Source organism: Triticum aestivum, chromosome 1D (genome assembly GCF_018294505.1).
Source record: "Triticum aestivum cultivar Chinese Spring chromosome 1D, IWGSC CS RefSeq v2.1, whole genome shotgun sequence".
NCBI classification, from domain to species: domain Eukaryota; kingdom Viridiplantae; phylum Streptophyta; class Magnoliopsida; order Poales; family Poaceae; genus Triticum; species Triticum aestivum.
This window is the reverse complement of record NC_057796.1, coordinates 133254443-133326531: the sequence shown is the minus strand read 5'-3', so window position 1 is coordinate 133326531 and position 72089 is coordinate 133254443. Positions and strand designations below refer to the sequence as shown.

General features: G+C 43.6%; 1 protein-coding gene across 1 annotated transcript; it reads right to left on the bottom strand.

The window, feature by feature from the left end:
* Nucleotides 1-35589: 35589 nt before the first annotated feature.
* Nucleotides 35590-45856, bottom strand: LOC123180745 (ER membrane protein complex subunit 1). Its single transcript, XM_044592872.1, has 12 exons — nt 45577-45856; nt 44808-44935; nt 44654-44716; nt 41806-41927; nt 41604-41719; nt 40716-41523; nt 39553-40284; nt 39230-39451; nt 38872-38967; nt 38596-38790; nt 37229-37342; nt 35590-36144 (listed from the first exon to the last, which is right to left on the bottom strand). Exons 1-12 carry the CDS (start codon nt 45687-45689, stop codon nt 35884-35886), a joined length of 2970 nt encoding a protein of 989 aa, XP_044448807.1. The 5' UTR covers nt 45690-45856; the 3' UTR covers nt 35590-35883.
* Between the last annotated feature and the right edge of the window lie 26233 nt (nt 45857-72089).

Here is a 72089-nt window from a genome sequence, read left to right as displayed (position 1 = left end):
TTGATACAGTTGACAAGGCTCACAAGGCCTTGAAGATTGCTCATGCTAGCCTCAAAGAGTCTCATGATCAACTCCAAGTGAAGCTAACCAAGGAGAAAGCCACATTTCCTCATATGGTTTTAATTGATAATGCAAACGCTACTAACCCGTATTGTGAGCATGTGCTTCTTGTGGAGGATAATGCCAAGTTGAAGGATCAACTTGAGAAAGGCCTTGTGTCTTGCATACAAGGTGAGAAGAACCTCAACGACCTTTTAAGCAATCAAAAGGAAGTTGTGGGCAAGGAGGGAATTGGGTTTGCACCCAAGTCCAAGAATAAGAAGAAGAATGACAAGGCCAAACGACCTCCTCTCAAGCAAACTTTTGTGAAGGAGGGAGAGGGTGCTTCTAAGGATAAGAAGAACAATGTGAAGGGTGGTGGTGTCAAGAAGGGCAATGCCACCCCTTCCAACAAAGCCGGCGACTTTAACCCTTCTTATGTGTTATGTCATGCTAGTGATGGGCATGTTTATGCCAAATTTGTTGGTTCTTCCTATGAGTACATTGAATGGTCTATTTGGGTTCCTAAGACCCTTGTTACTAACATCAAAGGACCCATTACAAAATGGGTACCTAAAACCAAGCATTGATCTCTTGTAGGTGTTTGCTTCCGGTGGGGGATCATGGTTGCTCGATAGTGGAACCACAAATCATATGACCAGAAGCAAGGACTTGGTGGTGGACGTGCACAAAGTTTCATCTATGCCCACCAATGTCGAATGGGGTGATGCCTCATCGTCTAAGGTATTGGGTCTTGGCAAGGTTGTCATTTCTCATGATCTCACGATCGAGAAAGTCATGCTTGTTGAGTCCCTTGCATACAACTTACTTTCTGTTCGTCAACTTGCACTCATGGGCGTTGCCACTTTTTTTGATATTGATATCGTGGCCCTCTTGTGGAGCAAGACTCTTAAAGTAGCCTTTGTTGGACATGTCGAGAATGGTCTTTATGTGATTAACTTTTCGAAGCGACCCACTAAGACCGCGACATGCCTAATGGCTAAAGTTGACGTGGGATGGCTTTGGCATCGTCGTTTAGCCCACGTCAATATGATATCTTTGCAAAGTCTTCTCAAGGGGGACCATGTCCATGGACTAACAAATGTTAGTTTTGCCAAAGATCGTGCTTGCAGTGCTTGTATCGAAGGAAAGCTACATGAGAAGGCTCACCCTCCCACAACTATCATCTACTCGAAGAGGCCCTTGGAGCTCCTTCACTTGGATCTCTTTGGGCCTCCATCCTTTGATAGTCTTGGAGGTAGAAAGTATTGCTTGGTGATTGTGGATTATTAATCAAGAAATACTTGGGTATACTTCTTCAAGAGGAAGAGTGAGACCCAACAAACCGCCATCGACTTTGCAAATGAAGCTCAACATCAACACACTGCAAAGATCTTGACAATAAGAAGTGACAACAGCAGCGAGTTCAAGAACTACACCTTGGATGAGTTTCTTAGTGATGAGGGGATCAAGCATCAATATTCCGCACCTTACACCCCCTCAACAAAATGGTGTAGCGGAGAGGAAGAACCAGATGTTGATGGACGCGACAAGGACCATGATGGCGGAGTTCAAGTCTCCTTACAACTTTTGGCCTGAAGCCATCAACACCGCTTGTCATGCATCCAATCGGCTCTATCTCCGCAAAGGCTTGAACAAGACACCATATGAGATACTCACCGGCAACAAGCCCAACCTCAAGTACTTCCGGGTGTTCGGTTGTAAGTGTTTCATTCTCAAGAAAGGTGTTCGTTTGTCTAAATTTGAGGCTAGAGCTCATGAGGGCATATTTGTTGGTTATGCTACAAACTCTCATGCTTACCGTGTCCTCAACAAGTCCACGGGACTCATTGAGGAGATGTGTAACATGGAGTTTGATGAGAATAACGGCTCCCAAGTGGAGCAAAGTGGTACTTGTGATGTAGGTGATGAAATTCCTCCCCAAGCCATAAGAAGAATGGGTGTTGGTCATATCCTACCCATTGAGGAACCCCTTGTGGCCGAAGGAGAAGGACAATGTTCCACTCAAGTGGAACTATCACCAAACCAAGACCCACACGCTTCTGAAGAACAAAGTGAAGGCCCTCAACCAAATGAACAAGATCAAGGGCAAGATCAACCTCAAGATGGTGGTGATCCACCAAGTGATGCCCAAGGTCAAGTTCTTACCACCGAGCAAGTTCAAGATCAAGAGCAAGCTCAAGATCAAGAACAAGCTCAAGACGACACTCAAGATGATCAAGTTACTGCTCCTCAACTCTCTCTTGAGGAGGAATTGGAGCGTCGTGCCGCCAAGATTGCGTCCAAGCTCACTACCAAAGATCATCTCATGAAGAATGTGCTTGGAAGCTTAAGAAAGGGGGTAAGCACTCGTAGACAATTAGCAAACTATTGTGAACATCACGCGTTTGTTTCTTGTGTTGAACCCCAAAAGGTCTATGAGGCGCTCGAGGATCCGGATTGGCTTAATGCCATGCATGAAGAACTCAACAACTTCGAGCACAACAAGGTGTGAAGATTGGTGCCAAGGCCAAAGGAGAACCATAATGTTATTGGAACCAAGTGGATATTCAAGAACAAGCAAGATGCTCATGGGATTATCGTTCGTAACAAGGCTCGTTTGGTAGCACAAGGCTACTCCCAAGACAAGGGTATCGACTACGATGAAACATTTGCTCCCGTTGCTCGCCTTGAATCTATTCATTTGTTGATTGCTTATGCTTCTCATCATAATTTCAAGTTGCAACAAATGGATGTGAAGAGTGCTTTTCTTAATGGTCCTATTAATGAGTTGGTATATGTCAAACAACCCCCGGGGTTTTAGGATCCCGGGTTCCCCAATCATGTGTACCAACTCGATAAGGCACTCTATGGCCTTAAACAAGCCCCACGTGTGTGGTATGAGCACCTTACCAAGTTGTTGCGAGATCGTCGGTTTGAAATTGGGAGAATCGACCCCAGTCTTTTTACTAAGAAGGTCAAAGGGGAGTTGTTTGCATGCCAACTATATTTTGATGATATTATCTTTGATTCGCCTAATAAAGCTTTCAATGAGGAGTTTGCCGCTCTCATGACCTCTAAGTTCAAGATGTCCATGATGGGAGAGTTGAAGTTCTTTCTCGGGTTCGAAATCAAACAAAGAAGAGAAGGAACCTTCATCAACCAAGCCAAATACACTCAAGACATGCTCAAGAGATTCAAGCTAAGTGATCTCAAGCCGGCTTCCACTCCAATGCCCATCAAATGCCAACTTGACATAGATCCCAATGGTAAAGCGGTGGATCAAAAGGTATATCGTTCCATGATTGGCTCCTTGCTTTACCTTTATGCATCTAGACCGGATATCATGTTGAGTGTGGGAATTTGTGCATGGTTTCAAGCCGCACCTAAGGAAAGCCACTATGTGGCGGTCAAGCGAATCTTTTGATATTTGGCTCATACCCCAAACTTTGGCTTATGGTACCCCAGAGGAGCTAACTTCAACCTTGTGAGCTTTTCAGACTCGGATTGGGAGGGAGACAAAGTGGATAGGAAGTCAACTTCCGGAGGGTGCCAATTTCTTGGTTGCTCTTTGGTGAGTTGGTCTCCTAAGAAGCAAAGTTGTGTGTCTCTCTCGTCCACCGAAGCGGAGTATGTGGCCGCCGGTAGTTGTTGTGCTCAACTTCTATGGATGAGGTAAACTTTAAAGGATTACGGTGTCATTTTGACAAAGTGCCTCTTTGGTGTGACAATGAAAGTGGCATCAAGATTTCTCTCAACCCGCTGCAACACTTCAAGACGAAGCATATTGAGATTCGGTATCACTTCATCCAGGATCACATTAGGCGAGGGGAGATCGAGCTCAACTATGTCAACACTCATGATAACCTTGTAGATATTTTCACAAAGCCCTTGGATGAAGCAAGATTTTGTGAGTTAAGGCATGAGCTAAATACCATTGATTTGAGCAATGTGGCTTGAACCTTTGCACACCCCACCATACTCATCTTGATGTCTCGTTTAGGTGTAGGCATGGACATAGGGGGAGTGTTGTTCTCTCAATGAACTCTCCCTCCCCCCATTATGCATAAATTGATCAACTCTTTCACATTCACACTGGTACAAATCGGTGCTATACAAACGGTTTTTAACCCCTTTCCGCGACGGCGTTCGGAACCGTCACCTAGTGAGTGTGGGCGATAGGGGGGTCCTTCCCACACGACCCAGAAACCGTCGGGGATATGCCCTCCTGGCAGACACGCTCGGCAAAATGAGGTCGTGTGCGACCGGCGAGCACTCAAATACAGAAATACATACAGTAGTGCTCAAAAAATACAATTATACAGGCGAAATCATTTCCGGTCGTAAGTACATCCCACACAGTCAGTCACCGCTAAATGTTTCCGTTCGTATATACATCCCACACAGTCACTCCAAGGAAAACGTTTTCACAAGGTGGTGCAACGCAAACAGTTTTCAAGAGAATGTCGTGTGTGATTGTTCATTGATCCAACACGATCTATTCCTAGAAACTGTGTGCGTTGCCTGAGGTCATCGCCCACGGTGTTTTCTCAATAACTGTTTGCAATAGGAAAACCCAATTAGCAAGCTAATTGGCCAATTAGTAGGCTAATTGCCCTATTATTAATAATCCATTTACTAATCTAACTGACATTCATATTAAGCACATAATATATTCCATTTACATATTATGGAAGCAGGATTTCATAATTGAAATACATCGGAGTACAACACGATATAGCTTCAGCACTCAGCTACCCCATTACACAACTGCATCAGCAGCAAGTTTCACATGCAACATCTAGAACCTTTCAAAATTAGCATCATAGACGGTACATAGAGAGATGCATCTCATCTGGAAAACTGCTGAAGCGGAAGGCGAATATTGAGCCTTCATTCATGTTGAAGGTCTTTGCAACTTTAGGCCAGTGCCTGTGGATGATTGACCGTCCATCCTTCGACCTCTTCAGGAACACTTCAATATTGAACCGTGGGTGTTGTATGAAAACTTTCCTCGCCTCCTGACCATAGAGGTGGTTTGAGAGGTAATCATCAGTGAACCCTGAAAAGAAGATGTGCATAAATATCTTCTCTATATTGGAAATGGAGCAAAGGAATAAAAAAAGGCAAGGTATAATAGTTAGTACCATCTTGTAAACCTCAGTGCTTCCCATTGTTTCCCTGCAACACATATAAGGTAGTTAGTCATCAGGTTAAGTAAGGGTTCGCATGCTATCAGTAAAATATGTTGATGATAAATAAGCACATTGCAGATTCATTAGATTAATTCAAGCCACATGGAAAACCCGTTATCCAAACCAAGCATGATTAAGAACTAGGAAATATAGCACTTGTATATGTTTCTCATGTATTAAGTGCAGCCAAATTCGATTATTCCTAACATGGTATACAATAACAAAATGCAGCCACAACAATTGAACATCGCATTGCAGAATTGAACCAAGCAGTTAACTAAACACCACAACAAATGAACCAAACGTTAACTGAGTACCACATTGCATAATATAACATACTCCTAATACAAGATCAGACAATGAACCAAACCAAGCATGCTTAACAACTTGGAAATATAGCAATTGTATTTGTTTCTCATGTATTTAGTACAGCCAAATTTGATTTATTTCTCACATGGTATACAATAACAGAATGCAGCCACAACAATTGTACATCGCATTGCAGAATTGAACCAAGCAGTTAACTAAACACCACAAAAAATGAACCAAACGTTAACTGAGCACCACATTGCACAATATAACATACTCGTAATAGAAGATTAGACGGTTAACCAAACCAAGCATGCTTAACAACTTGGAAATATTGCACCCTGAAGAATTGAACATCACATTTGCAGAATTGAACCAAGCAGTTAACTGAACACCATATTGCACGACATATAGAACATATACACTATAGCAGAAGATTGCATGGTAAAAGTAGATGGCATGATTCACTAGAATTTGTTAAGGAAAGGCAGTAGCTAGCAAACTGAGCATGGGTCCTTATAGTGAGCTAATAAGACAAGCTACTCCTCATTGTCAGAGATATCGATGACGATTGGCTCCTTGGACATGGAAGAGGGCGAGGCCTCCGCATCGTGGGTGCCCTTGTTGTAGTGGTGAGTTGCCTGACCCGCTCCGGGCACCAACCTGCTAGCTCTCGAGATGAGGTAAGCACGTGCACGCTGAGAAAACACCTCGTAGTCTTCGTCGAAGGCACCGACGGTGGCCTCGAGAAAGCGCCACGAGCTGTCATTTAAAGCAACCAACCGCGTCCTGGCATCGGCACGTGAGGCGTCAATGGTGGCCTAGACGGCGAGGTGCTCCTCCAAGATCTGGGGGTCGGCATGAATGGCAGCCATCGCAACCTCATCCGCGCGTGCGGCCGCGATTTGCTTCTCCGCGGCCAAATGCTCCTTGAGATCCTGGCTATACTGCGTGCACCATGGCTTAGGCCGGTGCTTATTTGGTGGAGGGGTCGGTGATTTGGGTGGAAGGTGTCATGCTCGCGCCGACAGTCGGGGCATGTGGGATGTGGAAGGAGGAGGAGGATGGGGGTCGGGATTACCTGCCTGGATAGGCGAGGCCGAGCAGCGTGAAGGAGGGTCGTCGGCGAGGAGGCGGCGCTGCAAGCAAGGAGTGAAGGTTTCAACTTGGAAAGGAAGGCGGAAACAGGGGAAATGTGGCTTTTGGTAAGGGGGAGGGGCGGGAAGGTAGATATTTCTGCGGAAGCCGAAAATTTGGAATCGGTTCAGCGAAAAAACTGGCGCACAAAGTGTCATCAGACACGGTCCCTTATTTAGAGCGGGTTGTGGACTGTAGCCGTCGCACCTTCTCACGTAAGTCGTATGCGTACTATACTCCGTCGATGCTCCAAGATATTTTGTGCTACATCTCACACGGTTGGTTATAATAAACCATGTGGGATCTACTTGATTTTTCGTCTTGATTTGAATTACATAATGGGGTCACAACGGCCATGGATGGTGTTTGAATTGCTAGACATTTTATCTGCAGTGAACATGCAGCTATATGTGTGTCATAAAAGAATTGGAATTATTCAAGGTTCATTTGGACATTTTTATGCATTAAGTGAGTTTTCAATGCATTTAAGTGCATAATTCAAATTTGAACTACATGCACATGCTCCAGTGCATATAAATTGGTTGAAAAATCAAATCTTTGTCCTTGGGTGCATGCTTAGGTCCCATGCAAGAAATGGGAATGAATGTCAAACACCCTGCCACCGTCACTCGGCCGCAAACATTGAGATACCTGGTTTTTAAATTCTAGTAAATCCAAAACTCGTCTAAAATTCATGAAACTTGGCATGCTATCACGTAGTGGCATCAACATGCCGTGGTAAAAATTTTGTCCCATTTGGGGCAGGTTTGGGTATATGCTTCTCACAAACCAGAGCTTCTCACAACAAGCATGATGGTTTCGGTAGGGAACGCCCCACCTTTGGGGACGAAACGATATCCATTGCCTCTTATTGCTTTCAAAAAATTTCTCGTGTCAACATAGAACAACAGGAGTGTTGTGTTATTTTTTGTGATTTTTCGGGGTTCGTTTGGACATTTTTATGCATTAAGTGAGTTTTCAATGCATTTATGTGCATAATTCAAATTTGAACTACATGCACATGCTCCAGTGCATATAAATTGGTTGAAAAATCAAATCTTTGTCCTTGGTGCATGCTTAGGTCCCATGCAAGAAATGGGAATGAATGTCAAACACCCTGCCACCGTCACTCGGCCGCAAACATTGAGATACCTGGTTTTTAGATTCTAGTAAATCCAAAACTCGTCTGAAATTCATGAAACTTGGCATGCTATCATGGAGCGGCATCAACATGCTGTGGTAAATTTTTTGTCTCATTTGGGGCAGGTTTGGATATATGCTTCTCACAAACCAGAGCTTCTCACAACAAGCATGATGGTTTCGGTAGGGAACGCCCCACCTTTGGGGACGAAACGATATCCAATGCCTCTTATTGCTCTAAAAAAAATTCTCGTGTCAACAAAGAACAACAGGAGTGTTGTGTTATTTTTTGTGATTTTTGGGGTTCGTTTGGACATTTTTATGCATTAACTGAGTTTTCAATGCATTTAAGTGCATAATTCAAATTTGAACTACATGAACATGCTCCCGTGCATATAAATTGGTTGAAAAATCAAATCTTTGTCCTTTGGTGCATTCTTAGGTCCCATGCAAGAAATGGGAATGAATGTCAAACACCCTGCCACCGTCACTCGGCCGCAAACATTGAGATACCTGGTTTTTAAATTCTAGTAAATCCAAAACTCGTCTGAAATTCATGAAACTTGGCACGCTATCATGGAGCGGCATCAACATGCTGTGGTAAATTTCTTGTCCCATTTGGGGCCAGTTTGGGTATATGCTTCTCACAAACCAGAGGTTCTCACAACAAGCATGATGGTTCCGGTAGGGAACGCCCCACCTTTGGGGACGAAACGATATCAATGCCTCTTATTGCTTTCAAAAAATTCTCATGTCAACATAGAACAACAGGAGTGTTGTGTTATTTTTTGTGATTTTTCGGGGTTCGTTTGGACATTTGTATGCATTAAGTGAGTTTTCAATGCATTTAAGTGCATAATTCAAATTTGAACTACATGCACATGCTCCAGTGCATATAAATTGGTTGAAAAATCAAATCTTTGTCCTTGGGTGCATGCTTAGGTCCCATGCAAGAAATGGGAATGAATGTCAAACACCCTGCCACCATCACTCGGTCGCAAACATTGAGATACCTGGTTTTTAAATTCTAGTAAATCCAAAACTCGTCTGAAATTGATGAAACTTGGCATGCTATCATGGAGCGGCATCAACATGTTGTGGTAAAAATTTGTCCCATTTGGGGTAGGTTTGGGTATATGCTTCTCACAAACCAGAGCTTCTCACAACAAGCATGATGGTTTCGGTAGGGAACGCCCCACCTTTGGGGACAAAACGATATCCATTGCCTCTTATTGCTTTCAAAAATTTCTCGTGTCAACATAGAACAACAGGAGTGTTGTGTTATTTTTTGTGATTTTTCGGGGCCCGTTTGGACATTTTTATGCATTAAGTGAGTTTTCAATGCATTTATGTGCATAATTAAAATTTGAACTACATGCACATGCTCCAGTGCGTATAAATTGGTTGAAAAAACAAATCTTTGTCCTTGGGTGCATGCTTAGGTCCAATGCAAGAAATGGGAATAATGCCAAACACCCTGCCACCGCCACTCGGCCGCAAACATTGAGATACCTGGTTTTTAATATCTAGTAAATTCAAAACTCGGCTGAAATTCATGAAACTTGGCATGCTATCATGGAGCGGCATCAACATGCCGCGGTAAATTTTTTGTCCCATTTGGGGCAGGTTTGGGTATATGCTTCTCTCAAACAAGAGCTTCTCACAACAAGCATGATGGTTTCGGTAGGGAATGCCCCACCTTTGGGGACGAAACGATATCCATTGCCTCTTATTGCTTTCAAAAAATTTCTCGTGTCAACATAGAACAACAGGAGTGTTGTGTTATTTTTTCTGATTTTTTGGGGTTCGTTTGGACAATATGCATTAAGTGAGTTTTCAGTGCATTTATATGCATAATTCAAATTTGAACTACATGCACTTGCTCCAGTGCATATAAATTGGTTGAAAAATCAAATCGTTGTCCTTGGGTGCATGCTTAGGTCCCATGCAAGAAATGGGAATGAATGTCAAACACCCTGCCACCGTCATTCGGCCGCAAACATTGAGATACCTGGTTTTTAAATTCTAGTAAATCCAAAACTCGTCTGAATTTCATGAAACTTGGCATGCTATCATGGAGCGGCATCAACATGCTGTGGTAAAAATTTTATCCCATTTGGGGCAGGTTTGGTTATATGCTTCTCACAAACCAGAGCTTCTCCAACAAGCATGATGGTTTCGGTAGGGAACGCCCCACCTTTGGGGACGAAACGATATCCAATGCCTCTTATTGCTTTCAAAAAATTCTCATGTCAACATAGAACAACAAGAGTGTTGTGTTATTTTTTGTGATTTTTCGGGGTTCGTTTGGACGTTTTTATGCATTAAGTGTGTTTTCAATGCATTTAAGTGCATAATTCAAATTTGAACTACATGCACATGCTCCAGTGCATATAAATTGGTTGAAAAATCAAATCTTTGTCCTTTGGTGCATGCTTAGGTCCCATGCAAAAAATGGGAATGAATGTCAAACACACTGCCACAGTCACTCGGCCGCAAACTTGGAGATACCTGGTTTTTAAATTCTAGTAAATCCAAAACTCGTCTGAAATTCATGAAACTTGGCACGCTATCACGTAGCGGCATCAACATGCCGTGGTAAATTTTTTGTCTCATTTGGGGCAGGTTTGGGTATATGCTTCTCACAAACCAGAGCTTCTCACAACAAGCATGATGGTTTCGGTAGGGAACGCCCCACCTTTGGGGACGAAACGATATCCAATGCCTCTTATTGCTCTAAAAAAATTCTCGTGTCAACAAAGAACAACAGGAGTGTTGTGTTATTTTTTGTGATTTTTGGGGTTCGTTTGGACATTTTTATGCATTAACTGAGTTTTCAATGCATTTAAGTGCATAATTCAAATTTGAACTACATGAACATGCTCCCGTGCATATAAATTGGTTGAAAAATCAAATCTTTGTCCTTTGGTGCATTCTTAGGTCCCATGCAAGAAATGGGAATGAATGTCAAACACCCTGCCACCGTCACTCGGCCGCAAACATTGAGATACCTGGTTTTTAAATTCTAGTAAATCCAAAACTCGTCTGAAATTCATGAAACTTGGCACGCTATCATGGAGCGGCATCAACATGCTGTGGTAAACTTCTTGTCCCATTTGGGGCCGGTTTGGGTATATGCTTCTCACAAACCAGAGGTTCTCACAACAAGCATGATGGTTCCGGTAGGGAACGCCCCACCTTTGGGGACGAAACGATATCAAATGCCTCTTATTGCTTTCAAAAAAATTCTCATGTCAACATAGAACAACAGGAGTGTTGTGTTATTTTTTGTGATTTTTCGGGGTTCGTTTGGACATTTGTATGCATTAAGTGAGTTTTCAATGCATTTAAGTGCATAATTCAAATTTGAACTACATGCACATGCTCCAGTGCATATAAATTGGTTGAAAAATCAAATCTTTGTCCTTGGGTGCATGCTTAGGTCCCATGCAAGAAATGGGAATGAATGTCAAACACCCTGCCACCATCACTCGGTCGCAAACATTGAGATACCTGGTTTTTAAATTCTAGTAAATCCAAAACTCGTCTGAAATTGATGAAACTTGGCATGCTATCATGGAGCGGCATCAACATGTTGTGGTAAAAAATTTGTCCCATTTGGGGTAGGTTTGGGTATATGCTTCTCACAAACCAGAGCTTCTCACAACAAGCATGATGGTTTCGGTAGGGAACGCCCCACCTTTGGGGACAAAACGATATCCATTGCCTCTTATTGCTTTCAAAAAATTTCTCGTGTCAACATAGAACAACAGGAGTGTTGTGTTATTTTTTGTGATTTTTCGGGGCCCGTTTGGACATTTTTATGCATTAAGTGAGTTTTCAATGCATTTATGTGCATAATTAAAATTTGAACTACATGCACATGCTCCAGTGCGTATAAATTGGTTGAAAAAACAAATCTTTGTCCTTGGGTGCATGCTTAGGTCCAATGCAAGAAATGGGAATGAATGCCAAACACCCTGCCACCGCCACTCGGCCGCAAACATTGAGATACCTGGTTTTTAATATCTAGTAAATTCAAAACTCGGCTGAAATTCATGAAACTTGGCATGCTATCATGGAGCGGCATCAACATGCCGCGGTAAATTTTTTGTCCCATTTGGGGCAGGTTTGGGTATATGCTTCTCTCAAACAAGAGCTTCTCACAACAAGCATGATGGTTTCGGTAGGGAATGCCCCACCTTTGGGGACGAAACGATATCCATTGCCTCTTATTGCTTTCAAAAAATTTCTCGTGTCAACATAGAACAACAGGAGTGTTGTGTTATTTTTTCTGATTTTTGGGGGTTCGTTTGGACATTTTTATGCATTAAGTGAGTTTTCAGTGCATTTATGTGCATAATTCAAATTTGAACTACATGCACTTGCTCCAGTGCATATAAATTGGTTGAAAAATCAAATCTTTGTCCTTGGGTGCATGCTTAGGTCCCATGCAAGAAATGGGAATGAATGTCAAACACCCTGCCACCGTCATTCGGCCGCAAACATTGAGATACCTGGTTTTTAAATTCTAGTAAATCCAAAACTCGTCTGAATTTCATGAAACTTGGCATGCTATCATGGAGCGGCATCAACATGCTGTGGTAAAAATTTTATCCCATTTGGGGCAGGTTTGGTTATATGCTTCTCACAAACCAGAGCTTCTCCAACAAGCATGATGGTTTCGGTAGGGAACGCCCCACCTTTGGGGACGAAACGATATCCAATGCCTCTTATTGCTTTCAAAAAAATTCTCATGTCAACATAGAACAACAAGAGTGTTGTGTTATTTTTTGTGATTTTTCGGGGTTCGTTTGGACGTTTTTATGCATTAAGTGTGTTTTCAATGCATTTAAGTGCATAATTCAAATTTGAACTACATGCACATGCTCCAGTGCATATAAATTGGTTGAAAAATCAAATCTTTGTCCTTTGGTGCATGCTTAGGTCCCATGCAAAAAATGGGAATGAATGTCAAACACACTGCCACAGTCACTCGGCCGCAAACTTGGAGATACCTGGTTTTTAAATTCTAGTAAATCCAAAACTCGTCTGAAATTCATGAAACTTGGCACGCTATCACGTAGCGGCATCAACATACCGTGGTAAATTTTTTGTCTCATTTGGGGCAGGTTTGGGTATATGCTTCTCACAAACCAGAGCTTCTCACAACAAGCATGATGGTTTCGGTAGGGAACGCCCCACCTTTGGGGACGAAACGATATCCAATGCCTCTTATTGCTCTAAAAAAAATTCTCGTGTCAACAAAGAACAACAGGAGTGTTGTGTTATTTTTTGTGATTTTTGGGGTTCGTTTGGACATTTTTATGCATTAACTGAGTTTTCAATGCATTTAAGTGCATAATTCAAATTTGAACTACATGAACATGCTCCCGTGCATATAAATTGGTTGAAAAATCAAATCTTTGTCCTTTGGTGCATTCTTAGGTCCCATGCAAGAAATGGGAATGAATGTCAAACACCCTGCCACCGTCACTCGGCCGCAAACATTGAGATACCTGGTTTTTAAATTCTAGTAAATCCAAAACTCGTCTGAAATTCATGAAACTTGGCACGCTATCATGGAGCGGCATCAACATGCTGTGGTAAACTTCTTGTCCCATTTGGGGCCGGTTTGGGTATATGCTTCTCACAAACCAGAGGTTCTCACAACAAGCATGATGGTTCCGGTAGGGAACGCCCCACCTTTGGGGACGAAACGATATCAAATGCCTCTTATTGCTTTCAAAAAAATTCTCATGTCAACATAGAACAACAGGAGTGTTGTGTTATTTTTTGTGATTTTTCGGGGTTCGTTTGGACATTTGTATGCATTAAGTGAGTTTTCAATGCATTTAAGTGCATAATTCAAATTTGAACTACATGCACATGCTCCAGTGCATATAAATTGGTTGAAAAATCAAATCTTTGTCCTTGGGTGCATGCTTAGGTCCGATGCAAGAAATGGGAATGAATGTCAAACTCCCTGCCACCATCACTCGACCGCAAACATTGAGATACCTGGTTTTTAAATTCTAGTAAATCCAAAACTCTTCTGAAATTCATGAAACTTGGCACGCTATCACGTAGCGGCATCAACATGCCATGGTAAATTTTTTGTTTCATTTGGGGCAGGTTTGGGTATATGCTTCTCACAAACCAGAGCTTCTCACAACAAGCATGATGGTTTCGGTAGGGAACGCCCCACCTTTGGGGACGAAACGATATCCAATGCCTCTAATTGCTTTCAAAAAACTTCTCATGTCAACATAGAACAACAGGAGTGTTGTGTTATTTTCTGTGATATTTTGGGGTTCGTTTGGACATTTTTATGCATTAAGTGAGTTTTCAATGCATTTATGTGCATAATTCAAATTTGAACTACATGCACATGCTCCAGTGCATATAAATTGGTTGAAAAATCAAATCTTTGTCCTTGGGTGCATACTTAGGTCCGATGCAAGAAATGGGAATGAATGTCAAACTCCCTGCCACCATCACTCGACCGCAAACATTGAGATATCTGGTTTTTAAATTCTAGTAAATCCAAAACTCGTCTCAAATTCATGAAACTTGGCATGCTATCATGGAGCGGCATCAACATGCCGCGGTAAATTTTTTGTCCCATTTGGGGCAGGTTCGGGTATATGCTTCTCACAAACCAGAGCTTCTCACAACAAGCATGATGGTTTCGGTAGGGAACGCCCCACCTTTGGGGACGAAACGATATCCAATGCCTCTTATTACTTTATAAAATTTCTCGTGTCAACATAGAACAACAGGAGTGTTGTGTTATTTTTTGTGATTTTTCGGGGTTCGTTTGGACATTTTTATGCATTAAGTGAGTTTTCAATGCATTTATGTGCATAATTCAAATTTGAACTACATGCACATGCTCCAGTGCCTATAAATTGGTTGAAAAATCAAATCTTTGTCCTTGGGTGCATGCTTAGGTCCCATGCAAGAAATGGGAATGAATGTCAAACACCCTGCCACCATTACTCGGTCGCAAACATTGAGATACCTGGTTTTCAAATTCTAGTAAATCCAAAACTCGTCTGAAATTCATAAAACTTGGCACGCTATCATGGTGTGGCATCAACATGTTGTGGTAAAATTTTTGTCCCATTTGGGGCAGGTTTGGGTATATGCTTCTCACAAACCAGAGCTTCTCACAACAAGCATGATGGTTTCGGTAGGGAGCGCCCCACCTCTGGGGACGAAACGATATCCAATGCCTCTTATTGCTTTCAAAAAATTTCTCATGTCAACATAGAACAACAGGAGTGTTGTGTTATTTTTTGTGATTTTTCAGGGTTCGTTTGGACATTTTTATGCATTAAGTGAGTTTTCAATGCATTTATGTGCATAATTCAAATTTGAACTACATGCACATGCTCCAGTGCATATAAATTGGTTGAAAATCAAATCTTTGTCCTTGGGTGCATGCTTAGGTCCCATGCAAGAAATGGGAATGAATGTCAAACACCCTGCAACCGTCACTCGGCCGCAAACATTGAGATACCTGGTTTTGAAATTCTAGTAAATCCAAAACTCTTCTGAAATTCATGAAACTTGGCATGCTATCGTGGAGCGGCATCAACATGTTGTGGTATATTTTTTCTCCCATTTGGGGCAGGTTTGGGTATATGCTTCTCACAACAAGGATGATGGTTTCGGTAGGGAACGCCCCACCTTTGGGGACGAAACGATATCCAATGCCTCTTATTGCTTTCAAAAAATTTCGCGTGTCAACATAGAACAACAGTAGTGTTGTGTTATTTTTTGTGATTTTTCGGGGTTCATTTGGACATTTTTATGCATTGAGTGAGTTTTCAATGCATTTAAGTGCATAATTCAAATTTGAACTACATGCACATGCTCAAGTGCATATAAATTGGTTGAAAAATCAAATCTTTGTCCTTTGGTGCATGCTTAGGTGCCATGCATGAAATGGGAATGAATGTCAAACACCCTGCCACCGTCACTCGGCCGCAAACTTTGAGATACCTGGTTTTTAAATTCTAGTAAATCCAAAACTCGTCTGAAATTCATGAAACTTGGCACGCTATCATGAAGCGGCATCAACATGACGTGGTATATTTTTTGTCCCATTTGGGGCAGGTTTGGGTATATGCTTCTCACAACAAGCATGATGGTTTCGGTAGGGAACGCCCCACCTTCGGGGACGAAACGATATCCATTGCCTCTTATTGCTTTCAAAAAATTTCTCGTGTCAACACAGAACAACAGGAGTGTTATGTTACTTTTTGTGATTTTTGGGGTTCGTTTGGACATTTTTATGCATTAAGTGAGTTTTCAATTCATTTATGTGCATAATTCAAATATGAACCACATGCACATGCTCCAGTGCATATAAATTGGTTTAAAAATCAAATCTTTGTCCTTGGGTGCATGCTTAGGTCCCATGCAAGAAATGGGAATGAATGTCAAACACCCTGCCACTGTCACTCGGCCGCAAACATTGAGATACCTGGTTTTTAAATTCTAGTAGATCCAAAACTCGTCTGAAATTCATGAAACATGGCATGTATCTTGGAGCGGCATCAACATGTCGTGGTAAATTTTTTGTCCCATTTGGGGTAGGTTTCGGTATATGCTTCTCACAAACCAGAGCTTCTCACAACAAGCATGATGGTTTCGGTAGGGAACGCCCCACCTTTGGGGACGAAACGATATCCATTGCCTCTTATTGCTTTCAAAAAATTTCTCGTGTCAACATAGAACAACAGGAGTGTTGTGTTATTTTTTGTGATTTTTCGGGGCCCGTTTGGACATTTTTATGCATTAAGTGAGTTTTCAATGCATTTATGTGCATAATTCAAATTTGAACTACATGCACATGCTCCAGTGCGTATAAATTGGTTAAAAAAACAAATCTTTGTCCTTGGGTGCATGCTTAGGTCCAATGCAAGAAATGGGAATGAATGCCAAACAGCCTGCCACCGTCACTCGGCCGCAAACATTGAGATACCTGGTTTTTAATTTCTAGTAAATTCAAAACTCTTCTGAAATTCATGAAATTTGGCATGGTATCATGGAGCGGCATCAACATGCCGCGGTAAATTTTTTGTCCCATTTGGGGCAGGTTTGGGTATATGCTTCTCACAAACTAGAGCTTCTCACAACAAGCATGATGGTTTCAGTAGGGAATGCCCCACCTTTGGGGACGAAACGATATACATTGCCTCTTATTGCTTTCAAAAAAATTCTTGTGCCAACATAGAACAACAGGAGTGTTGTGTTATTTTTTGTAATTTTTTGGGGTTTGTTTGGACATTTTTATGCATTAAGTGAGTTTTCAATGCATTTATGTGCATAATTCAAATTTGAACTACATGCACATGCTCCAGTGCATATAAATTGGTTAAAAAATCAAATCTTTGTCCTTGGGTGCATGCTTAGGTCCCATGCAAGAAATGGGAATGAATGTCAAACACCCTGCCACCATCACTCGGCCGCAAACATTGAGATACCTGGTTTTTAATTTCTAGTAAATCCAAAACTCGTCTGAAATTCATGAAACTTGGCATGCTATCATGGAGCGGCATCAACATGTCCTGGTAAATTTTTTGTCCCATTTGGGTCAGGTTTGGGTATATGCTTCTCACAAACAAGAGCTTCTCACAACAAGCATGAGGGTTTCGTGAGGGAACATCCCACCTTTGGGGACGAAACAATATCTATTGCCTCTTATTGCTTTCAAAAAAAATTCTCGTGTCAACATAGAACAACAGGAGTGTTGTGTCAAATTTTGTGATTTTTCGGGGTTCGTTTGGACATTTTTATGCATTAAGTGAGTTCTCAATGCATTTATCTGCATAATTCAAATTTGAACTATATGCACATGCTCCAGTGCATATAAATTGGTTGAAAAATCAAATCTTTGTCCTTGGGTGCATGCTTAGGTCCAATGCAAGAAATGGGAATGAATTTCAAACACCAGGGAACCGTTGATTGCCGGCAAAATGTTGAGATACTTTGTTTTTATATTCTAGTAAATCCAAAACTCGTCTGAAATTCATGAAACTTGGCATGCTATAATGGAATGGCACCCGACATGCTGTGGTATTTTTCTTGTCCATTTTGAGAGAGAGCGCACTCGAATAACAGCCAACAAAGGCATTTTGAAAAATAGCTGCCACTTTAATATCTCAAGCGTTTGTATAATTCAAACCGTGTGCGTCATGTTAACGGTTCACGTAACGCCACGTGTCTTGGTTTTAATGGCTATAGGTTTTAATGGCTCTTGATCGCAAACGTTTTAGATAGAACACCCTTATGCAAAGTGAGAGCAGGATGTGTGCATCTGTTGAACGCAAACGGTTCTTTTGGATGACCCGTGTGAACCTCTTACAAACAATTTGGTGCGATTTGCATCTGTCAAAATAGAAAATTGACATTTGTTGATCTAGTAACATTGCCATTTGCCAACCTTGTAACACTGTGATTTGTCAAAATATGAAGCTAAAAATCACTAGCAGTATCTAAGTTTTGCAACTAAAATTCAGTAATTAAGCATAGATGGAGGCGAGGAGGCGTGTTCAGCCGGGCGGGCGGCGGGCGGCGCGGTACTATTTGATTTGACAGTGGGCGGCACAGTTCCCAATACGGCTTTAATGCAGACGAGGGAGAGGGTAGCGGTTCCCGAAATGTTGAACGGCCAATGATGCATCCTCCTTCAGTTAGCATCATGTGAATGCATCAGGGAAGTAATGGGAGGAGAACCGGGAAAAGAGGCAGCACGATGTGAATGCAACGCAGTTTGCACTCATATAAAGGCGCCCCTCCATTCCAATGCATCTACCACATCGTACGCACCTAAGCATTTGCCTAAGCACCTACACTAATAAGCGCAAAAGTGCTCACTCTAGACCCATGGCGGCAATGTGCACGAGCGGCCAGCGGATGTGCGAGATGGTCCACGACGTCGGCCTGCGGCATGGCACCATGGATCGTCTCCACACGGTGTTGGAAACCGGCTGGTGGATGTTCGCCGTCAACGCCAGCTACGACTCTCATTACGACCAGATGATCGTTCGCACCACCAACAGGTTCACCATTGTCAAGAAGCTCGCGGGCGACATCGCCGTACTCCTCCAGCTCGCGCACCCGGGCTCCTCATTGCCTGCCACCCTAATCGGCCTCCATGGTCGGAACCTCTTTCAAGCACTAGTGGCCCTGCGACTGCCCGCCGACGCCACGAAGAATGTCCACCTGGAGGTCGCGCTCGCCGCGAGGCGCCTCGCCCTGCAAGAAACCGTCGACCTACACATCCATGTGTACGAGCGAATCGTGTACATAGGTATCTACAACGCCGGTGAGGATGCTACGACGTTGGCCTTCTTCAACCGGCTGGAAGCCTTGGATGCCTTTGCTGAGAAGCACCTTGACCTCGCCACAAAAGCCGCCGCTCCTTAGCCACCGGTCGGTGGCCCGGCGCATTGAGTTCAGGAGGAGGAGGTCGTACGTTGATGGATTTATCTTTCCTCTTGCCTCCTGTAACCACCACTACGATCGCATCATCGTGGCCTTAATTCTTATTGTGCCATTGCATTCTCGTTCTAGTCAATACAAACATGTGTGATCCCTTTGCTTAATTATATGCATCACTGTAACTAGTAATCCATCCGTCAATTTATAAGTTGTGCTGCCAGTGTTTGGGGCCGGCGCACGATCACGCACGTTCGTGTGCATGCGGTTGCGTCGGGCATGGCGCGACGATGCAGTTACCCGCTGCAAAAACTGCCATGCGGGGGACGTGGCATTGACCATTGGGCGGCAACAGCCGGTCATCCGGGTGCCCAATAAAGGATGCAAAGAGGGATCCTATAGCAGCAAGGACCAGCTTCCCTACCGATATCTCATCTAATAGAATCTCCCAAGTTAAGTGTGTTGAGGCTGGAGTAGTCATCAGATGGGTGACCGGATGGGAAGTGGGCTCAATGTTAAATTAACTGATGTGATGGGTCACTGCATTTAATTGCGTTGAATGTATATAGTGTTCCATCATATTAGTTGAATTAACCTCGAGGTCCATGTTTTGTAATTTTTACATATTTTGTTTTTTGTACACATGTTGATTGGCTTGAAGAAGGTCTATCTTGTTACTTTTTGATAATTTTTGTTTTTTGAACACATGTTGATTGCCTTGAATGAAGGTCTATCCCGTTACTTTACGACATGTTTCCAAAACATGGACCTCGAGGTTAATTCAACTAATAGGACGGAGCATTATATACATTCAACGCAATTAAATATTTTCCAAAAAAAGTGATATGATTTCTGTGAAACTTATAAGTCATGTATGTCAAATTAACCTCTGTGTACTTGTTCTCGAATTAACCTTCGGCCTTTTTGCCGCGTATCACACACATCTTGTTAAGTTGAACCGTTTATGTTCTCTTCCCTAATCGAAAACAGTTCATTCGACTAAACCGTATGCCGTATATCACACACACCTTGATCTGGCTGGCCGTTTCTGTTGCTTTCCCTAATAGCAAACAGTTCATCGGAACGAACCGTATGCCGTATATCACACACACATTGATATGGCTGCCCGTTTCTGTTGTTCTCTCTAATCGCAAACAGTTCGTCTGGATCAGCCGTATGCCCTGCTTCGCACACGCAACTAAAATCTGAACCGTGTTTGATGCATTCGTCATCGCAAATGTTTTGCACCTTTTTTGACGGGTTTTTTACACCACTGTTTGTGATTATGGCATCGCACACAGTTTCGTCGAAGGGTCTTTGATCGTAGTGTCGTGTTAGCAGCATCCTGCTGTAGTGTCGCCATAGTAGTGAAGGAAATATGCCCTAGAGGCAATAATAAAGTTGTCATTTATATTTCCTTATATCATGATAAATGTTTATTATTCATGCTATAATTGTATTAACCGAAAACTTAGTACATGTGTGAATACATAGGCAAAGAGAGTGTCCCTAGTATGCCTCTACTAGACTAGCTCGTTAATCAAAGATGGTTAAGTTTCCTGACCATAGACATGTGTTGTCATTTTATCAATAGGATCACGTCATTAGAGAATGATGTGATGGACAAGACCCATCCGTTACCTTAGCATCGTTTAGTTTTATTGCTATTGCTTTCATCATGACTTATACATGTTCCTCTGACTCTGAGATTATGCAACTCCCGAATATCGAAGGAACACCTTGTGTGCTATCAAATGTCACAACGTAACTGGGTGATTATAAAGATGCTCTACAGGTGTCTCCGATGGTGTTTGTTGAGTTGGCATAGATCGAGATTAGGATTTGTCATTCTGTGTATCGGAGAGGTATCTCTGGGCCCTCTCGGTAATGCTCATCACTATAAGCCTTGCAAGCAATGTGACTAATGAGTTAGTTGCGGGATGATGCATTACAGAACGAGTAAAGAGACTTGCCGGTGACAAGATTGGACTAGGTATGATGATACCAATGATCGAATCTCGGGCAAGTAACATAGCGATGACAAAGGGAACAACATATGTTGTTATGCAGTTTGACCGATAAAGATCTTCGTAGAATATGTAGGGGCCAATATGAGCCCAGATTCCGCTATTGGTTATTGACCTGAGATATGTCTCGGTCATGTCTACATAGTTCTCGAACCCATAGGGTCCGCACGCTTAACGTTCGATGACTATTTGTATTATGAGTTATGTGATTTTATGACCGAAGTTTGTTCGGAGTCCCGGATGAGATCACGGACATGACGAGGAGTCTCGAAATGGTTGAGACATAAAGATTGATATATTGGATGATGTTATTCGGACACCGGATGAGTTCCGATAGGTACCGGATAACTATCGGAGTGCCGGAGGGTTATCGGAACCCCCCGGGGGAACTAATGGGCCTTCATGGGCCTTAGTGGGGAGAGAGGAAGGGCCACAAGGGGCTGGTCGCCCCCCCCCCCCCCCCGGGTCCGAATTGGACTAGGGGAAGGGGGCGGCGCCCCCCTTTCCTTCCCTTCCCCCTTTCCCTTCCTTATTCCCCCTCTTCCTTAGGTGGAATCCTACTAGGACTTGGAGTCCAAGGACTCCCCTCTCCTGGCGCGCCCTAGAGGGCCGTCCGGCCTCCCCTTCCCCTCCTTTATATACGGGGGCAGGGGGCACCCTAGAACACACAAGTTTTCTCTTAACCGTGTGCGGTGCCCCCCTCCACAGTTACACGCCTCGGACATATCATCGTAGTGCTTAGGCGAAGCCCTGCGCCGGTAACTTCATCATCACCATGGCCACGCCGTCGTGCTGACGGAACTCTCACTCGGCCTCAACTGGATCAAGAGTTCGAGGGACGTCATCGAGTTGAACGTGTGCTGGTCGCGGAGGTGCCGTACGTTCGGTGCTTGGATCGGTTGGATCGCGAAGATGTTCGACTACATCAACCACGTTACTAAACGCTTCCGCTTTCGGTCTACGAGGGTACGTGGACACACTCTCCCCGTCTCGTTGCTATGCATCTCCTAGATAGATCTTGTGTGATCGTAGGAAATTTTTTTGAAATTGCATGCTACGTTCCCCAACAGTCGCATCCGAACTAGGTCTATGCGTAGATATTATATGCACGAGTAGAACACAAAGAGTTGTGGGCGATAATAATCATACTGCTTACCAGCAATGTCTTACTTTGATTCGGCGGTATTGTTGGATGAAGCGGCCCGGACCGACATTACATGACCACGTTCATGAGGCTGGTTCTACCGACGTGCTTCGCACACAGGTGGCTAGCGGGTGTCTGTTTCTCCAGTTTTAGTTGAATCGAATTTGACTATGCCCGGTCCTTGTTGAAAGTTAAAACAGCACACTTGACGAAAAATCGTTGTGGTTTTGATGCGTACGTAAGAACGGTTCTTGCTAGAAGCCCGTAGCAGCCACGTAAAACTTGCAACAACAAATTAGAGGACGTCTAACTTGTTTTTGCAGGGCTTGTTGTGATGTGATATGGTCAAGACGTGATGATATATAAATTGTTGTATGAGATGATCATGTTTTGTAACAGTTATCGGCAACTGGCAGGAGCCATATGGTTGTCGCTTTATTGTATTAAACGCAATCGCCATGTAATTGCTTTGCTTTACTTTATCACTATGCGGTAGCGATAGTCGTAGAAGCAATAGTTGGCGAGACGACAACGATGCTACGATGGAGATCAAGGTGTCAAGCCGGTGACGATGGTGGTCATGACGGTGCTTTGGGGATGGAGATCAAAGGCACAAGATGATGATGGCCATATCATATCACTTATATTGATTGCATGTGATGTTTATCCTTTATGCATCTTATTTTGCTTAGTCCGACGGTAGGATTATAAGATGATCCCTCACTAAATTTCAAGGTATAAGTGTTCTCCCTGAGTATGCACCGTTGCGACAGTTCGTCGTGCCGAGACACCACGTGATGATCGGGTGTGATAAGCTCTACGTTCACATACAACGGGTGCAAGCCAGTTTTGCACGTGCAGAATACTCGGGTTAAACTTGACGAGCCTAGCATATGCAGATATGGCCTCAGAACACTGAGATCGAAAGATCGAACGTGAATCATATAGTACATATGATCAACATAGTGATGTTACCATTGAAAACTACTCCATCTCACGTGATGATCGGACATGGTTTAGTTGATATGGATCACGTGATCATTTAGATGACTAGAGGGATGTCTATCTAAGTGGGAGTTCTTAAGTAATATGATTAATTGAACTTTAATTTATCATGAACTTAGTCCTGATAGTATTTGCATATCTATGTTGTAGATCAATAGCTTGCGATGTAGCTCCCCGTTTATTTTTTGATATGTTCCTAGAGAAAAATATAGTTGAAAGATGATTGTAGCAATGATGCGGACTTGTTCCGTGATCTGAGGATTATCCTCATTGCTGCACAGAAGAATTATGTCCTTGATGCACCGCTAGGTGACAGACTTATTGCAGCAGCACATGCAGATGTTATGAACGTTTAAAAATGCTCGGTATGATGACTACTTGATAGTTTAGTGCACCATGCTTTGCGGCTTAGAACCGGGACTTCAAAAACGTTTTGAACGACACAGAGCATATGAGATGTTCTAAGAGCTGAAATTGGTATTTCAGACTCATGCCCGAATCGAGAGGTATGAGACCTCTGACAAAGTACTTTGCCTACAAGATGGAGGAGAATAGCTCAGCTAGTGAGCATGTGCTCAGAATGTCTGGGTACTACAATCGCTTGAATCAAGTGGGAGTTAATCTTCCAGACAAGATAGTGATTGACAGAGTTCTCTAGTCACTATCACCAAGTTACTGGAACTTCGTTATGAACTATAATATGCAAGGGATGACGAAAAAGATTCCCGAGCTCTTCGCGATGCTAAAATCGGCGAAAGGTAGAAATCAAGAAAGAGCATCAAGTGTTGATGGTTAACAAGACCACTAGTTTCAAGAAAAGGGGCAAAGGAAAAGAAAGGGAACTTCAAGAAAGAATGACAAGCAAGTTGCCATTCCCGTGAACAACCCCAAAGCTAAACCTAAGCCTGAAACTGAGTGCTTCTACTGGAAAGGGAATGGGCACTGGAAGCAGAACTACCCCAAATATTTGGCGGATAAGAAGGATGGCAAAGTGAAAGGTATATTTGATATACATTTTATTGATGTGTACTTTACTAGTGTTCATAGTAACCCCAGGGTATTTGATACTGGTTCAGTTGCTATGATTACTAACTCGAAACAGGAGTTGCAAAATGAACAAAGACTAGTTATGGGCGAAGTGACGATGTGTGTTGGAAATGATTCCAAGGTTGATAAGCTCACCATCGCACACTCCCTCTACCTTCGAGATTAGTGTTGGACCAAAATAAATGTTATTTGGTGTTTGCGTTGAGCATGAATATGATTGGATCATGTTTATTGCAATACGGTTATTCATTTAAGTCAAAGAATAATTGTTGTTCTATTTACATGAATAAAACCTTCTATGGTCATACACTTAATATAAATGGTTTATTGAATCTCGACCGTAATGATACACATATTCATAATATTGATGCCAAAAGATACAAAATTAATAATGATAGTGCAACTTATTTGTGGCACTGCCGTTTAGGTCATATTGGTGTAAAGCGCACGAAGAAACTCCATGCTGATGGGCTTTTGGAATCACTTGATTATGAATCACTTGATGCTTGCGGACCATGCCTCATGGGCAAGATGACTAAAACTCCGTTCTCCGGAACAATGGAGCGAGCAACTGACTTGTTGGAAATAATACATACTGATGTATGCGGTCCGATAAGTGTGGAGGCTCGCGGCGGGTATCGTTATTTTCTGACCTTCACAGATGATTTGAGCAGATATGGGTATATCTACTTAATGAAACACAAGTCTGAAACATTTGAAAAGTTCAAAGAATTTCAGAGTGAAGTGGAAAATCATCATAACAAGAAAATAGTTTCTAAGATCTGATCACGAAGGCAAATATTTGAGTTACGAGTTTGGCCTTCATTTAAAACAATGTGGAATAGTTTCACAACTCACGCCACCTGGAACACCATAGTATAATGGAGTGTCCAAACGTCGTGACCGTTCTTTATTAGATATGGTGCAATCTATGATGTCTCTTACCGATTTACCACTATCGTTTTGGGGTTATGCATTAGATACAGCTGCATTCACGTTAAATAGGGCACCAAATAAATCCGTTGAGACGACACCATATGAACTATGGTTTGGCAAGAAACCTAAGTTGTCGTTTCTTAAAGTTTGGGGCTGTGATGGTTATGTGAAAAAAGCTTCAACCTGATAAGCTAGAAGCCAAATCGGAGAAATGTGTCTTCATAGGATACCCAAAGGAAACTGTTGGGTACACCTTCTATCACAGATCCGAAGGCAAGATATTCGTTGCTAAGAATGGATCCTTTCTAGAGAAGGAGTTTCTCTCGAAAGAAGTGAGTGGGAGGAAAGTAGAACTTGATGAGGTAGTTGTACCTTCTCTCGAATTGGAAAATGGTTCATCATAGAAATCAGTTCAAGTGATGACTACACCAATTAGTGAGGAAGTTATGATGATGATCATGAAACTTCATATCAAGTTACTACCAAACCTCGTAGGTCAACCAGAGTGGTACGGTAATCCTGTTCTGGAAGTCATGTTACTAGACCATGATGAACCTACGAACTATGAGGAAACGATGATGAGCCCAGATTCCGACAAATGGCTTGAGGCCATGAAATCTGAGATAGAATCCATGTATGAGAACAAAGTGTGGACTTTGGTGGACTTGCCCGATGATCGGCAACCATTGAGAATAAATGGATCTTCAAGAGGAAGACGGACGCTGATAGTAGTGTTACTATCTACCAAGCTCGACTTGTCGAAAAGGGTTTTTGACAAGTTCAAGGTGTTGACTACGATGAGATTTTCTCACTCGTATCAATGCTTAAAGTCTGGCCGAATCATGTTAGCAATTGTCACATTTTATGAAATCTGACAAATGGATGTCAAAACTGCATTCCAATAGATTTATTAAAGAAGAGTTGTATATGATACAACCAGAAGGTTTTGTCAATCCTAAAGGTGCTGACAAAATGTGCAAGCTCCAGCGATCCATCTATGGACTGGTGCAAGCATCTCAGAGTTGGAATATACACTTTGATGAGTTGATCAAAGCATATAGTTTTATACAGACTTGCGGTGAAGCCTGTATTTACAAGAAAGTGAGTGGGAGCACTACAGCCTTTCTCATAAGTATATGTGAATGACATATTGTTGATCGGAAATGATGTAGAATTTTCTGGAAAGCATAAAGGAGTGTTTGAAAGGAGTTTTTCAAAGAAAGGCCTCGGTGAAGCTGCTTACATATTGGGCATCAAGATCTATAGAGATAGATCAAGACGCTTGATAAGATTTTCAAAGAGTGCATACCATGACAAGATTTTGAAGTAGTTCAAAATGGAATAGTCAAAGAAGTAGTTCTTGCCTGTATTGCAAGGTGTAAAGTTGAGTAAGACTCAAAACACGACCACGGCAGAAAATAGAAAGAGAATGAAAGTCATTCCCTATGCCTCAGCCATAGGTTCTATAAAGTATGCTATGCTATGTACCAAACCTATTGTGTACCTTGCCATGAATTTGGCAAGGGGGTACGATATTGATCCAGGAGTGGATCACTGGACAGCGGTCAAAATTATCCTTAGAAGACTAAGGAGATATTTCTCGGTTATGGAGGTGATAAAGAGTTCATCATAAAGAGTTGCGTCGATGCAAGCTTTTACACCGATCCGGATGACTCTAAGTCTCAATCTGGATACATATTGTAAGTGGGAGCAATTAGCTAGAGTAGCTCCATGCGGAGCATTGTAGACATAGAAAATTTGCAAAATACATACGGCTCTGAATGTGACAGACCCATTGACTAAGCTTCTCTCACAAGAAAAACATGATCACACCTTAGTACTCTTTGGGTGTTAATCACATAGCGATGTGAACTACATTATTGACTCTAGTAAAACCCTTTGGGTATTAGTCACATGGCGATGTGAACTAATCACATAAAGATGTGAACTATTGGTATTAAATCACATGACGATGTGAACTAGATTATTGACTCTAGTGCAAGTGGGAGACTGAAGGAAATATGCCCTAGAGGCAATAATAAAGTTGTTATTTATATTTCCTTATGTCATGATAAATGTTTATTATTCATGCTAGAATTGTATTAACGGGAAACTTAGTACATGTGTGAATACATAGGCAAACAGAGTGTCCCTAGTATGCCTCTACAAGACTAGCTCGTTAATCAAAGATGGTTAAGTTTCCTGACCCTAGACATGTGTGGTCATTTGATCAACGGGATCACATCATTAGCGAATGATGTGATGGACAAGACCCATCCGTTAGCTTAGCATCGTTTAGTTTTATTGCTATTGCTTTCATCATGACTTATACATGTTCCTCTGACTATGAGATTATGCAACTCCCGAATACCGGAGGAAGGACCTTGTGTGCTATCAAACGTCACAACGTAACTGGGTGATTATAAAGATGCTCTACAGGTGTCTCTGATGGTGTTTGTTGAGTTGTCGTGTATCGGAGAGGTATCTCTGGGCCCTCTGGGTAATGCTCATCACTATAAACCTTGCAAGCAATGTGACTAATGAGTTAGTTGCGGGATGATGCATTATAGAACGAGTAAAGAGACTTGCCGGTGACGAGATTGGACTAGGTATGATGATACCGACGATCGAATCTCGGGCAAGTAATATACCGATGACAAAGGATGTTGTTATGCGGTTTGACCGATAAAGATCTTCCTAGAATATGTAGGAGACAATATAAGCATCCAGGTTCCGCTATTGGTTATTGACCAGAGATATGTCTCGGTCATGTCTACATAGTTCTCGAACCCGTAGAGTCCGCATGCTTAACATTCGATGACGATTTGTATTATGAGTTATGTGATTTGATGAAGAAGTTTGTTCGGAGTCCCGGATGAGATCACGGACATGACGAGGAGTCTTGAAATGGTCGAGACATAAAGATTGATATATTGGACGATGTTATTCGGACACCGGATGAGTTCCGAGAGGTACCGGATAACTATCGGAGTGCCAGAGGGTTATCGGAACCCCCCGGGGGAACTAATGGGCCTTCATGGGCCTTAGTGGGGAGAGAGGAAGGGCCACAAGGGGCTGGCCGCCCCCTCCCCCTGGGTGCGAATTGGACTAGGGGAAGGGGGTGGCGCCCCCCTTTCCTTCCCTTCCTTCTTCCCCTTCTTCCTTAGGTGGAATCCTACTAGGACTTGGAGTCCTAGTAGGACTCCCCTCTCTTGGCGCGCCCTAGAGGGCCGGCCGGCCTCCCCCTCCCCTCCTTTATATACGGGGGCAGGGGCACCCTGGAACACACAAGTTTTCTCTTAACCGTGTGCGGTGCCCCCCTCCACAGTTACACATCTCGGTCATATCGTCGTAGTGCTTAGGCGAAGCCCTGCGCCATTAACTTCATCATCACTATCGCCACACCGTCGTGCTAACGGAACTCTCCCTCTGCCTCAACTGGATCAAGAGTTCGAGGGACGTCATCGAGCTGAACGTGTGCTGATCGCGGAGGTGCCATATGTTCGGTGCTTGGATCGGTTGGATTGCGAAGACGTTCGACTACATCAACGGCGTTACTAAACGCTTTCCCTTTCGGTCTACGAGGGTACGTGGACACACTCTCTCCATCTTGTTGCTATGAATCTCCTAGATAGATCTTGTGTGATCGTAGGAATTTTTTTTAAAAATTGCATGCTACGTTCCCCAACATGTAGATGGTACTTGTGCTTCAAAGACGAGTTTTGGTCATGGGCCCAAGGATAATTCTTCGCGGTGCCATACCAATTGACTCAAACATAGGTGGCTCCGGCCACCGACCTCTCCTCTTGAGAAGTTTTGGTTCGTGTTTGGTCCTCGTTGTCATTTTGCTTTCTTTCAGGCTTTGTATGTGGTTTAGTTGCTTCGTTTGTGCTCTTTTGCATGTCCGATTGCTCAAAGTGTGCATTGCAAAGGCCGTGTTAATCTGTTTTGTCGAAACTTGCACTTTCTTGGGTGTACGGTACTACCGTGGCAAGCCACGGTACTACCGCTGGAGGTGGGTGGCTCCTGTGCTTGCACAGCTGCACCCACGGCACGGTACTACCGCTTCCATCGCGGTAGTAATTTTTTACTGTCGCTGGAAGAGCGGTACTACCGCCCTGTGTGCGGTACTACCGCGATGACCCGCGGTACTACCGCGCTGTCGAGAGCACGTGGGGGTTAAGACGGGCAGGGGGAGTTCCAACTCCCCCATACCCATTCATCCCTTCCCCTCACTTCATCTCTCTCTCTCTCCTGCCCAAGAACGGCGCCGGAGGACCTCGTCGGATCTCCATCTCCGGCCACTCTCCTCGCATTCCAACCGGTGGGATCGATCCCCACCTCGCCCTCTTGCCATGGAACCCGGTATCTCCCTTAGTCCCTCTCTCTTATCCCCGTTGTTGTGCTTCTAGGTTTTGGGAGATGCATGTGTAGTTCTTGTGATTTTTGGCTAAATTTTTGCAAGAGGAGATTGTTGGAGAGTGCTAGTGCAGTAGATATGCTATTTGGTGTGATGTAACACTGTAGTTTTGATCAACGGTAGTACCAATCTATCTTTACGGATGTTCCTAGATTTGTTCTTGCGAGATGCAGTTCCGTGCGGTACTACCCCTCCGCTGGCGTGGTACTACCGCTCGCTCGTGCAAGAACCGCCCCGTGTGGTACTACCGCTCCGCTGGAGCAGTACTACCGCCCGTCATGCGGAAGTAAAAAAGTTCTTCCGCTCTAGGCGTGGTACTACCATGCCAACCAGCGCCGTACTACCGCGGCTAGAGCAGATGCAAGTTTTTACTTCTGCATCCTGGTCTAGTACTACTGTTGACTTAAGAATTACCTTGTTTTGTCACACCCAATCTCATTTCTACTTGTTTCGTTCGGTTTTGGCCTTGGTCTTTGCAATAATCCTTCTCGCTCTTCTCGTGCGTTTGCATTGTGTGTCTTAGGTGGTGGATCCAGCTCCAATGCAAGGTGCTCGAATCCCAGCCGTGACACGAGCTCCAAGCGCCTTCGCAACCAAGAAGCTCCCGAGGGGTCCCGCGCCCCACAACGCCACGTCAAGACCACAGCTACCAAGACCAAGGAGCCAGCTGTCGGCATGGATGAAATGCCTCAAGCAGAGTTTCTGATTCGAAGAAAGCTCAACCCCTACGTCAATCCAAGGGAACTCAGCAGGGGCAATAACCTGTTCTGGACCAAGCAACAAATCTCATCTACCTAGATGTGATCTAGGCCAAGCGAAACATCTACGTACCCGTCCAGTGGATTGACATGGAACATCTGAAGAAGAACCGGGCATATTTTGGTGAGCCTCTGGATTTGGTGGAGCAGTTTGATATTGAGGGGATCCTCACGTTCCACCTTGACTTTGACCCAGAGCTTGTGGCTCAGTTATTTGCTTCTGTCCACTTCCACACGTATGTGAAGCGGACCATGACTTGGATGACAAATGGGAAGAGGATGACTGCTGAGTGGAAGGAGTTCATGGATGTGTTGCATGTTCATGATGAGGGGCTAGAGGTTCCCGTTGGTGTCCGCCCGCATGCCAACCCAGATCTGCATCCAAGAACAAGCTTCAGAACTACCTTGTTGAGAAGACTCTACCCAAGGGCAAGAAGTCTTTTGTGCTGAACCCGTTCCTTGACAGCATCCACCGGATCTTCCGCAACTCTCTTTTTCCTCGCATAGGCGACAAGGACAAGGTGCACTCCTATCTTGTGGACATGACGCTTATTTGTGAGGAAGCCCGTCTTCACCAACCTAGACCACTTGATGTCTCTCATATCATGTGGAGTGAGCTTCAGTTTGTTGTATTCCATCGTAAGGTGCCCGTCTATGGACCTTATTTGTTCCTCTTGATCTCGAAGACTTGGGAGAAGCTCTTTCCGGGTGAAGAGTTTCTTGCTCCCAACTGGATTCTCCATGAGCTCATCAAGTTGTGCCAGAAGAACAAGTGGGCTAACACCACTACCTGGGCTGAGGCCGAGGCTGCTCGTATGGATGTTGATGAGGATGAGTTTGAGGAGGAGGAGGCTGAGGACAGTTCTGAGGGGTATGCACCTCCCTCTTCTGAGCCATCTTAGGCTAAGAAGTTCAAGGCCAAGGTGAAGTCTCTGTTCTGCATGCAGGCCAAGGGGCAGTACCAGGCCCACGTTGCTCAGAAGGAGAGTCACCGGCGTGACAAGAGGATCTTGAGGAAGCTTGGCGAGCAAGTCTCGAGCGGGTCAGAGATGAACATAACTCCTGAGGCTGCCTGGATGACGAAGCAGGGCTATCAGTGCACTGAGTCAGATGGGGAGTCCATTCCTGCTGCTGAGACAGATGAGGAGCTTGTTGGGTGATCACGTTAGTGGGAGCTACCACATGTGTCGTAGGTGTCCTCTCTACCTGTTTGGTGTCTCGATGCCAAAGGGGGAGAGTGTAGGATTTGCGAGTCTTGTGTCTCTTTGCTTTCGTTTCGTTGAACCTTCGTTGCTTTGGTTTGTTGGTTTGTGTGCGTGTGCTTGTGAGACGAGGAGACTTATTCTATCATATGGTGTGAGACATATGCCCTCAAGCTTATCCTTTATTGTCTAGTATGTTTAGTAGATTGTGAGCTTATTTTATCTTGTGCCCTTTACTTCATGCTCACTTACTATACCTTGCCTCTATGCTTAGTGTCACTTAGTTTGTTGCAAGGATTGCCTTGTCTATAAAATATAGGGGGGTGTTGATCCTAGTATGTGTGTTGTGCAGTCCAAAGCATATCTATAGAGCGCACACATCTAGGGGGAGCCTGTCTATATTTTATAGATTTTGGGTTTGCTTTTGTTCATTTTATATCCCTTTGTGCAAATCCCGTATTGTCATCAATCCACCAAAAAGGGGGAGACTGGAAGGGCATATTTCTCCCTATGGGGTTTTGGTGATTGATGACAATGCATTTGCGGACTAATCATGTGCATTGAGCATTTCAGATATCTCATGTCTAGGCACAAGACGATTCGGTACCCCTCGAAGCCTATCAAAGACGGCGGTTCTCTACGTTTCTTTTCGGTGGATTTGAGTCGTAGGAAAACCGTACTATTAAGAGGGGGTCCGCATCGGAAAGGTTAGGGTGGAATCAACACGCACACATCTGTTCCTTTGCACCACCTTTCCTTCGCTTCATTGGAGCACCGTCCATTTATCCTTGTCTCTGCGAAATGATTTCTTTCAAATGCTAGAGTGTCTGTGGCATGCGGTAGTACTGCTCAAGGGAGCAGTAGTACCACAGGGGCTTGCGGTAGTACCGCTCAAGGTCGCAGTAGTACCGCAAGGACCAGCGGTAGTACCGCTCCTGGTGAGCGGTAGTACCGTTGTGTCTGGCCCTGACGCTGGCGCATGCGGAAGTAGGCCCGGAAGTAATCTTTTACTTCCGCCCCTACGCGGTAGTACCGCTCCCGAGCGGTAGTACCGTGCCGGATTTTTGCACAGTCCTTAACTCAGCGAAAGTAGTCACGGACGTAATTTATTTAGTCTATGCTTTTTCCAGCTAGAAGAGCCCTGCCCTGCGGTAGTACCGCAGGGGCGCGCGGTAGTACCGCTCGTTGCCTAGTGCAACAGGACCTCATCTGGCTTCTACTGCACGAGCGGTAGTACCGCAATCAAAAGCAGTAGTACCATAGCGCCTTGCGGTAGTACCGCGAGCGTGTGCGGTAGTACCGCGTCTCGCGGGCTGAGTGAGGGGGTAACGGTTGGATCTTTTCCCGCACTATATATAGGGGGTCTTCTTCCCCAAGAAGACCACCTCTTCCCTCCCTAAGCTCCATTGTTGCTCAAAGCTCCATTTTCGCCCGATCTCTCACCCTAGCCAATCAAACTTGTTGATTTTCTAGGGATTGGTTGAGAAGGCCCCGATCTACACTTCCACCAAGAGAAATTTGATTCTCCCCACTAATCCCTTGTAGATATTGTTACTCTTGGGTGTTTGAGCACCCTAGACGGTTGAGGTCACCGCGGAGCAATATTCCATTGTGGTGAAGCTTCGTGGTGTCATTGGGAGCCTCCAATTAAGTTGTGGAGATTACCCCAACCTTGTTTGTAAAGGTTCGGTCGCCGCCTCCAAGGGCATCAATAGTGGAATCACGGCATCTCGCATTGTGTGAGGGCGTGAGGAGAATACGGTGGCCCTAGTGGCTTCTTGGGGAGCATTGTGCCTCCACACCGCTCCAACGGAGACGTACTTCCTCTTCAAGGGAAGGAACTTCGGTAACACATCCTCGTCTCCACCGGCTCCACTCTTGGTATCTCTTACTTTTACTTGTGCAAGCTTATTGTGTTGTATCCCTTGCTTGCTTGTGTGCTTGTTGTTGTTGCATCATATAGGTTGCTCAACTAGTTGCATATCTAGACAACCTATTTTGATGCTAAGTTTAATTTGGTAAAGAAAAGCTAAAAATTGTTAGTTGCCTATTCAACCCCCCCCCCCTTCTAATCAACCATATCGATCCTTTCACTTGTGAAGTCCAAGCTGTTGGAGCGGCTTCGATCTGGTGTTGCGTCTAGGTGTGGTGGCGGAGATGGGCTGCTCTTGGAGTGCGATGGTGATAAATGTTGCGGAGTTGCGAAAGACGGTGGAGGATCCGATGGAATGTTGAAGGGCGGGTTGGAGTTGGGCCCGGATACGGCATTGAAGAGACTTGGAGGGTTCCTCCGGTCGATGTTCCTTATGGGGCTATATCCAGCCTTCCGGGGCTGGTGACTATCATGGCTCGCCTCCTGGCTAGGGGGTTTCTTCAGCAACAAGATGTGGACCAGCTTCTGGTACTCTCCTTCGACGACTGTGAAGGTTTTCGGTACTTGGTAGTTATGGTGAAGGCGGTATACAGTAGTACAACCGCTTGTATCCTCCTTGTTTCCTATTGCTTGTATGTGTATCATCTCTCTATCGTTATTATTACTCCAACCGACTGATTTCTAGCAGTCGTAAACCACGTTGTGAGGCATCTGATCGAGCTCGATCGTGCAGTGCTTGTCTCTCGCGCGCAAACTCGCGTCAGCCGGCTAAAAGCACGTCATGTTCCCATGGGCCCCACCAACCACCAAACCTTGTCTCCTTATCTTTCGCGAGCGTGAGCCACCCATTTCTCCTCTCATTTCTAATCTGTTGTTCTCTCCACCGTGAGCTTTCCTGCCCAAGCTACTCCAATAAATGATGCAAAGCCGGCGCAACATCGACGTAGTGATGGAACACGCGACACTCCAGAGATGCATGCGGCACCCCTTGATGGCTGCCGGTGTTGCAATGCAGCGTTCGAGGTGCTGCGGCATTGTGACGCGGCAGTCATCATCGATTGCCAGTGCTGCAACGCAACCCTTGCCACGCTTGTATGCAGCACTCGTGACGTTGCGCTGCTACGCGGCCCGTCGATGGTTGCCTGTGCTATGATGCAGCGTTCGACGGTGATGCCTATGATGTGACGCGACAGGTGGCGATGGCTGCCTGTGTTGCAACATAGCCCTCGCCACCGCTACTATGTAGCACTTGTGACATTGTCGACGGCCCAGCGGCTCCATCGCAGCAGCGACGACCCCCAGCGATGTTCCATTGCAGCTCCACGGCACCAAGCTGCCAAGCCATGCTCCATCACAACATCGATGACCACCAGCGATGTTCCATTGCAGCTCCACCACAGCACCGGGCGGCCAAACCATGCTCCATCACAGCATCGATGACCACCGGCGGTGTTCCATATTGTGCTGCAAGCGGCCGCTGCTCGCCCAATCTGTGGTGCCGTCTACTGTGAAGCGATGTGTCTCTGTTGCAAAAGATGCTGCGAGGCAGCTGGTGTGCGGGTACGAACTGATGATGGTCTTGATTAAGCGCATCGAACGGCAGCTGGTGTGGGGGTACGAACTGATGATGGTCTTGATTAAGCACATCGAACGGTGCGGTAGATAAGGCAGCTGATAACCGCACGTAATGCATGTGTATGGGCGTACATCTTCAGAAAAAGTGTAATGTCAAGAAACAGCGACAGATTGATCAATTGCTACATCACCTTCTGAGTAATAGGTTTCTTTCCCCAAAACAAACCATAATCGTGAGAATCACATATCAACGACACAACTAATGTCAAGATTGGAAGAGAGAAATGTTATTTCTACTCAGAAAAGGGTGCAAGTTGAACATGAGAACTTCAATAAGTTACAAAGCACTGCTAACATTCTGCTGGAAAGTTTGGTTGCTGTAGTACATTTTACAACGTATTAGGAGTCATGCGTGATCTGCCAGTTCTGTGATGTCATGTCCAGGATTTCTAATTGCACAAGTACCTTATGCAGTGTCATCCCAAGAAACAGGTTTCACTTTCAAATGTTACATAAATAGTAGCATAGTCAAAAGTGAAACGAACCCTAGCACTAACAAAGTCGAAGATAAGGGTGTCGACTAGGGCCGAATTTCATTTGCATCACAACATTGAGGCCTCAGTTACCTCCACTTGTCTCTTAATTCCTTCTTCTCAGACCAAATCCAAGTAACGAAAAGAGCAGCAACCAACGCGACAATAGTAATTAGAAGAAGAGCATAACTGAATTCATCCGTGAGTGAATCATAGGTTCTTGATGGTGCAAGCCGAGTGTAGAAGAGATCCACACCATAAGTGAAAACAAGAGTAGTGGACTCCAACTTTGCCGGAATAGAAACAATTCCTCGCAGTGCTTCCACTTGAAGAGAGTGTGTCACATAGGACTGCAGGAAAAATCACATAAGCAGGATGTATAATGACCAAATAGCTCAATATACAGCATCATATTAATCATAAATATATAAGAATGGATAATGACCAATTAGCCCAACATAGAACATCAAATTAAGCACAAGGTATTGAAAATAGTGGACCTTTGACAAAACAAGCATGCCAACATGTGACCAAAATATTATGACATACAACACTATATCAAGCACAAGACATGAGGCAATGAAGTGTGTGCAAGAGATTGGTAGTTAAATGAAGCTGGAAGAGATATTCAAAGGACCCCTTTACACACTTCAAGCAAGTTGTCCAAGTAATTTTTAAGCAATGTTAGTAATAACCAAAAGTTAATGAGAAAACTACGTTCATAGACTTTATAAACTAGCTTTGTTCTGCACAAGTTAGTAATAAACGAACTGGGTTCTGAAATCATCAATGTCTTCTTTAATTGGAAGGAAGAATCATATTTTAACCATGCAACCAAAGTTATCTATGTCCCAATTCCACTTCCCAGTGTGCTAAAAGAAGCCATGTTAGTTTTATCATACACAACAATGATTAACTGATTCAGCAGCAGAGGATACACATTTTATTGAAGTTTCTGAAACTTAAACTGAAGATTGGAACTTCAGTAGACACTCGTTATAGTAAATAGATGGGAGACCGGCCCATCATAGCTCATGAAAAAAGAGTATAATCTTGTATCTTGACATTTCTTGAACCATTATTTGGAGTTTAACAGTTCTACACAAATAAAAAGATATGAATGCCCCTTTTTAACAGAAGGAGAAGATTACATCTTAGCAACAGTGGATCAAACCAACTACTTAACCGAATCCAAATAGAAACAAGCCAATGTCCTAAACCTGTAACCGAAGCATAATATATGCAACCACGCTAAGAGAAAATTATAATCTATAAAGCAATACCATTGCGCAACTTCATCTTGACAAGATGGTAACACCAATTAGTGCTTTTATATTGTAACAGTGATACAACTATAAGAACACAGATGCAGTGCATTGATATAACTCTTAAAAGAATATATGTGAAGGTAAAGCATCATGACAATAGAAATACCTGTGGAATAATAGGCAAAGAATCTGTTAACGGTATAATACCCTCTTCTTTCTCTTGTTGTGTAGGATTCAATGAACGGCGTGGGTCAAGAAAGCGCTTGTCAAGTGCCAAAACCTGCAATATGTAATATGTTTCATAAGAATCTAATTCAAGCATCTACGACTGACTTCATATTAAATAGCCAAATATCTTGTTTAAAAAGACGAAATGTGTTCATTTCAAACATATATTGTATAAGCAGATGCTATCAAACTTGACAGGCTTGAGTTAAGGTGCATATGTTTCCTGGGGCTATGTTGGTACAAAATCTTATTAGTGCAGTCACGTGGTGTTGTTAATCTATTTCACAATGAAGATAAACATGTGCGAGAAAGGCAACTGGTCACAGAAGATAAGTATGGTAGCTTTGCTCAATCCGTCTTTCATTGATTAAAAATGATGTGATACAGCTTCCTAGGGATGACTTGACCACAAAGAAACAATCTCTCCAACCCATGTAAACAAACTAATAATAGTCTAATACTCCCTCCGTCCCGAATTACTTGTCTTGATCTAGATACGGATGTATCTAGACACGTTTTAGTGTTGAAGACATCCGTATCTACACAAATCTAAGACAAGTCATTTGGGACAGAGGTAATAGAAGCTAAGTTTCCATGCTTTTCAAGCTAATCAACGGTCGTGCGCGCGTAAAATACACATGAACGGTACCGAAGGTGAACGTGCAAACAGCACCCAGGGTGAACCATCATCATGCATAACACATCATTCTGACAGCACTGCCGATGGATTAATGTGGACATGGGATTTCAACAGAAAACAGAAAGGTGACACAACATGTAAAATCATACTCCCTCCGTTCCTAAATATTTGTCTTTCTAGTCATTTCAAATGGACTACCACATACGGATGTATGTAGACATATTTTAGAGTGTAGATTCACTCATTTTGCTTCGTATGTGGTCACTTGTTCAAATATCTAGAAAGACAAATATTTAGGAACGGAGGGAGTATATCTGAGGTTCCAAAAAAAAAGAGTAAACAATTTTTTTGCAACTATCCAAAAGTAAAAATTGATCAACTGAGCACTGCATGTCTTTTAGGGACAAAGCACTGCATGTTTTTGTTTGTATTGGATAAGAGATCAAATTAGAAACACCACTCGCACCAACTATCCATAATGGAAACATTTAGATTCTACATGATGGTAAGAAGACCAGCTGATAGGAGGTCCCTCAATTTCCCATAAGGTAAGAAGGATATATATGAGGTGCCATACAAACCATGTCCGCATCCAACAAGGGCAAAAAATGTGCAATGGGTTGTCCAGGTAAATAGCAATGAAAATGAAAATCAAGACAACAGACCTGGTCACCAATCGTGCCAATGAGAAGCTGCTTGGAAGTGATACCCTTGGCTGTTTGTGTAACTGCCATTGCCTTCACCGAATGAGTAAAAAAGTATGACTGGGATTTCACCATAACCTCTGGTCGGGAATAAGAAGTCATGGGTGCAGACAAATTGTGCTTCCCAAGTATGAGCTTCAATACATCTTTATTGTCCTGTGTGAACACTTAGTGAAGTTAAGACACCAAAAAATATGCTAAATGAGCTTATATCATAACAATGTGCACAAGCCATACCGCCCTAGATTGGTCATATATCTCAATCACTGCAATTTCAAATCTGTGAGCTCGGAGGTTGAAATAATGATAGACAACCCAGTTCTCGCTGACAACCTTGATAACGCAAAAAGAAATAAGCATGTTAACAAATAGTAAAGAAGAGTGGTTTAAAATAACATATATAGACACGCGCAAGATACTCCAGATAGCATATCTTCGTGCCTTAAGATATAAATGTCGTGTGTAATTGAGATGTGTAGCAATTCAAGCATGTCGAATATGTTGTGAAAAGATGGAAATAGTGTATAACAGTCTCATACACAAATTCTGACTGACGAGATTAGGGCTAACGAATAAAAAGCCAAGTTATACTCACGGCATGCACAGGGCCTTGTGCACCATGATGGGTCACACGGTGTAGTATGCGTCCGCTGACAGCATCAATGAGATATGCCACGAGTGAAGCTTCTTCAGGTGCCGCGGATCCAATTTCACCAGCAGCATTAGGAGACACCGTAGCAACAAAAATTAAGTTCTTTGATAAATACTTGTACATCACATCTTGATCTGCTATGATCTTTGCTTGAGTGTGAACAACCTTTAGGACATAAGAAAGCAAAGACTATGTTATAACATGTTGTAATAAAAGATGTTGGGCCACCGAATATGAATTGAAGCAAGCAGAGGAAATAAATGGACCTCATTCATCTTTCGTGCTTCGGAGACAGAAATCCTTTCTGCGTCGGAAGGGAAAATGATAGACCATAACAACTTTGTGCTAAAGCAGTATGTGTCATCCGAATTGAAGTCACATGATTTCTGTAATGAATACCCTCTGATAGCATTTTTCTGAATATCTACAGAATAGAAATACTGATTTGACATTTCACTAATAAATGAATTAAGGGCATCCAGAGATCTTGGATATAGGTGAGCGTTGGAGTTGGAATCAACAATAAGATGAAGACGCTGTTCAGATGAATCCTTCAGTGTCAATGGGATAATTTGGGCAACAGAATGGTCAAAGCTCCGAGAGTTGAGTTCCTCTCCGGAATACGAATCAAGAACACAGAGGACACCAGGAGCAACAGAGCTGGCTCCAGATCTTCCCACAACAAGTATGGATGGGTTCTCACGCATAACACGGTGATGGGGTACCTGCCATTGGTATATCCTCAAGGCAGAAGGCATTTCGCCAGATTTAGAAGCACGAAGGGAAGGCAACAAATTTGACCAGATAATACGGCCATCTCCAGTATGCAGAGCTACCACTTTGCCAGCCTTGGTCAACACAATAAGAAGTTTGCGGAATCCATTATGGTCTCTGGTCATCTTATTTTTCTCAGAGCTTCTGACTCTCAATGCTTGGATTGCAGCAAGTTCATCAACACTAGCAAGCATTAGAGTTCCTTTGAGTTTCAGCACATGTCCCTATACAAGAATCAGGAGTCAAGTGCCATACATGAATTTTGAGAAGCACATGCAATAAAATGTCAAAACCTTCCTGCGGGTTGTAGTGTTGCCTAAGTCGTGTTAGCACACACACAATGAACAGAAAAAGAAATTGTGGATGAATACACACCATTACCTAACCGGTGCTACCATTAGCTAAGAAAGCTGTACAGCAAACATAAATGCATGTCAATAAATTCTACAGGATTGACAGAAGATCTACTAGTAAGTTTCAATAACAGACATTCTGGAATACTCCATCCAACCACTGTTAAATGGTGTTCTAACTTTTTGCTAAATCGGGTGCATGTAGACACATATTAGTGTATTTGTTCACTCATTTCAGTCTGTATGTAGTCCATATTGAAATATCCAAAACATGGAGATAAACATTAGTTAGTCATGATTACCTTAAGCCATTCAAAGAGATTGTGTTCCACATCCGCAACTGAGACACCATCCTTCTCAACAGGCAATTCAGAAGCCATTACATCAACAATTGAAGCAAGTCCATCCTCTCTGCTCCAGACAACCGCACCTTGTTGAATTAACAGGATGGAATGATCTTCCATTACAACCAGAGCCCGAAAACCATGAGATTTATCAGTGCGGACATAATTATTCAAGAAGACCTTGTGTACACTGCCTCTATGCTGATCTATATCAACTTTCTCCCTAATAATCTCATTGGTTAAATCACTTGTAACTTTGACAATAAATTCAATTTGAGAACCCACATGTTGCACAACAGCAAAGGCTTCATATTTTTCTGTTATTGTCAGAGCATCACTCACAGAGGCTGGTTGGTCAAAGCTATGGATTACTTCCAACCCATCCATACCTTTAAGCTTCAGGAGAGAAACAGTAGAAGATGATTGCAAAGCTATGATACCATTAGACATCAGTGGTAGAAGTTTGACCGTCCCAGAAAAGTCTTGAACAAACTCTGAAATCTGCACCTTGTTGTAGCTGATGCTCTCACCCTTGAACTCAACAATAAACAGAGCTGACCTGGTCTCATCCAGTGCTACCAACACATTACTGGAACCAAGTAATATTTCACCACATAATCCATCAGGCAATGACTCTTGGGCATCCTTTACTATCTCTCCAGTTTTAGCATTCAACTGATAAACAGCAAGCTTTGAGGAACCAGCAATCCCAACAACATAGACAATATCATTCTCAGGTGATTGAACGACCTGCTTGATTTCTAGGCTGCACAGACATTGAAGTGCAAGTTATTACTGTATTCCTGATGTTCTGAACAAGTAACAAAGGGGCATAGTTATGCGTACCCGTCAAGTGTGAACTCCTTTCCCCAAGAAATGACTCCATCAATGCTTGATACAGCATAAATCCATTGTCCAGCCAAAACTAAAACCAAATTATCCTTTACCACTTTACTGTTTGACTGCACATAAAAAAGGAGATTGGTTATTCTGAATAGGTGATACAAAGAAAAAGATGTCTTATTATCCACAAATTGCTAATACAAACCAAAACATGCAGCAACGACTTTGATGATGTGGAAGTTTGAATATTGGTTTCCCAGATCATTTGTCCATCAGGAAGATTCCATGCCCTCAATATACTACCTCCCGAAGAAAGAGTAACAACATCTGAATACATGTCAAAAAACAGATGGTTCAAAAAAGGTTCAAAAATCATATTGCAGCACATAAAAAATTTGGACAGTAATTGCTTTGATGACTGATAGTCAAGTGACAAAATCACAGGCAATCACACTTCATGACATAAGTATTCTTAATACCACCACTAAGGGAAAAGGCCAACACAATTTGGCCTTTCAAAAGAAAAAATACTAAGCTCCTCATGTTCACTGAAAGGCATCTCTTGCCTATTAGGTTGAGTACAACGACAACAACAACAAAGCCTTTCAGTTCCAAACAAATTGGGGTAGGCTAGAGTTGAAAGCCATAAGAGAACGAAACCAAGTCATGGTTATGGCATGTGGATAGCTAACTTCCACGCACCCCTGTCCATGGCTACATCTTTGGTGATATTCTAGTCCTTCGGATCTCTCTTTACGGATTCCTCCCATGACAAGTTTGGTCTACCCCAACCTCTCTTGACATTATCAGCACAACTTACCCGCCCACCATGCACTGACGCTTCTGGAGGCCTGCACTAAATATGCCCAAACCATCTCAGATAACGTTTGACAAGCTTCTCTTCAATCAGTGCCATCTACCACGTATATCATCATTCCAGACCCAATTCTTTCTTGTGTGGACATTAAACCAATTAAACGTCGCGTGAAGGGCGTCCAACCGGCTATGCCACATGGCGCAAGCTCGTTGGCCACGGTGAAAAAGCTTTTGGGATATTATTTTTAGATGGAGGTGAGGAATCTTTTTAAAAGTTTTTTCCTTTTTAGATGGAGGTGATGACCCCACACATTTTTTTAAATGGAAAGCTACGCAAAGTGGTGCTCACTCTTAGGCTGTGTTGGTGATTTTTTCTTTTTTTTTACTCCTTTTTTTAGATGGAGGTACGGATTTTTCTTAAAATGTTTTTCTAGATGGAGGCAAGGACTCCATGTTTTTTTAAATGAAAACGTGCGCACAACTTCCTCTCAAGCGGCGCCGCAGGGTGACGCCCCAACCACTAGTATCCATCTCAACATGCACATCTCTGCTAGACATAGTTGTTGGACATGTCGCCCTTTAGTTGGCCAACATTCAACGCTATACAACATCACAGGTCGAATTGCCGTCCTATAGAACCTGCCTTTTAGCTTTTGCGGCACTCTCTTATCCAGAGAACGCCAGAAGCTTGGTGCCACTTCATCCATCCAGCTTTGATTCGTGATTCACATCTGCATCGATATCACCACCCTTCTGCAGTATTGACCTCAAGTGTGGAAATGTGTCCTGAGGTACCACCTGCCCATCAAGGCTAACTATACCTCTTCCTCCTCGTCGTGCCTAGTAGTAGTAATAAAACCGCACCTCATGTACTCAGTTTTAGTTCTACTAAGCCTAAAACCTTTCAATTCTAAAGTCTGTCTCCAACTTTCTATAAACCCCTGTCCGACTATCGTCGACTAGTACCACATCATCCACCAGGGATATCTCCTTGTATATCCCTTGTGACCTCATCCATCACCAAAGCAAAAAAGATAAGGGCCCAAAGTTGACCCTTGGTGAAGTCCTTATTTTAAATGGAAAGTCATCAGTGTTGCCATTACTTCTAACACTTCTCAAAATATTTTGATGAGGGTAATGTACATTGTTGGGACTTTGTGTTTCTCCAAGGCCCACCACATGACATTCCGCGGTGAGTAACTATGACAAATTCCCGAGTAGCTCTGAGTGAACTTTTTAATCTGCATTGCTTGGGCTTAAACACTTCTGTGAATATTTTTATAACCAATAGATGTAAACATTCCACTGTTGTCTTCTCCACGCCAACAAAAAAATGTGTTGAACTAGAACCTCTGACATGCAGCAGCTATCATGCTGCTCACCTTTAGTTATTGTAGTATTAATAGTCAAGGATACCTGAGTGATATTCTGTATAGATCTACCTTCTTATTTGTAAGTGGACCTATATGCATCCCTATTGGCTAATTGGTACCTCGAGTATACTCATTGATTCATGTTCTCACTGGTATGTAAGTATATATTGCGGTTATGTGAATAACACAAGAGGATACTCCCTCCGTTCCTATTTTGTTTGCGCATAACTTTTTCTCGTTTTTCCCTAAATAGTCTGCATGTTCCCTTTTTTATCCGCTGGTTTCCATGTGTGCCCCTGCCCCTCCGCTTCGGCCGTACTAATTTCCAGCCACACTAATTGCGCCAGAAGAGCAAAGGCTTGCATGCGTGCAGAGATTGGCCAATAGAGATCATGCATGCAGGGACGCGGGCGTCGAAATTGAATGCGGAGAGGGAAACGAGGAGAGGAGAGCCAATAAAAGGCTGCTGCTGTTATAACTGTGCAAGATTTCTACCATGCAGACCACGCTCGCTCCAGGGTAAAATTGTCCAGATTTTTTAGATCGTAGCTGTCCTTGGTATGCGGGATTGGAGTTATGCGCAGAGAAAAAAGGATCGAGGGGGTACCAAAGTCGAATAGGCATCAGAAACAGAGATGCTAAAGAAAGCTATTCTGCACATGCAAATAAAGGTTTGGAGTATAGATAAAAATAAACATACTTAGAAATACACATAACTTTTAGAGGAACAAAACTGGTCTCAAAGGATATGTTTCCTACCAACAAGGAATAGAAAAAGAATAAAATGCATGAAAATAGACAACATCAACAATGTTGTTCTTCTAAGAGAAGGTGTCCCAGATGAAGGCAAAAATGTAGACTCACATTTTCCCGCTGAAAGACTAAGCTGGTCGATGGGGTTGTTCTTCTCAATGACATGTCGCCAAACTGCATCAAATTCGACATATGTTAAAGACATATAATTGTAGCACATTAGTGGCAGGCCACCTTAAGAAACTAAGTGACAAGAAGAACTGACATATATCTCCTGAACGAAGATCAAGAGAGGCGATCACATTTTCCTCTGTCAAGACCACGACACGCCTCCTCCCACTCTTCTGAGTGTGGTAAACTGCCTGCTTAACTTTGCCTATGTACTTCTGATGCCTGCAAAGAACATCAGTTTTTCAAATGGTGAAATAGGGTTAGTCCCAGAGACTGCATGGTGCTAATTAGAAATAGAAGCGGCATTAAGAGGTCCAATGTCCAAGCAATGAATGATTGGATAGTGAAATCCACAGTGGTTTATTTGAAATAAAACCAACACAGTGATGGTCCATATATTGTTCTTAAAAGAAAGTCATCTACTGGATTAATACACTGCATGTCCATAAAAAGCCGTGCATCTACAATGAAATTTTAGGCTGAGGTCTGTCTGACACTTCTATTTGTCCGCAAAAGCAACGACAAAACCTCAAACCAATAAGTTCCAGAACGCAATCTGATCTGATCTGCAGGAAGCGCAGCCAACACCAGAGGCTGAAACAGCCGGCATGATCGTCACGCGCATAGTACTCAATTGGTAGCTAGAATAAGTAGCTCTAGATATAACAAAGAATAAATCACTCAAAAGGCCCAAAAGCCTCGAAAACCCTACATTGCCATGGCGTGTAACTCCTCCGTAACAGTGAAACAGCGATCTGAACTATAAAGTCGAAGGTCCGCTGCGTCGTGTTAGGCGAATCAGATCTAGGCGCGGGAGGAGCGGATCGGATCTATGCTACGGGAGGGGCGCGAGGCAAACGTACCAGTCAGCGAGGCCGACTTGGTCTTCGTAGACAGCGGCGGCGAGGGTAGCTAGAGAGGCAGCGGCAAGGAACCCGAGGAGGACTAGGAGGAGGCGGCGCGGCGGCGGCGCCATCGCCGACGGGGTTCGGATTCGACCTCCGATCTGAGGGGGCCGTCTGGGTGGTGTCGTTTACTGCTCGAGCTCAGGGATTGGAGCCATAGCGGAGTTGGGATGTAGTGGGGGCTAGGTACCAGCGGCCGGCTTGGCTCGTGTTTTTCTGAGAACTGCTTCCCCCCTTTCGGTTTTCTGAGAACTGCTTCCCCCCAAACGGGCCGGCCCGGCCCATTGTAATCGTGCCTGGCCCGGCACGGCCCGTGCCGTGCCGGCCCGCGTGCTGCGCCCCCAGGCCCAGGCGTGGCCCAGTTGGGCCGGCACGTTGGCCCGTTTAGCACGGTGGGCCGCATATTTTCAGCCTGTTATTTGACGCACTGAGCGTTTTTTTAACTTATTTTTACATATTGGGCCATATATAGATGTATAAAAAAATAAAAAAACGTAATCGGGCCATGCCGTGCCGGCCCGCGTGCCCAACCTCCAGGCCCAGGCACGGCCCAGGCGTGCCGCATGCCGGGCCCGGCCCGTTTAGCCCATGCCGTGCCTGGCTCAAGGCGGGCCGTGCCGGCGTGCTCAAGGCCGGCCCAAAAAAACGGCCCATTTGGCCAGCTATAGTTTGGTTTGCGACTAACAGTGCCCATGTGTGTGACGGGAAAAATAATTTTATATCCTTAGGGCAACTCCAACGCACGCCCGAATGGTCCGGCCACGTCTCTTTAGGGTAAATAGAAAGAAAACGCGGCCCAGTGTGGGGCGCAAACGGACTCATGCCCGTTTTGATGAGGACATGACTACCTTAGATACGACCAAAAATATTGCATACATGCATATTTGTGAGGTGATTTTTAATGCAAACTGTGCAATAATTTATTTATGTTATTCAGAACAAAAATACTTCATATACTTTTGTGACATGTGTAATTGCAGGTGTATGGGACATTTGTACAATCCACATATCAAGATAAGGGAAAAAGAGAAGTTTAGGTGTTGTTCAAAAAGACCTCTCACGTCATTTTTGGACCAAGAGAATATAGAGTTCAAGTATCTCACATTCTGGACTCAGATTCGGACTGCACAGACATACCTGACTCAAAACATCAATATCTCTTTCATCCGGACTCCGAATTGGGTGATTCTTTTTTGTTGGAAAGTAGATTTCGTGCACTTTCCAACCCAATTGATTCACCTTCAAATTCATCTGGAGCGTTGAGATATTGACGAAATAACCTGACGATGCAGCAGAATCCGAGTCAAACTACAAGTCCAAAGGTGTTACATCACCTTCACTTGAGCCCATTGGCCTTGTACGACCTAGGGTTACTTTTAGGCTGCCTTGATACGTCCTCCCACCTCCTTGACCGCCACCCTTTGCTTCTATATAAGTAGATCAATCTAGTAGCTTTTTTCTTGGATTTGTTTAGTTAAAATTTAGCCATTGCAACTCCGTGTACTTTGTTTGTGTTCAACGACCAGACCAAGACCCCTTACGGATCCCCACCATTATCAATACTTCATACATATTCGCAATATTTAGATTGCTTTATCATATTCTTGCTCGTTGTTCGATTGCTTGCAGGAAAAGACCTTCGTGGTCAGGCTGATTGTGCTTCCGGCATGATCAGTAACCTCAGGAGATTGGTTTAGCGATTGCTAAGGCGCAGACATCGTGCACGTTTGTAGTCGAATCGTCAAAATCGGCTAGACCAAATCAATAGTTGTCATCTCATCGAAAGATCGGGACACCCTTGCTTCTAACAAGTGGTATCAGTTTTCAGGTTGCTCGGTGAGAATTTTCAGTTATACCTAGATTAGTTTTATTTTCTTACCTACTATACCAGAGAAAGCCGTAAAAAGTTAGATATGTTCATCATTTGTCCAAGCTAGTCTGAGCCTTTACAATTTTCTTTTCATTGCTTGCATAATTGAATTTTCGGTTGCATCATCGTATCGAGTTATTGGTCTTAGTGTCTAGTTCGTTTAGAGTTTCGAGTTCTGTTCACATTAGTCACGTCGCCGCTGCTTCGTATCCTTTCCGCTGTCCACCACCCCACCCATCAATTTCCACCACGTGCTACCCATCGTTCATTGTCATAATCATGGTTGAGGTCTTTCACATCTTCGCTTGATCCAATCTGCATCTTATCTAGTTTGTCTTGGAAAGAGGAAGAGAGAAAAAAACAGAGAAAAAAGTCAGAAAAAATAAGGAAAAAGAAAAAAGTGTGAGAAAAAAAGAAAAAAAAGAAAATTCAGATATATCTAGACTCAATCTCGTACATGAATTCGGATTCGAATCTGTTTTGCACACTGTTCAGTAAAACAGGCATGTCTTCCTCGTATGAAATCCGTTTTGGCTCCGCGAGTACTAAACTAAAGCTAGCAACGAGCCGCATCTGATTAGCTGCAGAAGCTAGTTCAATATTTGGCACCTCAAAATCGGCTTCGAAATAGGTCTTTTTGCCCTCCGAAGTTCGTGAATACATCTTGTTCCAGTTTTTCAAGCCAGTTTTAGAATTTTTTTTTGACTCCTCATATCAACTCAGAATTGAGTGTTTTTTTTGTGTTCGAAAGCTTGAATCAGTGTCAATCTGTAGAAAACTATCAGAAAATTGGCACAAACTTTTTCAGAGGAAAGTTGGAGAGGAAGTTGTTGGTATATCCTGCTTGGCAGTTGTTTCTCATCATTATCTTTACTGCTATTGTGATCTGTAATTATATCTTACTGTCCAGAGCTACTTCATATCCTTTATTGATTCTTGTTGTGCTACGCCGTGACATCATTAGTGTTCTAGGATCGCGTCTCTAGTCCGGTCTAGCCTAGGACCATCACAATACCATCGTTAAACGTTTATTCAACATTGCATCTCTTAATTGCTCATTGCTAATCGTTTGCTACCGTATACTTAAGCCTTCCAAGCTCCACATATTTCTACACCGTGTATAGGTACATTCCCCTGGCAATCACTTTACTCAATCTTCGGAGTTATTTGACACCACTGATCACCTGTCACCACCTGCTGCATGGTAAGAACTTGTAAGATATTGATTTTTGCTTTACTGTGATCGCTTTACCACCACATACTAGTAGTTCATAGGAACATTATTCTCCGATTTTGTTTCTTGTTTCTACTAATCATGACAGGTTCCGAAGATAGAAGTTCTTGGATGAGGATACATCTTCACCATCACGAGAGATGGGACAACACACACAGGCACATGGTCAAGTTATCTCTTTACCGTCATTTGAGGGTAGATTTAATCCTGCTATTTATCTAGCTTGGGAGCTTGTAGTAGAACAAGTTTTTAGTCACCATGATTTTTCTGAACTTGAGAGTATGAGCTGCCACTTGATCATTTACTGGTTTATCTTCTATTTGGTGGAGTGTACATTGTAAGAAAAACATTGATAACCAACCCACAACTTGAAAAGATTTGAAAGATGTAATGAGATAAAAAAAATCCTCCTTACTATCGTCGTGAATTGCTTCGCAAATTGGAACAATTAAAACAAGGTAGTAACACTATTCATGCTTACTACCAAGAGTTCAAATCTTATATGCATCATTGTGACATAGAAGAATCTGAGGATGATACAATGAATAGATTTTTTGGTGGTTTGAACCATGATATTTGCGCAAGATTTCAGTATATTGCTCGTTGCATTACTGGTATGTATGTTTGCGCGTGTACCTTTGAGACACAGATACAGGAGGATGCATTGGGTGACTACAACAAGTACTCTTTCAGTTCATGCTCAGCACCACCGGTTGGTTCCTCCACCATTGCACCTACTAGAGCAGCCACACCCCAGATTGTGAGCGTGACATCATCTCAAGTGTATGTGCATTGTCATCATTCGTACCTACATCAGCTACGTCTTTGCGACAAGGTAATAGTAAAAGTATTGATGACATAACTTTACACGAGATTAACGAAACAATCTGATGCTGCAGCAGAATCCGAGTCAAACTACAAGTCCAAAGGTGTTGCATCACCTCCACTTAGGCCCATTGGCCTTGTACGACCTAGGGTTACTTTTAAGCTGCCTTGGGACGTCTTCCCACCTCCTTGGCCGCCACCCATTGCTCCTATATAAGTAGATCAATCTAGTAGCATTTTCCTTGGGATTTGTTTAGTTAAAAGTTAGTCATTGCAACTTCATGTACTTCATTTGTGTCCAATGACCAGACAAAAACTGCTTATGGATCCCCACCATTATCAATACTTCATACATATTCGCAATATTCAGATTGCTTTATCATATACTTGCTCGTTGTTCAATTGTTTGCACAAAAAGACATTCGGGGTCAGGCTGATTGTGCTTCCGGCATCGTGAGTAACCTCAGGAGATTGGTTTAGCGATTGCTAAGGCGCAACGTCGTGCACATTTGTAGTCGGATCGTCAAAGTCGGCTCTGACCAAATCGATAGTTATCATCTCATCAAAAGATCGGGACACCCTCGTTTCTATCACGTTTTCAGACCGCTTTCGACCCATTCCCGGCCTAACTTTTGACCGCGTTTGCGTCCAAATGGACACGCGCGGATGGGTGCAGCGCGTGCCCATGTCCTCCCCTGGCCCGTCCGTCAGGGACACAAGCGCTCCTTTTTCTATTCCCCTCCCCCACTTCAGCCGCACCCACGCCCTGATACGTCTCCAACGTATCTATAATTTATGAAGTATTCATGCCATGTGTACAATAGTTTTATATGATTTTGGTATGATTTGATTAGAACTAACCCGGACTGACGCTGTTTTCAGCAGAACTACCGTGGTGTTGTTTTTGTGCAGAAATAAAAGTTCTCGGAATGCGCTGAAAATCAACGGAGAATTTTTCTGGAAAATATGAAAAATACTGGAACAAAAATCTACCGGAGGGGAGTCCCATGGGCCCCACGAGGGTGGGGGCGCGCCCCTGTGCCTGGTGGACCACCCGTGGGTCCCCCTGACTTGTTCTCGACGCCAACCTCTCCTATAAATACCTAAACCTCCAGAAATTAACCTAGATCGGAAGTTCCGCCGCCGCAAGCCTCTGTAGCCACGAGAAATCAACCTAGGCCCTCTCTGGCACCCTGCCGGAGGGGGCCATCATCACCGGAGGCCATGGAGGAGGATCCCGGAGGGGCCATCATCGCCATGAAGGCCAAGGACCAGAGGAAGGACCTCTCCCCATCTAGGGGGGAGGCCATGGAGGAGGAAGCACAAGGGGGAGAACCTCTCCTCCTCTCTCTCGGTGGCGCCGGAGTGCCATCGAGAGGGGAATCATCGCCGCGGTGATCGTCTTCATCAACATCACCATCATCATCACCATCCTCATCTCTTTTACGCGGTCCACTCTCCCGCAACCCGCTGTAATCCCTACTTGAACATGGTGCTTTATGCCACATATTATGATCCAATGATGTGTTGCCATCCTATGATGTTTTGAGTAGATATCCTTTGTCTTTGGGTTGATTGATGATCTAGATTGGTATGAGTTGTATGTTTTATTTTGGTGCTGTCCTATTGTACCTCCGTGTCGCGCAAGCGTGAGGGATTCTCGCTGTAGGGTGTTGCAATATGTCCATGGTTTACTTATTGTCTGCGTTGCTTGAGTGACAAAAGCATAAACACGGATAAGTGGGTCACGACGTATGGGATAAAGGGGACTTGATACTTTAATGCTATAGTTGGGTTTTACCTTAATGATCTTTAGTAGTTGCGGATGCTTGCTAGAGTTCCAATCATAAGTGCATATGATCCAAGAAGGGAAAGTATGTTAGCTTATGCCTCTCCCTCATATGAACTTGCAATAGTGATTACGGGTCTTGTTAACAATTGCCTAGGACAATTCCGCACACCGATCCATCATCAGTCCACACTCGCTATTTATAATATTTAGTAATATATTCTAACTTTATGATAACAACACCTACTTTTATGTTTTAGCTCTCCGATATCATGCAAAGTTATCCTCTTCATACCCACAACGTAGTTTTATTTCTCGTTTCTAGTTGGAAGCAAACGTTCGGTGTACGTAGAGTCGTATCAGTGGCAGATAGGACTTGAGAGAATATTGATCTTACCTTTAGCTCCTTGCGGGTTCGACACTCCATACTTATCACTTCCACCATTGGGAATTGCTATGATGATTCCCTGCACTTGGGGATTATCACGCCCCACTCCTCTCCCGTCACTAGCCGCCACCGCCGCTATTTTTCTCGGTCGCGTCGCTGTCCGGCACGGCCGCGCCCCCGCCCCCTACCCTTGACGCAACCCCCATTTTCTCGACACCACGAGCTGTCCAACCCCGGCCACTGGATTCGGAGCGGATTCGGCCGAATTTGAGTGCACCCGGCTACCGGAGGCCGCGCAGGGCCATGGACTGGCAGGCTACCGGACCGCACAGCCCCGGCAACGCCCCCAGGACACATGCAAGTATTGATTCCACCACCGACCGCTCAGATCTACCCGTCGCCGGTTTGCCGGCAAATACACCAATAGTCGTTGTCCGGGCTCGATGCTGGCCCAAAGGCTCGTCGATGCACCATTGCCACTCATAAAGTGCAACGAATGTCCACGGAAGGTCGTGCGCAACATGTTTACAACACCGAAACATCCCGGTGGGTGTTCGTCAAGTGCAAAAAGGATGTGGTATGTGCTAGTTTAGCTTCGATTGTGCTCCTGGATTCAACGCATTTTGGGTAGCTTTTTGCTTATACTCAATTTTTTTTGTGTAGGATGGATGCAACGTTTGGTATTGGGAAGAATAATACATTGAACTATTGATAGAACGAAATTTGATAGATGTTCCTGCACTTGTTACTAGAATAGAGGCTAGAGATGAGACTAGATGTGAAGAAGCAACGTCTACTTCTTTAGAATCAAAGAAGAAAGAAGTATGTAAGATCGAGAATCCGCAGATCAACAATGAAGGCATCGAGAAGATACTAAATCCAACTTCTGGGAGGAGTTGCGAAAATTGGACATCTTTTAAAATGTCTACTGGTGGTTGTTGTTTTCTTTGGTCTTACTATTCTAGTCAAGATTTGGTGAATGTACTTCAATGTATCGAAAAACCGTTGATGAAGTAATATAAGAAATACGGCAAAAAAATGGATGTGGACGAGATGCGGCCCAGATGAGACCGCGCGTTGGGTGCACGACGGGCACATCGAGAAATCCGGGCGGACACCACCCCATTGCCATCCCCAAACGGATGAAATTCAGACAAGACGAACATCCGTTTACGGGCGTGCCTTGGAGTTGCCCTTAGTGCATCTTCAATGCCGACTCTCAAACCGCCTGTATCCGTCCAGACGCAACTGTCCAGACTCCGGAAGCCATCCAACGCCAACCCCATCGGTTCGCGGAGTAGTCCGGACCACAATTTTCCCGCAAGGTAAAAAAACCGAGGGCTTTGCCTCAGTCCTCACACGAGCCCACATAAGACTCCGACACCCCCGCGGCCCACCAAAAATTGAGGCGAAGCCCGCACTTTTGTAGCTGCCCATACTGTTTCTGCGATAAAATCCCGCACTTTCTTTTTTTCCGTCCCGCCGCTCTCCACTAAATTCCAGTCCTTTTCCCCACTCCCTTCTTCCCTCCCGCCGCCAACCCATGGACCCAGAGGAGACCTTGCTGCAGACGGAGGTGCTGGAGGATCTGAGTATCATGCTCGCCCAGTAGATCAACTTGATGACGCGGCAAAATCGCCACGTCAAACGAAGGCCGCAAAGGAGGAAAAACTCAAGAAGCAGAAGGCCGATGGAGGGCGTGTTGGTGACGGACGAGGCGTTGGGTGTGTTGGTCGCAGACATGGTGGAGATCGAGGCTCGGGCCGCGTGGCCTCGCCGATCGCGCAGACGCTGCCATGGCCATAGCATTAGAAGTCCCCGACATCCCCCGTTGTGTCATTCATCGTCAATGTCAACACGATGCCACTTCTTTTCTCCGAGTGTTCATTGCCGTTGCTTGTCCGTAAGTGGACGGCAGGCATGGAGTAGATGGGTGCTGATGAGGACATCAATACCATTGTTACACCCACAGCCCCTGCTACTATACATACTGGACCAATTACTAGAGCTCGCGCACGCCAATTAAATTACCAGGTACTTTCGTTTCTTAGTAATGATTCTAATGTTCATGAGAATATGATGCTGCCTAAATTGGATACATTTGTTTTGCTTACAAATGAAGGGCCTAGCTTGGAGAAGGATGAACATTGGAGCAAGAACAAGCATGGAGTTGATGGCATGCGCAAGGGAAACAAGAACGGAGTTTCCGGTGATGATTTCAGGACTTTGAAGCCACCATAATGAGTGCATGAAGCCTTGGACAAAATATACAAGATGCCACTTCATAAATTCCGTCCAGAGGCTATTCTAGGTGCTGCGTCACCTTATTATTGGGCCAGGCCCATGTAATTTTGAAATACTTGAATATAGGCTGTTTTTAGAGTCCGTATGTGTGGGGAAACAAGAGTTAGGGTTGGTTTCGGACCCCTCCTCCAAGGGCCATGAAATTCCCCCTCTTCCTCCATATATACAGCCCTTAGGGCATCGTTTAGACTTTGGGTTTGTTTAGATCAAAAGTTCGCCATAGCTGCAACTTCGCGTACTTCGTTTGTGTTCAACGACCAGACAAAGGCGTCAAAGAACCCCACCTTCATTAATAAAGCTTTCCTCTTATATTCGCAATATCCATATTGCAATCTCAGTTTCTTGCTTGTTCTTCGTTTGCACGCAGGAAACAGACCCTCGTGGTCAGGTTGATCGTGCTCCGGCGTGGTCAATAACCTCTCGGAGTTGGTTTAGCGATTGCTAAGGCGCGACGTCCTTGCACGTTCGTAGTCGGATCATGAAAGTCTACTCCTCCGAAACGATAATCGCCATCTCATCGAAAGACGGGACACCTTTGCCTCTATCAAGTGGTATCAGATTTCCAGGTTGCTCGGTGAATTTTTACAACTTTTCGTAGTTTAGATCGAGTCTGTTCTTCATACCTATAGTCCACAAAAAGCCAAAAAAAATTAGGGTTAGTTCATCCTATCCGAACCAATCTGAGCCTTTGCATAATCTTTTCTGTATTTGCTTTGTTGAATTTGCGGTTGCATCATCGCGTCAAGTTGCTGGTCTTAGCGTCTAGTCCTTTAGAGTTTCGAGTTCTGTTCACAGGTTGTCACGTCGCCGCTGCCATATATCACCACCGCATCATCATCATCATCGCTGCTGCCACATACCACCACCGCACCAACTTCATCGCCGCTGCCATATACCACCACCACATATTCACCGCCAATCTGAGTCCATATACGCCACCAAATATCAGTCGCCATCATGCCAATCCGAGTCCACCTTCAACATATATCCGCCACCAGTCTGAGTTCCACCAGATTCATCTCCGCCACCAGTCCGAGATTCCACCAGATTCATCTCCGCCACCAGTCATGTACTGCGTCTATATGTTGAAATTTCACCGAGCAACCTGGAAATCTGATACCACTTGATAGAGGCAAAGGTGTCCCGTCTTTCGATGAGATGGCGATTATCATTTCGGAGGAGTAGACTTTCACGATCCGACTATGAACATGCGAGGACGTCGCGCCTTAGCAATCGCTAAACCAACTCCGAGAGGTTATTGACCACGCCAGAGCACGATCAACCTGGCCACGAGGGTCTGTTTCCTGCGTGCAAACGAAGAACAAGCAAGAAACTGAGATTGCAATCTGGATATTGCGAATATAAGAGGAAAGCTTTATTAATGAAGGTGGGGTTCTTTGACGCCTTTGTCTGGTCGTTGAACACAAACGAAGTACGCGAAGTTGCAGCTATGGCGAACTTTCGATCTAAACAAAACCCAAAGTCTAAACGATGCCCTAAGGGCTGTATATATGGAGGAAGAGGGGGAATTTCGTGGCCCTTGGAGGAGGGGTCCGAAACCAACCCTAACTCTTGTTTCCCCACACATACGGACTCTAAAAACAGCCTATATTCAAGTATTTCGAAATTACATGGGCCTGGCCCAATAATAAGGTGACGCAGCACCTAGAATAGCCTCTGGACGAAATTTATGAAGTGGCATCATGTATATTTCGTCCAAGGCTTCATGCACTCATTATGGTGGCTTCAAAGTCCTGAAATCATCACCGGAAACTCCGTTCTTGTTTCCCTTGCGCATGCCATCAACTCCATGCTTGTTCTTACTCCAATGTTCATCCTTATCCAAGCTGGGCCCTTCATTTGTAAGAAAAACAAATGTATCCAATTTAGGCAGCATCATATTCTCATGAACATTAGAATCATTACTAAGAAACGAAAGTACCTGGTAATTCAATTGGCGTGCGCGAGCTCTAGTAATTGGTCCAGTATGTATAGTAGCAGGGGCTGTGGGTGTAACAATGGTATTGATGTCCTCATCATCCTCCCCTTCTTGAAATGAAGTCGTCCTCGACGGAAGCTCATCTTCCTCACCGAAATAAGGCTTCAAATCTGCAATGTTAAAAGTGGGACTAACCCCAAAATCTGCAGGCAGCTCAAGTTTATATGCATTGTCATTTATTTTCTGTAACACCTTAAAAGGACCATCAGCACGTGGCATTAGCTTTGATTTGCGCAAATCAGGAAATCTATCCTTACGCAAATGTAACCAAACAAGATCTCCAGGTGCAAACACAATATGTTTTCTACCCTTATCTCGAGCAAGTTTATATTTAGCATTCATACGCTCAATGTTTTCCTTAGTTATCTCATGCATTTTTAAGATCAATTCAACATGTTGTTTAGCATCAAAATTAACCTTCTCCGAAGATGAAAGAGGCACCAAATCAATAGGTGCACGAGGAAGGAAACCATACACAATTTCAAAAGGGCACATCTTAGTAGTAGAATGCAATGAACGTTTATAAGCAAATTCAATATGAGGCAAGCATTCTTCCCACATTTTCTTGTTATTCTTCAAAACAGCCCTAAGCATAGTAGACAATGTTCTATTGACTACTTCAGTTTGTCCATCAGTTTGGGGGTGACATGTAGTACTAAAAAGCAGTTTAGCCCCAACTTAGCCCATAAACATCTCCAAAAGTGGCCAAGAAATTTAGTATCACTATCTGAAATGATAGTATTTGGCACACCATGCAAGCGAATAATTTCACGAAAGAACAAATCAGCAACATTAACAACATCATCGCTTCTATGACATGGTATAAAGTGTGCCATTTTCGAGAATCTGTCCACGACAACAAATATGCTATCCCTCCCCTTCTTTGTTCGAGGTAAACCTAAAACAAAGTCCATAGATATATCCTCCCAAGGAACACTAGGTACAGGCAAAGGCATATATAAACCATGAGGATTGAGTCGTGACTTAGCTTTTTGACATGTAGTGCAGCGAGCAACAAAACGCTCAACATCCCGTCTCATCTTTGGCCAAAAGAAATGTGTAGCAAGTACGTCCTCCATCTTCTTCACGCCAAAGTGTCCCATTAATCCTCCTCCATGCGCCTCCTGCAACAACAAAAGACGAACAGAGCTAGCAGGAATGCATAGCTTGTTAGCACGGAACACAAAGCCATCATTAATAACGAACTTGTTCCATGTTCGTCCTTCTTTAGAATTCTGCATTCATCTTTAAAATCAGCATCATGCACATATTGATCTTTGATGGTCTCCAAACCAAATATTTTGAAGTCAAGTTGTGAAAGCATAGTATAGCGACGAGACAAAGCATCAGCAATAACATTTTCTTTACCCTTCTTGTGTTTAATGACATAAGGGAAAGTCTCAATGAATTCAACCCATTTAGCATGTCTACGATTCAGTTTAGCTTGACTTTTAATATGTTTCAAAGATTCATGATCAGAATGTATAACAAATTCTTTGGGCCATAAATAATGTTGCCATGTTTCTAAAGTCCGAACAAGAGCATATAATTCTTTATCATAAGTAGAATAATTCAGACTAGGCCCACTCAATTTTTCAGAAAAGTATGCAACAGGTTTGCCATCTTGTAATAACACACCTCCTAATCCAATTCCACTAGCATCACATTCAAGCTCAAAAGTCTTATTAAAATCAGGAAGTTGGAGTAAAGGAGCATGTGTCAACTTATCTTTCAATACCGTGAAGGCTTCTTCCTGTGCGGTACCCCAAACAAAAGGCACATCCTTCTTTGTAAGATCATTGAGAGGTGTAGCAATGGTGCTGAAATCTCTCACAAAACGCCTATAGAATCCAGTGAGGCCAAGAAAACTCCTCACTTGTGTGACCGTTTTGGGCTGCGGCCAACTCTGAATAGCTTCAATCTTGGCTTTATCAACTTCAATTCCCTGTGGAGTAACAACATAGCCAAGAAAAGATACTCGGTCGGTGCAAAAGGTGCACTTCCCAAGGTTACCAAACAAACGTGCATCACGTAGAGCAATAAAAACAGCACGTAAATGTTCCAAATGTTCTTCCAAAGATTTTCTATAAATCAGTATATCATCAAAATAGACCACCACAAATCGTCCAATGAAAGCACGTAAAACTTTGTTCATCAGTCTCATGAAAGTACTAGGTGCATTAGTTAACCCAAAAGGCATGACTAACCACTCATATAAACCAAACTTAGTTTTAAATGCTGTTTTCCATTCATCTCCCAATTTCATACGAATTTGATGGTATCCACTACGCAAATCAACTTTGGAGAATATTGTAGAGCCACTCAATTCATCAAGCATATCATCTAGCCTAGGAATAGGATGACGATAATGAATAGTAATATTATTAATGCCTCTACAATCAACACACATACGTGACGTACCATCCTTTTTAGGCACTAGTATAATAGGAACAACACAAGGACTAAGAGATTCGCGTATATAACCTTTGTCGAGCAGCTCCTGTACTTGACGCATAATCTCTTTCGTCTCCTCTGGATTGGAACGAGATGGTGCACGATTGGGTAGCGATGCACCGGGAATTAAGTCAGTTTGATGCTCAATCCCTCGAATAGGTGGTAATCCCGGTGGCACGTCTTGTGGCAAGACGTCAGCGAACTCCTGCAAAATGTTAGTGACAACAGGAGGCAAAGAGGAAGGCATGTCCTTGAATGAAAAATAATGCCTCTTTGCACACAAAAGCATAGCAAACAGATTTGCTAAAATCTAGATCATCAATATCAGATTTGGTGGCAAGTAAACATGCACTTTTCAATTTAATTTCAGAAGCAACACTAGATGGTTTATTATTAGGCTTCATTTGTTGCTCAAATTCTTTTGCCACAACCTGATTTTCACTCTTATTCTGCTCCTGTTTTGCTTTATTAGCTCTATTAATATCATCTTTCAGAATGGAATCAGGAGTCATAGGAAGCAAAGTAATATTTTTGTCCTTATGAACAAGAGTATACTGATTGTTTCTACCATGGTGTACATAATTTTTATCAAATTGCCATGGTCTACCAAGTAATAAGGAACATGCTTGCATAGGTACCACATCACAATCAACATAATCAGCATATGTAGAGATACTAAAATGCACACGAACGGTACATGTTACCTTAACCTTGCCGCTGTTGTTGAACCATTGGATGTAGTAAGGATGTGGATGCGGTCTTGTGGTGAGAGAGAGCTTCTCCACCATCTCCATGCTAGCCAAGTTGTTGCAGCTCCCTCCATCTATGATGATGCGAATAGAACGTTCCTTCACAACTCCCTTTGTATGGAACAAATTATGCCTCTGATTTTGCTTAGCTTGTGTAGCCTGCACACTCAAAACATGTTGAGCAACTAAATATTCATACCTGTCAGCATCTTCAGCAGCCATGTACTGCGTCTCATGATCAAAATCATCTCCACCGTGTTCTTCATGTGTAATAAGAGCCAAAGTCTCCTCATCATAGTCACTAGCGGACTCATACCCACCAGTAGCAATCATCACACGCTGAGATTTGCATTCTCTCGCAAAATGTCCTCTTCCCTTACAACGACGACAAATAATATCACTTGTGTGCCCTGTTGATGCCATGGAAGAAGAAGAGCTCTGCGCAGGCCCGGCAGGTGTGCTCTTGGCAGAGAGTGGTGGTTGTGCCTGCTTTCTTGTATCACGGCTGGAGGTGGCACCTGATGGAGCTGCTGGTGTAGTGGAAGTAGAGGATGCACGTGGTGTCCATGATGAAGATCGAGCTGCAGAAAAGTTAGTTCGCGCCAATGCCTGTCGATCATGCACTTCACGTTCAGCTTTACAAGCAAGATGGAATAAACGAGTGATATTATTATACTCCTTATACTCTAGAATGGTCTGAATCTCTCTATTTAATCCACCCATAAAACGTGCAAGCATAGCTTCATTCTCCTCAACAATACCACATCTAATCATGCCAGTTTGTAATTCCTGATAATATTCTTCTACAGAATTTTTTCCTTATCTTAAACGCTGCAATTTTGAATTAATTCACATTGATAATATGGTGGAACCCAACGAGTATGCATAGCAGTTTTCAAAGCAGCCCAAGTAGCTGGAATAGGATATAATCTACAATGTTCAGACCACCAAACACATGCAAAGCTAGTGAAAGCACAAACAGCAGCAGGAACACGTCTCTCCTCAGGATATTGTAAACATGTAAATTGTTGTTCAGTTTCTAACTCCCAAGTAAGATATATATCAGGAACATATCTACCCTCAAATGGTGGAATCTTCAATTTCAGTTTAGGGAGATGGTCATGATCTCGTACCTGAGGGGGAGCCCTACCATTGCCATTATTTGCATGTGGACGACCTGGTGGTTGTGGTGCTGGAGGTTGCACGTAGTTCTGATTTTGATCAACCTCATCCTCGTAATCTCTCGCATAATCATCCTCCTCCGCATCAGCAGCAGGAGCCACAGAAGTATCAACAGCAGCACCAACAGTTTGGCCAAGCGCAAGAGGGACACGGCTCGCTCGGCGGAGGGCTGTTTCGCGACGTGGAGGTAGTCGTTGTTGTTGTTGTTGGTGGTGGTGTTGTTGTTGTTGTTGTTGTAGAGGTGCGTTAGGTGCAGCCGGTGGTGGTGGTGGAAGACGCGCGAGCAATTCATTAAACTTGTTATCGAGGTTTATTTCGAACGCCTTCTCAATGCCATCTATCTCCTCCATGGCCTCTTCAAATCTATTTAGCACATCTTCCACCTGTCCACTCATCATTTGCTGAAACTTATCATGTAACTCTTTGTTTGTCATGTTCTCCCAGTCAGTCTCGTCGGCTTGTGATCCTGTCATGGTTAGCAGCAATAGAAACACACAAGAATATGATGCTACAGACTACTAGGAAGTAGTGGGGATGGTGTGGTGGACAGTCACAAATCCGTCAAGCAAATCTCAAATTCTTACCAGTTCTTACCAAGCAGCAGGTGGTGACCAGCAACCGTTGTAGTCAAAACTCTCAAAGCTTGGATAGAGCGATTACCAGGGAGAGTCAAACGCACGACGTAGATGTATGTGGAGCTGGGAAGGCTTATAATATAGTAGCAAAAAGGGTCAGCAATAATCAATTTAGATATGCAAAGTTGAATAAACGCTCAATGACGGTACTGTGCTGGTCCTAGGCTAGACCGTACTAGAGACGCGAGCCTAGAACACTAACAAAATCACGGCACTGCACGTAAATAAGGGAGGAGCACACTCTGAATTTTTTTCTTTTTTTTCACTTTTTTTCTCTTCTGCGGATGGCTCGGAAGTTGGGGAGTCCTACGCTGTCACGACTCGGAGTATCGCGTGATCTGGAAATCGAAAACAGAGCAACAATTACTGGACTCGGACTAGGACTGATGGCGGAGATGAATCTGGTGGAATCTCGGACTGGTGACGGAGATGAATCTAGTGGAACTCAGACTGGTGGCGGATATATGTTGGAGGTGGACTCGGATTGGCGTGATGGCGACTGATATTTGGTGGCGTATATGGACTTGGATTGGCGGTGAATATGTGGTGGTGGTATATGGCATCGGCGATGAAGTTGGTGCGGTGGTGGTATGTGGCAGCAACGATGATGATGATGCGGTGGTGATATATGGTAGCGGCGACGTGACAACCTGTGAACAGAACTCGAAACTCTAAAGGACTAGACGCTAAGACCAGCAACTTGACACGACGATGCAACCGCAAATTCAACAAAGCAAATACAGAAAAGATTATGCAAAGGCTCAGATTGGTTCGGATAGGATGAACTAACCCTAATTTTTTGGCTTTTTCGTGGACTATAGGTATGAAGAACAGACTCGATCTAAACTACGAAAAGTTGTAAAATCTCACCAAGCAACCTGGAAATCTGATACCACTTGATAGAGGCAAAGGTGTCCCGTCTTTCGATGAGATGGCGATTATCGTTTCGAAAGAGTAGACTTTCACGATCCGACTACGAACGTGCGAGGACGTCGCGCCTTAGCAATCGCTAAACCAACTCCGAGAGGTTATTGACCACGCCGGAGCACGATCAACCTGACCACGAGGGTCTGTTTCCTGCGTGCAAACGAAGAACAAGCAAGAAACTAAGATTACAATCTGGATATTGCGAATATATGAAGAAAGCTTTATTAATGAAGGTGGGGTTCTGTGACGCCTTTGTCTGGTCGTTGAACACAAACGAAGTACGCGAAGTTGCAGCTATGGCAAAATTTTGATCTAAATAAAACCCAAAGTCTAAATGATGCCCTAAGGGCTGTATATATGGAGGGAGAGGGGGAATTTCGTGGCCGTTGGAGGAGGGGTCCGAAACCAACCCTAACTCTTGTTTCCCCACACATACGGACTCTAAAAATAGCCTATATTCAAGTATTTCGAAATTACATGGGCCTGGCCCAATAATAAGGTGACGCGGCGCCTAGAATATCCTCTGGACGAAATTTATGAAGTGGCATCTTGTATATTTTGTCCAAGGCTTCATGCACTCATTATGGTGGCTTCAAAGTCCTAAAATCATCACCGGAAACTCCGTTCTTGTTTCCCTTGCGCATGCCATCAACTCCGTGCTTGTTCTTGCTCCAGTGTTCATCCTTCTCCAAGCTAGGCCCTTCATTTGTAAGCAAAACAAATGTATCCAATTTAGGCAGCATCATATTCTCATGAACATTAGAATCATTACTAAGAAACGAAAGTATCCGGTAATTTAATTAGCGTGTGCGAGCTCTAGTAATTGGTCCAGTATGTATAGTAGCAGAGGTTGTGGGTGTAACAATGGTATTCATGTCCTCATTAGGTGCCCGCATGCTGTTTGCTAGTATGCCTGAAGCAGGAGAGCTGCCGTACGACAACGTGGACACGGAGATGTGCGAGATGTTCCATGAGGGGAAGGCTTCTATGAGGACAGGCAGGTGGATGACTCGAGGCCCACCCAATCTGGCAGCTACAACCAGCCGGACACGCAACAGTGCACCCAGTTTGACACCTATAGTGAGCCAGGCACCTACACCGAGTCGAGCACGCATTAGGACAATATAAGGTCCCAGGATAAATATCACAAGGTCCCACAGTAATATAAACATATACATACCTTTTTTCTCAAACACAAGTGTTGTCTTTTGTATTGTAAGAAAGCAGCTAGATGTTGTGAGTCTCACAACCAAAAGAACAGATTCTGAAAATATCTAGAAATAATAATAAAAGGTTTGTATAGCTACCCTACACGCTTGCGACCAAATATGAGTAAACCAACCGTGCAGAGGCAACCAACGTATAGATTTGCCTTAGTTTATTTCCTACAACAATGCAAAGAAATCTATGTTGAGAAAATCAAAGACATACCAGTGCACGCACCCTTGATCTGCCCAGGCCGACTTGTTCTACAGCTGATTGGAACGATGAATTGAAGGCATCGCCAAGCTACGGAGACAGCTACTGAAGCGGGCCATTATCTTAGAACATGGTGCCAAACCTCACTCTAAAGACAAATTCAGTTAGGATATGGGAGATCGACTCCGCTTCTTGATCACAGAGGGGACAAACTGCTGGATATTGCATATTTTCTGCTTCAAACAAAATAGCAGAATAAATAAAATAAGAATAAGATTGTTGATATAAAGAATTACCAATTCACTACATATGAACTCAAAACCGTTCGTTTATATGATGTTGTCCTAAATATAACACTTGGCCTAAAAATCAGTTAGGCGAGACTACTTTGTGTTTTCAGTGGCATCCTCGCATTATAAGGACATTGTACATAAACAACCAGCCTATGGTGCATGGCAGTGTTAATTGCTAGTGGATAGTCACCAAAACTATAAACATAATGTGATGGCTTGTTTAATACTTCTTCTAAAGTAAAAATTATTTCAAAAAAGTAGACATCACAATTTTTCATATGTATCACACACTAATGTTTAGCGTCTGTTGTTTTTTTTCTAAGAAGGCTGATCACACACATAGGGCATGACTAACGCATGTGTGAGCATCGAAGCGCTCAGTTCCGGACCAGGGGTGTTTCCTTGATTAAGTAATGGGGTTTCCTTTTTTGACGCTTATTAATGGAGTTTCCTTAAGACTAGCCACAATGGGGAGTAACTTAGACTAGTAACATGCATATGTTACTAGTCTATGTTACTACCTCTATACTGGGGAGTAACATATATATGGTGTCATGCAACACTTTATTTATTAGGTTATAGACTCATCTTACCTTGATATGTGTGATGTTACTCATACTACTAGTAACTAGCTATGTTACCACATGCCTCCCTTTCTTCATTAATTGCTTGCCACATCATCTATTTTATCTAGACATGTATGTTGTTACCACCTATGTTACTCCCACTGTTGGTAGTCTAAGAGAAAGAGAGAGAGGGAGAGAGATTAACCCCCCACCCCATTGAATTCAGGGGGCGAGAGATCAAGGGAGGAGGTGGGCTCGTGTGCTTGCATGCGTGAGTAAATTCATTGGGGGGAGAAGGTGGTGGACCAGTGTACTTGCATGTGACCGCAAAGAAAAAACTGGCGGGTCTAGATGCTTGCATGAGACTGCTACTCGTCCTTGCATGCCTCCTCACTCATGCTTGTCACATGGTGGGCTTGCTAATGATGACCATGTCGCACGGAAAAGGGAGTGGGAAAGAGATACGACATTATCAGTTCGTGCATTGAAACACGCACGTGCGAAAGAGTAAATCTGCATATTCAATACCAGTTAGTCAAATAGAAACATATAGTTGTGCATTTTCACTCTACACAACGACATTTCTCTACAAATGAGTCCATACATAAATATTTGTCATGCTTTTGAACTTCAAATTGCTCATTGTTAATGTATTCGACAGTCCGCACACAATTAGGGCAAGATTGGACAAATAATGCTAAAATTGTAATGTATGTTCAGAAGGGTAAGAAGATGGACCAGGCACCAGATTGATGAACAACCAAGGATGACCTCATAATTCAGAAGGGAACCAAAGCATTACATGATAAGACATGCTTAAATTCTACATTCAAGGTAGTAACAATATCCTTATACTACAGATATGATGACAGCTGAGCACAGCGTCCGTACTAAGTGGAACCAAACTTGTAGGCAAGTATACTTCACACCATACCAATCTGTAAATAAGAAGCAAAAGTGCAAGGAAAACGGAGCTCACACAAAGGACCAAGAATAAGGCTAAATTTTTTTAAATAATACATTTTTAATTAATTTTCATAAATATTACGCTGGGTAAATTTTTTTCAAAAATAATACACCGTCGGCCCGCTGCAAGCCGACTGGGCCTAGTCGGCCCACTGTGGGCCTATTGGGTCCTGTCGGCCCACTGTGGGCCGACTGGAGCTAATTAGCTCGCTGTGGGCTAATTGTTTTTGCAAAAAAAGTAGGCATAAAAAATATGTTTAAAAAATGTTAATTATGTAATTAAAAAATGTTAAACGTGTATAAAAAAATGTTCCTGATGTATACAAAAAAGTACAATATATATGCAAAAAAGTTGACATAAAAAATATGTTTTAAAAAGTGTTAAGCATGTATTTAAAGTTGTTAAATGTGTGTATAAAAAATGTTCCTTATTTATACAAAAAATGTAGAATGTGTATGAAAAAAGTTGACACCAAAAAAATATGTTTGAAAAGTTGACATTTTTTCAAATACATGATTAAAAATTGTTAAATGTGTGTATAAAAAATGTTTCTTATCTATTAAAAAAATATAGAATGTGTATGAAAAAAAGTTGACACCAAAAAAATATGTTTGAAAAAAATGTTCCAGTTCCATAAAAAAGAGCAACCAATCATACTTAGGTCCGTGATGCTCTCATACCGGATCCGGAGCTGGAACATTTTTTTATACACGTTTAACCTTTCATTCCAATACATGAAACATTTTTGTGTACTCGTTGAACATTTTTTCAAATACATGATTAACATTTTTTTCAAACATATTTTTTTGGTGTCAACTTTTTTTCATACACATTCTATATTTTTTGTATATATAAGGAACATTTTTTCAAATACATGATTAACATTTTTTTTCAAACATTTTTTTTTGGTGTCAACTTTTTTTCATACACATTCTATATTTTTTGTATAAATAAGGAACATTTTTTATACACACATTTAACAATTTTTAAATACATGCTTAACACTTTTTAAAACATATTTTTATGTCAACTTTTTTGCATATATATTGTACATCTTTTGTATACATCAGGAACTTTTTTATACACGTTTAACATTTTTTAATTACATAATTAATATTTTTTTAACATATATTTTTTATGCCTACTTTTTTTGCAAAAACAATTAGCCCACAGCGAGCCAATTAGCTCCAGTCGGCCTACAGCTGGCCGACAGGACCCAATCAGCCCACAGTGGGCTGACAGGGGCCAGTCGGCCAGCTGTAGGCCGACTGGAGTCCAATCGGCGTGCTGTGGGCCGACTAGGCCCAGTCGGCCTACAGCGGGCCGACGGTGTATTTTTTTTGAAATTTTTTATCCAGCGTAATATTTATGAAAATTAATAAAAAAATATATTTTTTTAAAAAATAGCAAGAATAAGTGGCATAAATTACCAAAAGCAACTGAATGTCCTATAATTCAAATCAAATTTTAAAGCGGAGGTTGAACATGGTAGAGACCATGCATCTTTTTATTTTAGAACTTATAGTGCCAAGAATTTCTCAAGCACTTTGTACACAACAACAATTTAGTGTTTGCTTATACATCACCGGGACATATAATTGTTAGCTATAGTTCTCTCAGGAACCTCCATTTGTAAATTCAGTAAATTTTTACTAAATTGTCAATGATCAATATATAGCTGAGCACCCTCTCATATTGATCGTTGTCTACCTATAAACAGGGCAAATAAATTACTAAGTTCCACATGAAGGGGGACGTTGCATGGGAAACAAAAAAAATCCTACGGAACACCCAAGATCTAATCTATGGAGATGCTAGCAACGAGAGGGGAGTGTGTCTACATACCCTTGTAGACCAAAAGCATGAACGATCTAGAGGTTGTGGTTGGCGTAGTCGTACTCCCTTCGCGATCCAATCCGATCCAGCGCCAAACAGACGACACCTCTGAGATGTGCACATGTACGGCTCGGTTACGTCTCCGCCTTCTTGATCCAACATGGGAGGATGGAGAAATACATGTGATCTACACAAATACGATGGCCTGGTGGTGGGGGCAGCGGAACACCAGCAGGGCTTCGCCAAGCGCTACCAGGAGGAGGATGAATAACGGGAGGGAGAGACGCCAAAGGGGTGGAAGGGTGTCTCCCCCTACGCCTCCCCGCCTTTGTATAGGCGTGGAAGGGGTTGGTGGATTGCCCTCCAAGACCCTAGGGTCGTTGGCCAAGGGGGGAGGAAGGAAATCTCTCTTTTCCTTCCCCACTGATTGCTATCCTCCCTTTTTAGGGATCTTGATCTTATCCCTTTGGGATATGATCATATTCCTTTTAGGCGGGGGATCTTGGTGTGCCTAGACCATAGGTGTGGGTCCATGTCGTACTACCCACATCCATGTGTATCCTCCCATGTAGGTGGGCCCTACTCCGGAACCTTCTAGAACCATCCTGGTACAATACCGAAAAATCCCGAACATTTTACGGAACCCTGAATATGACTTCCCATATATAAATCTTTACCTCCAGACCATTTCAGATCTCCTCTTGATGTCCTGAATCCCATCCTGGACTCCGAACTACTTCCACACTTCACCATGTGAATATCCCAATACTACCCTAGCGTTACCAAACGTTAAGTGTGTGACCCTAAGGGTTCGTGAATCATGCGGACATGACCGAGACACCTCTCCGATCAATAATCAATAGCGGGACATGGATGCCCATATTGATTCCCACATATTCAGCGAAGGCCTTTATCAGTTGAACCACGATGTCGAGGATTCAGTTAATCCCGTAAATGATTCCCTTTGTCCGGCGATATGTTACTTGCCCAAATTCAATCGTCGGTATCGGTATACCTAGTTCGATCTTGTTACCTGATGAGTGATATTTTTACACTCATTCACCCTTGTTTAAACCGAGATATTTCATTTAAAAAGAGATATTTGCTCTGATCTTGCTACTAATGACTAATGAATGCAAAGGATTTCACAAATCCTCTCTTTGATGTGTTTCCATGGGAAATTGGCTAAAAAGAGAAGAAATCACGTGTGGAAATGGAAAGGAAGGGAAATGGAGAAAGACGGAATCAATAAGAGGTGTTACTGCGGAGATAGCACAAAATATAGCGTTCCAAACCAAGGCAGATCGTCCACCTGAACAACTTATATAAATGAGACCATATCAAAATGCCAACAAAAGACGCGAGAGGAGAGCGTCGACAACAACCAGAACATCACCATCACCATCTCCATCCACAAACTCTAGCCACTGTCATCTCCATCTCCATAGCCACCATCACCACCATAGTGCTTCCTTGTCTAGTTCATACTTGTAATCGTGCATCGCAGAAGGCAATCATTGTAAGGCATATTTGTAATCAATCAATCTTCAAGTTGTGTTCTTCAATGTTTTCTTGTGGTGATCTGATCTTCATGTGTGAGTAGTTCGGTAAGGTATGGGTTGAGGCATGAGCCTTGCAATCCTCTGTATTTGTGGTGGGGATCAATGGAAGGTCTTTGAATTAACATCTTGTATGTGTGAAATAAAATTGTTCCGTAGATGTCTCTTGTCTTGTCCGCGATTTTTATCCTTGCAGTTACCCAGAATCATGGAGATCGAGCACCGGTGAGGCCAGGGGCAAGGAGACCATGGAGTGTTATACTGAACACCGGTGACAGTAATGTTCAGTAGGGTACCATAGATCATATCCTTGGGGATACATGAGGTGTAGTCATTGAACGCCCAAAGCTCTATTTGATTTCATTATCTTAATTATCGAGGCAACCCCACGCGGCGGGTAGAGCCAGCGGCGGGACAACTGATTCTTGATGCAGGGCTCGTACTGGTCAAGATGTCATTTCACTACTAGGAGAAAGCTTATATATAGAATCCTAGTAGTAGCGCTGGCTATGGTAGCGGCACTACTGCTAATTAGTAGTAGCACGGGGCTATAACTGGCGCTGCAGGTAGTTAAGTAGCAGTGGCACGGGAGAACTAACAACGCTACTGCTAAGTGGTCCCATCACCATCGACCGGGGCTACCCATGGTAGTAGTGGTTGGCGAAAACCAGCGCTGCTACTTATCCCGTAGCAGTAGCGCGTGTCGGTGGCCGACCGCTACCGCTATGTGTGCATTGTTTCCAGTAGGTGGGCCCTGATTAGCAGCAGCGCTTGTCCACCCACACACACTACTACTATGGAGGTTAGCAGTAGTGCCATTTTGTTTCCAGCGCTACTGCTACACGTAGTAGCCACCTTTTCTCCCCCACCTCCCCCTCCTCCTCCCTTTTCCCCTCTTCCTCCTCTACCTCCCTCACTTAGTTCTTCCTTCCCCTACCTCTCTTCTCTCCCCATTAATGCCCCCATCCACCATCTCCTCCATTAATTCCCCCATCCACCATCTCCTCCATTAATGACCTCTCTTTCTCTCTAGCTTCTTCCTCACTTTATTTGTCTCCCCCTCTTTCTCTTCCCCACTCATACCTTTGTTTCCACTAGCTAGCTCTCCCTCCCTCTCCACTAGTTAGGTATAGCATCTCCTTCCAACTAGATCTACCATGCATCTTTGTCCTACTAGTTTTGATCCCTAGATAGCGGCACCGACCATCTACCGTACGTGTGTGCTCGATCCCTCTCTCGGGATGACAGGTGAGGAAAAAGTTGTGCTTTGCAAGAATGGAAATATTTGTGTTTGTGCTATGATGGTGGGAATGTGCTTGTGGCATGAGCATGAGTTGCTGCCTATGTGTATTTGTCGGATCGTGTGTGACATGAGCTGCTTATGTTTTGCCGAAATGTCAATTTATTTCCGTTTCGGCGAATTTCGGGTGAACTCTATATGTCCTATTTCTAGGGAAGGTCATGCCAAATTTTTGTATCACTTTGATATATGCATATATATGCATGCATGGTAATAATTCTTTTGCTTATTATACTGCGCAGGCAATCATGAAAGTCAGTGGAAGGGTTGTGGAAAGATGGTTACGATCCGCGATGCAAGACATGTATTCAAATAATCGGACTGGGATCATATGTCCATGTAGAAAATCCAAACTAATCGTCATCTTGGACCCCTTTGACCATGGCAGTTTGAAGGCGCACCTGCTCATGCATGGTTTCATGGATGGCTATACTCAGTGGGTAATTGAAGAAGATGATGAGGATGTCCACATGGCAGGCAATAATGACATGGGGCTAGACGAAGAGATGGCAGGCAATGATGGACCCGAAGACGAGGGCGCAGGAAATGGCAGCGGAGAAGAGGTCGTACACGGTGGGGAAGAGGGTGCCGTACACGATAGTGAAGAGGACAAACACGACAGAGAAGAGGCGGATACACCGCAGTCTTCGACGCGACTAAGTTCAGTCATGTTGGACCGTCATGTTTGAGACCTACTTCACAAGAATACGACTAGCGATAGAGCTTCTTCTAGAGAGGAGGCCAAGCTGGCGCAACTGGAGGTAGACTCGAAGACTCCATTGTATGATGATTGTGACCCCGAGGTGACCCGCTTGAGTTTCACACTCGACGAAGGCCAAAAACAAATGGACAGATGCAAGCCTCGATGAGCATTTGAAGTATCACATAATAAAGTTCTTCCCGCGGGGAACCTGTGTCCTACTAGTGTCGGTGAGGCCAAGAAGATTGTGTGCCCTCTTTATCTGCCCCACATTAGATATGCATGCATCAACGATAGCATCATTTATCGGAAGGAGCACACGAAAAAACCCAGCTATCTGGTGTGCAATGCTTCTCGATACAAGAAGGCCGGGAAGAAATCTCCTCAGAAAGCTGTATGTTACTTGCCGATCACTCCCCATCTGCAGCGTTATTTCGTAGATCCTAAGGAAGAAAAGCTCATGCGCTGGCATGCAAAGAGGGTGAAGCCCGACGATGGAGATGATCCAAAGCTGAGACACCTCGCGGATGCTAGCCAGTGGCGAGCATTCAACGCAGAATATGGATACTTCGCAGATGATGCAAGGAACATCGTGCTTGGCACGAGTACCGATGGCATGAATCCATTTGGCAACCAGAACACCAACCATAACACATGGCTCGTGTTTGTATGGATGTACAACCTCCCCCTGGTTGTGCATGAAGTCAAAGTACATATACATGAGCATGCTGATTCAAGGGCTGAAACAACAGGGAAATAATATTAATCTGTATCTGGGGCTATTGAAAGAGGAGTTAGACACGTTATGGAAAACACCGACCAAGACATGGGGCGCCAGCACATGCAACTATTTCTATATGAGAGCCGTGCTAATAACGAGACTATCTCAGTTACGGATATGTCGTAGGCTAGGCGTGCCACGGATATTGCGGGTGCACCCGGTGCATGGATGATACAACATCTCAGCACCTAACGGAAGATGGTGGATATGGGAAAACTGTGTACATGGGGCATCGAAGATGGCTCGAGAAGGACGACCCGTGGGAAACCGTGGAGATCTATTCAATGGTGAGGCTGAGCATCGAGGACCTCCGCGTAAGAGGAGTGACGCCGAAATCGATGAGTTGTTGAAAAACTAGGAACAGTGCCCCACGTCGGGAAAGAATAAAAAGGCACTAGAGCCGCTCCTGAAGGTATGAAAGACGAGGTATGTTTTCTAGGACTTGGAGTACTGGCCCAAACTCGACACGCTTCATTGTTGGGGAACGTAGTAATTTCAAAAAAATTCCTACGCACACGCAAGATCATGGTGATGCATAGCAACGAGGGGGAGAGTGTTGTCTACGTACCCTCGTAGACTGTAAGCAGAAGCGTTATGACAACGCAGTTGATGTAGTCATACGTCTTCACGATCGACCGATCCTCAGTACCGAACGTACGGCACCTCCGCGTTCAGCACACGTTCAGCTCGGTGA

What these genes read in the sequence shown, in the direction of transcription:
- LOC123180745 (XM_044592872.1), bottom strand. Translation starts at nt 45,689, where the DNA reads ATGGCGCCGCCGCCGCGCCGCCTCCTCCTAGTCCTCCTCGGGTTCCTT. An exon ending in CAAGTCGGCCTCGCTGACTG is followed by an intron (nt 44,936 to 45,576) that starts GTACGTTTGCCT and finishes TGTTCTTTGCAG; the next exon opens with GCATCAGAAGTACATAGGCA. An exon ending in ATCTCTTTGAATGGCTTAAG is followed by an intron (nt 40,285 to 40,715) that starts GTAATCATGACT and finishes ATTCTTGTATAG; the next exon opens with GGACATGTGCTGAAACTCAA.